Here is a 72,089-nt window from a genome sequence, read left to right on the forward strand (position 1 = left end):
TTTCCCTGGTCTTTAAGGGATTAAACTACAGATATTTCAGCATGTTGGCTTCGGTTTTGTCTTTATTCTGTATTCATAATGAGCTTCAGTGAAAGTAGTGCCTTTCTCCAAGGAAGGGAGCAGATTTCTGGTTCTGCTGGTTGCCCCATGGCTTCACACCTTGTTTGCGAGATGTGGCTGGAGGCGTTTGGTTTAAGGCTGGGTGAGGATATTAGAAATGCTTGAAACACATATTTTAAAGTAGATGCATAGCCTGGAGGAGGAGATGAGATAAGTTGTATGGTTTTGCATAATGCAGGCAAAGTCTTTTTTGCCTGGAAGATGGGAATATCTCTGAGAACATGGAGAGATATAGAGCAACAAAATCTTAAAGCTGATCTCTTTGTAATTTTGTCTTATGAACTTTGAATTGAACTTCTGCACTGGATCTGATCTGGATGAAATATCATATCTGAGGCTGATCCTTATCTCTTAAACCTTTCCTTTGTTTCTTTGATTCTTTGGGCTTTACCCTCTTGTTTTATTTTGAGTGGCCCAAAGCTTTGATCTCGCAGTGAGCCCCGGCAGGCAGCACAAACCTTTGCTGTGGTGCGAGACACACAGAGGGACACTGGGATACTCAGTCTAAACAGACAAGAGGTTACTTCTTCTGTGGTGAAGTCCGAAGGCAAATGGGGTAATTTCAGAATTTATTGTCTCCCCTTACATGATGGGAAACTGGAAATTCACACGGGTATTTCCACAGGAAGAAAATGCACCTGTGGGAACTTGATTATTGCATATCTGTTTCCAATTTTATTTACAATCCCTTTTATTTTTTTAAAGAGTCTGAGCAAGTTAAGCTTACCTATCCTTTAATATAAAATAATTGAAACCAAAGCTCTTAAATGCTTTATAATGTCTTTTTCTCTGCTTTTTACAGTCACAAGCAGAGGTTTTATTCTTCCAAAGTATCTAGGTTGCTAAGCTTGAATTATATTTTACCTTTTTGGGAAATTCCTTTACTAGAAACGAACAGCTGGTCTTAATCTAATCTCATGATACCTGCTGATCTATACAGTAAGAGCAAAGTGAGGCCAACTGTGTTGGAAAACATCGAGGGCTTCTCTGCAAATATTCATTCATTGTTTTGGACTTCTTTTTTTAAAGTAATGATGTAGAGAGATGCTTCAGATTTACTCCCCACATTTTCCATTAGTGCTAATTTAAAACATTGAAAAATGTACAGTAACTTGCCTAGGTCAGCTGAGTATCAGCATGTAGCTTTTCATTCACATTTTTCATTTAATCCAGTGACTTTGAATTCCTTGCCTTGTAAGTTCCTATATACGAAGATTAGAAACTGCTTCTGGCTGTGTAGAATTACATGCTTTTAGATGAAACTTAATCCCTTGTAAAAGGTTTTGTTCATGGTGATCTTTTCTGTTCACAGCAACGGGCTGCCTGGCTGAGAGTAGACGACACAGGTGAAGACATCAGCAGACAATATTAAAAAAATAATCAAATAATCACAGCCTGCGTTTAGGATTAAATCTTTATCAGGGATTTTGGCAATCATCTGGCAGCTTAGACGCTTCTGCCTTTGATTCCAGGAAAGCAGCAGAGCAAAACGAAAGTCTGCAAAACCTATGGAGAATAAATTGGATGTGTCTGCACCGTCTGTGTTTTGATAAGGTTTGAAGTTGGAAGTCTTGGCTTTGGAAGGGTTTGGTGTGTGATCCAAGCGCTCCCATCCCACAGCCCAGCTAGGACTTTTGTCTCTGTAGCAGGATGGAGACTTTTCCCCAGACTTCACCCGTCAAGAGCTCTCCCATAAGTGAAGAACCAGGGCTCCCGCCTGCACAGGGGCAGCTGAAAAGACAGTTTCTTCTCTGAGCAATTGGCAATTTACACATCTCGTGATGCAAAACTCTCCAGCAGGGTCTTGGGCTGAAGGGGGTGTCATTTCAGTACTGTTTTGCAAGTGAATACTCAGGCTACTGAGAAAAAGCAGAGGCACAGATTGAAAAGCTCTGCTTAGTGTGAGTGACCATTTTGCATTTAACCTGGGAATTTGAGACAGTCACAAAAGAAAATCATTCTCTGCTTCTTCCAAACTCCATATCCATCCATGCCATTCCAACCTGCCATGAAAATTAACCCTGCAAAAAGCCAGCTGCTTTCCTCACCCCATGTCTGTGCCTCTTACCCTGCCTCAACCACCCCTGGTATCAGCCCTGAAATGAGTTAGCAGGATCCCATGTCAGACCGACGAGAGGATGGTCCCACCCAGTGCTGAGGAGCATTCATGGGACGTGCCAGGAGAGGAGATGTGAGGAAAATATCTTTGAAAGCAAAGGGCTTGTGGATTCAGTGTGAAGCTGTGAACTGTGTTTTCATGAATATCACAGGGGCACATTGAATCCTTCAGTGGAGGACAAAAAAAAAAAACAGACGGATGACTTAGGTGACAAATTACATAGGTTAAATTGCAAGCTGACAGTGAATGGCAGTCCCCTGGCTAGGATGCACATATGTCTTTTACTAAAAAGAATTGGTAAAAGCCACTGTTTTCAGGCAATTTCAGGAAAAGAAGGAGAGAAAAAGTTCATTTAGTGTCTGAACTGCTTATTGCAAGTTGCTCGCCTGGCTTTAGCAGAGTTAAGAGGTTGGCTGAATCTACACAAAATTTGGAAATTTTGCTTTTGAATAAAGCATGTGAGGCTGGCCCAGAAGTGGGCTATTCTCTTCCTTTTATGAATCAGCCTCCAAGATATGCTCACATTCCTGAAAAACAAGCCTGGAATAACACGGCTGGCTTTTGGGTGCAATACACTGATTATGAGGAAACAACAGTCTGCCGTGTATGAATAGCTTTTATGTTGAAATAGGTCAGCACTACAGCATTTGTTGAAAAATGGCTTTTTAATGTGCTTTATGGGCTGGCAGGACATAATGAATGTAAACCGTAGACCTGGCTTCATCAGAATGATATTTTATTTTTTTGCTTTATTGACCAAATGCAATGAATCTCAGACCAATTAGTTTTGCTTTGAAGTTTGCTCTTGATCCAGATCTTCAATAAAAAGGAAGTTTCCAAATCACTGGTCTGTGAACACTGTTTGTGATTAATTACCCTCTTATAATCTGAGGAATTCTGGTCGTTGCTGTATTTTGAATACCTCAGACTGCATGGGGAGTTTTATTTTGGCTGGTATATTTGGAAACTGCTAATAAACACCTACTTCCTGTTTTTCTTGCTACCGTGTATAACAAATAGTGAAAAAACTTGCTTTCCCATTTCAGCCGCTTGCCTGTTCGACCAGACCTGAACCATACTATTGGTTAATCAACATCATATATCATTTTCCAGCAAATTTTCTCAGCTGTTAAAAGCAGGAATTTGGCTGTAACAAAAAGTGGGTAACTTTGCACTGCGCTAAAGCTGGAGGAAGAAACCTTAAATAAAGCCCCTGTTAGAGACAAATAATGACTGATACGGTTTTAAATTTGAAACCAAGTTTTCTGCAAAGCTTCCTAAAATAACAGCGTGTTTTCCTGTTGGTTGATTGGAGTGTGGGGACGGTCATGGATGTGGAGCATTCTCTTCGTCCTGGGAAATGATGCCAAGCTGTGCCCGCAGTGCGAACATCTGTTTGGACAGAGATTTTAAGGTTAATATTGTATGGAGGATGTTTGTTGAGACAGGATGAATGCTTTTGTGAAATCTAATATTAGGCTCTATCTAGGTATGTCCGGTTGGCACCAGTTTCTGCATTTTGTGCACGAACAAATGTTAATTAGCAGGAAAAAAAAAAAAATCCCCACTTTGTCTCTGAAGTAATGCAGCGTAGCAGTGGAAATAGATTAGTTCTAGCTGCTGAAAGATCCTTCGGTTCTTGCCTTGCACAAGTGTTATCAGTGTTTGTGTTGTGCTTTGGGTGTTTGTTTGCTGGTGGCTGTGGGCTGGTGCCTTCTCGGAGTGGGTGACTCATGGCCGGCTTGCTCTGGCAAAGGCTGTTTTTTCTGCACGTTGATTGTACAAGCTCATTAAATCCATCGTTTTCACAGCCCTAGCAGTAATAAATGCTTTCAGAAATTTCCCTGAAATTGTGCGTTCAGGTTGTTTTGAAGTTTAAGCCCTTGTTTTTAGAATGTCTGCTGCTTTTAACCATTTATATTTTGAATATTCAAGCGTCTACTGTTCTCCTTCAACCCCTGGCTGCCTTTCTGGGGTAATAGGCTCTGAGTAAGTGTCTCCCAGAGTTTGTGGCAAGGTGGGTGTTCTGCTGCACAGTGGAGGGGTAGAGGCAAGGGGCATGGCTTTTGCGAAGTCATGGTGGCTTCAGTGTGTGTCTCCTGGGCATTGCCATGTCCTGCATTCCCACCACTGTGGATTTAGGGCAGCTACATGTGAACTGCCTAGTGTGGACAACTACTATCCAGCCTTTGGGACCTCCCTCCTGGTTCCTGCTGGTGGAGTCTGGCAGCAATCCAACTGACTGCCAGTGCCACTCTCCTCTAAGTTCCCATCACTGCAGGAAGAGGAAACCTCTCCCCAAGCAAACTGCGGTTTGATAGTCTCTGATTCTAAGGTGTCCCTGTGGTAGTAACAGACCTCCAAGCTCACCACAGCTATCAAAGCTAAGCACAACCCTGAGGATGCAGGGGACTGGTGCGTTTCAAACCAGCTGTAAAAGCGAATCTTGTTTTCCAGTGGATTTGTGTCCTCGATGCCCAAGATCACAACTGCAAGAGCCTGTTTCTGCCATGGTGCTCCAGTGGGGTGTCAAGGTAGCACAGACTGTAGAGGTACCGGTGACTGGCTCTGCATGTGCTGGTGGTGTGGCTGGATGTGCATGCCGACTGTGCACCACTGGTCAGGACATACTCCGACCATCTCTGTTCCTCCAGTTCCTCATTTTCACAAATCTTGTACCTCTTCCATGGCCATGTTTCTGTCAATCCTCCTGCTCCTTCCCTGGTTAGTTTCTTATTTGGAAACACCTGTAAGTGCAATGTTTGTAAATGATAGAGGCTGAAAAGTTAATGTGGAGTGAAAAAGCTCCAGGAGTGGCTGTATGAGAGAGGAAGGCTCTCCCTTTCCTTCTCACGGGCTGAAGCACCTTATGGCTGCTTCACCCAGGCACATAAAAAGACTTGCTTTTGCCCAGGGAGAGTGCCAGGGCTTGTCTATTCGCACTGCACCTTCCCCTCTGACATATGCCCTCCCAGGAACACCCACTGTCATGTCGGTTGTCTGCAACTACTGAGCCTTTAAAAGTAATGAAAAGGAAAGTGAACGGGGAGGAGGTGGAAATCTCCACAAGGGAGGGCTGGGAAATCCACCTGTAATTTTTGGCCATCATGGCATCATCCTTTGGGTTGAACATCTTCAAACATGACTCAGACATCACCGTTTTAGTCATCCTGTAATGGGGCAGGATGTGGGAAGTAAAACCACCAGAGACCACGGAAACCTCTGACTCAAACAGGTCTCCGGCAATGCTAGAAGGGAGCTTGGGACAGAGGGGAGAGAGGAAGACTCCAGGGTGAGTAACTTCTCCAAGTGAAATGTGCTGGAGGGGTGATGGATGCTCCAAGGAAATGGGGCACCTCTCCCTTTGCTCATGTGGGCAGCAGGTATCCGATGGCCCCACAAGAACCAGAAGTACTGAGCTTTGCCAAAACATCCTTTTGGCAGTGCTTTATTCTTGACTTGCAGCATATGCAACAGATCACGGCAGCCTGCAGCTGTGCTGCCATCTCTCCCAAGTAATCTATCGAGGTGCAGCACACCTTAACAGTTACTGTTTGCTTTCCACCTCCCATGTTTTTGTTATATTTAGAGCTTATTTTTGGCTGGGCTCCCCCAGTGTCAGGGCTGGCTAATGCTCTCTAGTTGGAGTTGGCTGAGGGTTTTACACCCTGCGCTCAAAAGGCAGGTCCTGCCCAGGTGAACGAAAGCTGACCAGCTGGGTGAGCCTGGATTTTGGCAGTGGGGAGGGAGAGAGCAGTAGATGAAAGCATCTGTCCTTCACGCCAACTTCCCTGCAGCAGCCCGGTGAGCTCAGATCATCCTGGTACTATAGAAAAACTGGTTTCTCCCTGAAGGTATGGGCCTGAATTGTCAGAGATGTAGTCCTGCTGGGTGGAAAAGAAATCTCCCATGGAAGGAGACTTAGCTTATTTTATTGACAAGGAGGTTCAATGAGCTGCCCACAGTCATGAAGAGGTTCTAGAACAAGCATCTTGCTGTTGACTCCAGATTTCTGTCCTACAGCCCCATTCCCATCACCTCTGGGCACTGTTTTTGCCCTGATAATAGACCATGAGAGCAATGACATGTTGGTGCTGCAGCACTGGGCATCAGAGAGGGCTTTGCAGGCATTACAGCTCAGTCTCGACCCTGTGGTTTCTTTGTGCTCCTCCAGAAGGATGTGATTAAGCCCTGACTGGAGGAACAAAGCACCTCACTTCAATATGCTAAACTTTATTAATGTCTACAAAGTTATAAAGGGAAAAAAAAAAAAAGAGGAGGTAATCTGGAGAATGTTTGACCATGAGCCCGTTTGTGTTTTGAAATGACACAATGTGTGTGTTTTATGATAGCTGCAACCACTTTGCATGAAGATAAGAGATTTAACATAATGGTTTTTTTCTTCATCATCATTTAGGAAAAAAAGAAGCCAACACACCATTGCTGAAAAACATAAACAAAGTGGCCTTTTATATCTCTTTCTTAAAACTTAGGCTGTTCCAAAGGTGTTTTTACTGAATGGCTCTTGGGGGTTTTTTTGGTTGGGTTTTTTTTTTTTTTTAAGTAGCAGAAACTTTGGTCAGTTTTAAAACAGTTCCTTACAGCTTCCCAGATAAATAAATTAGAAGTTAGAGCTGGTTTAGTAGCCACTTCCTGCCATGAAGGCCAAACAGTATTCGTTCCCTTTTTTCTCTGTCACGCAAGGACCAGGCTGGGAGCACACAGGTTATGAGTAGGAGAGTGTTTCAACCTCCTCTCTATTTAATTAGTCATATAATTAATACTTACTAAAAGGAGGTAATTTTTTCCAAGCCCTTGTAAAGTCCTAACTGCTTCATTGAGTTATTGCTACTTTCAGAAAGGCTGCTGCAGAAAATGCTAGTGTTTTCCAGCCTCAGACACTTTTTCCCTACCAGCACACAGGAATCACACAGTGTAGATAAAATCTGTACCAAAAAACCCCCAAATTATTCACTCTGTCTTTCCTAAGACTACTGTTGCCTTATAACAGGTGAAAGAGAAATAGTTTAAGTAATAAATAGAAAAAATAGTAGGGTAAAAAAGGTTTTAATAAGGTAGTATGGAGAAAAAGATGAGAATCCTGGAAAACTTGGCATGAAAAATTACTATTTTGTTAAACATAGGCAGGGGATGTCCCTACAGCTGTAACTGCATCCCCTTCCTTCCTGCAGTACTCATACCCCAGGAGCTGGGTGCTGTGCCAGGAGTAGTCTCACCCGTGCAGATCCTGAGGGGCGGCTGAGCAGCATGGTTTGGGGTCCCAGCGGTGGCTGTGCTCGCGGCAAGAAGCAGCTGGGTGTGACGTAAGGTGAGATGCGATGTCCCCCCCTGACCCTCGCTAGGCAACTAAACCATCTGCAAGCTGGCTTGTGAACCACATCCCTGGGCTGATCCAGACCTGTAAAAAGCTCATCACTCCCACAGTTACTGTTTTGTTTACCTGGATCATTTCACCAGGGGAATGGGGTCATCAGCTTGGCAGATGGGAACATCTTACCACCAGCTCCCTACCTTTGGTGGTGGAGAAAAACCATCAGTGTGCTACATTTGTGTTCTCCCCGCCAAGAAGTTCCTAAACCAAACACTCCTCTTTTTCCTTGGGAACTGTCTCACAAACAAAAGCAGGGAGCAATTTTCCCCAAGGTACTGTTAGGCAGCTCCTGGCATAACCCAAACAATTTCTTCCATGTGCCAAAACTTGCTGTTAAGAGACTCAAAGCTATGTGAGCTTCTTTCCCCTCCCAGCAGAAGGACAAGCCTGCTTTGGGCCCCCGCACTGGGCTGGGGCAGGGAGAATGGGACGATGGCTGTGCAGTGAGGCTGGCCATGCAGCTGGCTTTGATCAAAGCCTGGCAGCACTCGCTGCACCAGATAGCCCTGTTTACATTAGCCGGCGGGGAGTGGGCTTGCATGGTGATGGCTAACCTGGTTGCTGGTTCCATCTGCCTGGGACATATAGCTGCCTCCAGTGAGCAGGAGAGGACAGTGAAGGGCAGACAGCCGCTTCCCAGCACTATGAGAAGGAGCGGAGGGATGGGCTCCTTACATGGGGTTGTTTTGATGTGATGGCCACTGCATGGAGCAGATGAGCTGCCACAGCAAAGGAGAATGCTTCCACCATGGTGATGGGAAACTCCCGCTTGGGTTTTTGGTAGTTTTGCTATCCCTGACTCCTTCAGAGCATTTGGTTGGTGGAGTCATGACACAAATGTTCCTGTTCACAGGGAACCGGGTTTTCCCCCTTTTCTTCTGCACCATGTACAAGAGGTTTGAGTGACCGTGGTAGCAGCAGGTTGCTGATCACCGGGGGCTCGGGCCATGTGTGTTTCCTGAACTCTTTGGCCATCACGGGCTAACAACAGCCTGTGGGATATAAATTCAGGCAGCACTACCCCACAAAACCCACACACCCTTACAGTGAGAAATCAGCTGCAGTGTTTTCCACTCTGGGTGACTTTTGGGGAGTTACAGTAAGACACACAGCAGAAGCTGGATCTGCTGATGGAGGTGAAATCTGGTCTCTTGGAGGTGAAAGAAAAGTACGGGTCATGCAGGAAGTCAGCGAATGGTGTAGGATTTGCGTGGTGCTTCGAGGTGGTGGGGGAAGAGGTGCGAGAATAGTCTTGGGGGCTGCTGTAGTGCAACTTCAGGGTGTCCACTGGGTGCTTTGCAGGCAGACAGGATCATGCCTCTTCCCATCGTTAGTGCTTCTTGGCACCTCTTCTTTTGCTGAAAGAAATGGTAGGTATGGACTCAGGGGAACAAACTCTACCAGGAGACAGTGGATGATAATTTAGATTTTGTTGCTTCGCTTGTGCAGCTTCCTACCTCTGTGCTAGCCAAGAGTGAGAGCAGTTCTGTTCAGGATTGCTTGTCAGAAGCCGTATCTACAGTTCCCCATGCAGTGGTGATGTGTTCAGAAGAGGGACCCGCACCCTGCTGTCAAGGATGCAAGGACGGTTAAAAACAAGCAGTTGGCTTCCAGACAACAACATTGGCATGAACTGGTCCATCATGGTGCTAGTGGACACTTCATAGAGGTTCTATTACGATGAGTGTGGTGCTCCTCTGGATGAAGAGGTACTGCTGTGGCATGTGCCCTGACCAGGCAGTGCTATGGGGAAGGCCAACCCTGTAGCAGAACTTCTCTTTGAGGATGTCAACAGTTTTTCATGGGGAAAAGATGTGTGGGGGCAGTTAGACTATGATCGTCACTGCTGCTGGTGTCATGTTTTGGCCTTGGAGAAGATTGCACTCACGTAGCTGACTTGCTGTTCCCTGTTTTCTCCCTGCCACAGAGGGAATATGAGCTTTGTAATCCCTGCTTTGGTCCTGGCTTCCTTGAGTGATGCTTTTGTTTCTGGTTGCAGTTGTTAAAATGAGGGCAGTGACCTTCAATAGCTTTTTAGGCTGTCTCCTTAAGGAATACAGAGTTTTTTCATTACATTCTCCATGCATGTGTGTGAGAGAGCGAGAGAAAGCAAACCTACATGGGAAAGAGTTATGCTCTTAGAAGCATGTGTTATTCTGGTTGCAGAAGGCCCTGCCAAAGCCCGGGGCCAGTTTGGAAACTCACAGCATAAGATGGTCTCTCATGTCATGGAAAAAATTAAATAATATTATGGCAGTTAATTCTCTCCACTCCATTTTTAAGGATTGAAAACTACTGCTGCAGTTGTGGCTGGTTGATCCCATGTCCTGCTGCGCAAGGTCTTGAATTTGCCACTTGTAGTAGAAACCCCAAAGAGACTAATCATTAGTGGGTGACAAACTGCATGTTTCCAGGGTAGGGCTGAGTGTTCCTGCCCATCTCTAGTGGGGTACTCACCATTACTCGTCACTCCTGAAAACCGTCACCTTCACTTTTGCAGAACGTAATCCATCGTATTTCCTCACACTCCCTGGAATGTGCTAAATAATCAAAAAAGCAGCTGACAAAATAAATGAGGAAAGTGTAGTTTTTATAGGGACGCTGCACAAAGGGCATGACGGGCCATTTGGGATGTGCTGCTTCTGCCCTTTGTAAACGTTCATGGGGCAGCTGGCAGAAAGGGTCGTTCCCATCCTTCGTGCGTACAGACATGGTCCTTCTGTGCTTGGTTTGTTTGGTGCTATTTGTCTGCTTTCCTAATTAGCCATAGTCCTGCTACCTCTCCTAGCAGACATGATGCAAAATAAATGACCTAAGAATTCCCCTCAGAACATGGCTCGTTAGTGATGGACCAAACACCACAAAAAGCAGGAGAAGGGATGGTTGTAGCCTGTCAAGGAGGTAAGCTAAATGATCTACCAGTTCTTTCCCTTCACAGGGTGTGGGGCTGTGATTTGGGTTGCACACCAAAAGTCCCCTGGCTCACATCCTGCAGCCATGCAGCTCTGAGTTTGGTGGGGCTCTCTCTGAGTCCCCAGCCTTCTCAGTTATTCCACAATCCTCATGAACATATGTCTCTGGCAGTTGTCAAATGTTGGGCAGAGTCTTTGTGACCAACTCGATCTGTCCCATCTGGTTATCTGATCTCTTTGTTCTCTGGCCACCAATCCCTCCACTCATGAAGATAATTTGACAAATGCTTCCCGTGTTTTTTTCGTTCTGCTGCCTTGGTTATTGTTCCTTCTAGGAAGTGTAATCTTCTCCTTCTTGGCTTTGGGGATAAAAATGGTATGGTTTGACCCTGAATGCCCAGAGAGATTTGTTTAGTCTTTCCTATATTGCAGAGTGCACAGTGCAAGCATCGCAGCAAACCTGACCAAGTTCAATGTGGCCATTTGCAAAAAAAATGAGAAATATCATGCTATGACTTGGAGATTTTGCTTTTCATTGAGGTGAGGTGTAGCAGTAGGTCTGTACCTTGTTTTCTTCAAGCCACTGTAAGCAGCGAGCTTGCTGGAGCTTGTCTTTTCATTCTCAATGTGCCCAGCACCTTGCACTGGCTGGAGAAGAGACAAGGAGTCCCTGGGGGTCATGCGCATTGCAATTCCTCTCTCCTTTTTATCAGACCCGTGCTGTTCCGGATCCAGCTCTGGCTGAACCCCAGTGAACTTCCCTTCCATCCCCACACTCTTCCCCCTTCCCTGCCAGCACATTTGCAGCCATGAACTTCCTGTGCCTGACCCCCGAGTGTCTCCGAGAGGTACGATTCAAGTTGTGGCGGGAATGGCTGCAGCCGCAGGAAGATCGCTGACCCACCCCTGGCTCCCACTCAACCTTCCTCAACAAGGCAGGAATGTTTCGGGATGCAAGCACTCCTGGCTAAACTGCACTGTGAGCCACTTGGCTTTCCTCTGTCAGTGCTTCCTTTGCAAGTCATCTGTGCAGGTCATGCCGGGCAAAGCACACCACGTACCCTGATGGATCAGCATGTTTTGTTGCAGCAGCACCAGCAGGGAGGAGGAGCAGGACAATGCACAGACTGAGGAAGGCCTGCAGTGTGGCTAGATACCACTTCTGTTCCTACCTTGCTGTGTGGAGGTGTGCCTCTTCTCCTGGCACAGGCAACTCCCCTTTCCATGCGAAGGGTGTTTTAGGATGGTCCACCACATCCTTGCCACCCAGTACTTGTTTCTTGGTGTGAATTTGGAGATTTGTGGTTAAATGGCAGCTGCTCTTGTCTGCTCGCTGTTTCATGATTGATCACTAAAGAGAGAAGACCAAACCTCACAAATAGGAGTTTTTCATATCTTGCGGGCAGTGGGGTCCATCCCTCGCAGAGCTTTACAGGTCCCTAAAAACCTTTCTTTGGCTTTCTGTCTTCAAACGGCTTTGGCTTCTCTGTCCTCCAGTATAATGCAATGGAGGTAGCATAGAGCAGGGAGACAATGTGGAAAAATGCAGGAGCCATGTAACAACAGGACAGAACAAAATTCCTTGTGTGTGTGTATATATATAAAACATACATATATTTATATGTATAAAAATGAAATATATAAAATAAACCATATATTTTTTGTGGTTTATTTATCCTTAAATTTGTGACAGAGTCCTTCTGGGTTTGTGTGTAAGCACAATAACCCTCTGTGGGGATGATGTGGGCAGTCTCCAGCCTGGAGAGGAAGGCATGTGGCAATTCAGGCAGAGAGCAAAATGAGACATAATGCAGAGAAGTCCTGTATAAAGCAGTGGACACTTTTTCAGTTTTCAAGCGCATGACAACTAAAACTACTTACATTATTTTGAGTCTGAAGGATCTTGTTACAAAGGATATTGCCCTTTATCGCCTCCATTGCATTTCCCATTGATGTGCACATGAATAAAAACATCTCTGACTGCCCTGCTGAGATCCCCACTGCAGCCACGGCTGCTTCCAGCAAGTGAGATGCAGCCCCATAGCTAAGCCTCAGATGGATGTGTCCAGGTGGTGTGGCAGGGGTGCAGCTGTGTTGGCCCCATGCAATCAACCACAGGTCCTGCATACCAAAGGACAAGTCATGACCTGCTGCCTGCACAAGGATGTCCTCAATGGTGACAACCCCAGGCTGACAGGGATTCAGCCCCTCATTGTGGTGGATCTTGCTGCTGTGCTTGGAGGCACCATCTAGACCCCAGAGTGGTGCCTGTGCATAGCTTGGGTCTCTCTGCATCCAGCAAAACTTGGTGTCAAAGCCTGTCGCCCTCCCAACGCTGCCAGTTAAGTCAATGGGGCTCCACGCTTGAGTAAGGCAAACAGGATTTAACCTTTGCTACAGCTTGTCCCAGCCAAGAGCTATTGTTAACAAACTTGGACCCCGTCCATTTGGCCTGGGTCATTATAAAAGCGGAGAGTAAATAATCTGGCATTTGAAATAAGTTAATATTTACAAACTCAGGGCCTGCTCCTACTTCCATTGCTGTTGAGGAAAAGGGTTTTGCCATGGACTTCACCTTTGAAGGAGCAGAGCCCTGCAACAGAAAGGGTTGCAAAGTATAGAGTGCAGCTAAAAATCCCATAAGCAGATTTTACACCCTGCCCTGAAATACAATGGCAGGTACTGTTATAGCATGGCCTGAAAAAAAGGCCCAGTGAAAATATCCCCTTTACACCTCCATGCAGGTCTGTGGAATGTGATTTCTTTATTGGCCTTAGTATTTTCCCTATTAACTTAAGCTGACACCTCCATGGTGGCATTTTTTAAAAATCAGAAAAAAAGTTTTAAAAAATGACCCCATATTTTTCCAAAACCATCTCTTCCTAAGTGGGTTTTTAACACACACCCCCACACCCTCCCATTATATACAGTCTTCTTTACAGTGCTTCCACTCTTACAAAGACACAGGCATGAGCTTTACTGTAAGTGCCCAATAATCCTATTCACTCAGTGAATGTTTGAATGCTTCCAGTTCAATATGGATGTAAGGTTGGCAGCCCTGGGGCCTGAGTTCGCTAACTAACAAAATAACTGACTTCATTGATGTATCAAGCCAATGCCAAAGGATAATTCCGAGCTATCACGGAAGTCAGAGCTGGAAAAGACCAGTAGGTTCCTCCAGGCTGCCTGAGCACTCCAGTGCGGTGCTTCTCATTATTTCTCATCAGAAAGGAGATCCAGTTCCCTGGATATTTGGTTTAGCTTGGACACATCTGCTAAGGTCTGCAGATTTCAGTCCAAAAAAAAGAGTTATTTATTCACTTTTATTTTGAAGTATTTTGGGGACTTTTTTGACAGTGTCCTTTTTTTTTCCCCATATGCTTCAAAGATGTCTATACAAGCAATTTTGCGTGCACTTGTAATGCAGAGCTCTGCATATTTTTTTTAAGGAAAAAGGTGCAGGTGATGAATGTCTCATTAGCACTGCTTTAATCACTTAATTTCGAAAGGAAGCTGCCAAGGTCTGAGCTGGAGCATGGTGAGCAAAGGTTTCAGGGAATTTTATTTCTCTTGGAGTTTTCTTGGCAGGGGCAGGTTGCAAGAATTGGTAGCTGAGTGGGTAATGGAATTATAATTCAAAAATTGTCCATTGGAATTGCCAGGTAACCACATGCACAGATAGCAGAGCTGTTTCCACATGCAGACACAGCAGATTTCAGCTCCTCCTGTGAGAATTGCTCCTTGCTCTGGTGAGTCATGTGCTGGGTGCAGGTGGTGGTTTCCTCTATGCCATTTCTTGTGGGGTGTGAGGTCCTGTGGGCTGTTGCAATGGGTGAGAGATGGAGAGCAGCTCAGCATCGCACAGTGGGCACAGGAGATGTGCACCAAGCTGAGGGGCAGCAGAGCCTCTGCTAAAACCTGGGGGAATGTGGGATGGAGCTGGGTGCCTCCTGTGCGGAGCTTTCTGCTGCTCTTCAAGAGCCTTGGAGGGGGAAGCTTGGAGTGAGGTGATCTTTCCCTCTGCCATGGGAAAGTGTCTTGGCAGCATGCAAAGGGTGGAGAGGGCAGAGCAAAGGGCTGGTGTGGACAAGAGAGGGGAGAAACCCTAAACTATATGCCCAGAGAAGACCAAATTGAGTGAGGAAAACCAGGGTGGTGACTATTGGGGTTTCTGGGAATGCCACACAAAACGCATCCTAATGCTGAATTGCAGGGTGGTTTTGCATACACGAAGGAGGTTGGCTCAAGGGAAACCCAGGACAGGAGTTTGTTGTACCAAAACCAGTGCCCCTATGCTGAGATATGTAATGAGCTGGGCTGCTTAAAAGTTTTTTTATTTGTTTGTTTGTTTTAATTGAAGTTCTAGAGCAGAGTTCCACATACCACTAAATTAATATTGCTGCTCTGCCTTTCAGGTGGTGTTAGCAGGATTAATGGATGGACTATAAGCTTTAAATTATGTACAGGCGCAAAAGCAGATTTGACAAGTGCCACTCATGAGGTGGAAGGTAAAGGTGAAAAGCAAAAAACCAATGCATTGAATATGTTGCTTTACCTCTGTCCAAACAAGCAAAGCAGAAGTAGCAAAACACTTGAGTAGTTAAAAAGTTACAAATCAAAATAAATTTTCCTTGGCTGGTTTGTAGGGCTGAATAAGAGACTTCCTGCCTGGCACTGAAGATGCTACTGTGAGGACTGGAAGCTGAGCTCTGCAGACCATTGTCTGCAGATAACCTTCTGAGCACCACTGAGCGGCAGAGATGAGGCAGACTCACTGGTGGGTCCGCAGGAATGAGATTAAGCCAACAAAAGGGCCTTATGGCAATGAGATATACTGCTCAACTTGAGGCTGGTGAGAAGAGGCACGCTGAAATGCATGTAGTGCACAGAGACACCCTGAGCCACTCAGAAATGTTCAGAAATGCAAGGTAGACCTGAGGCAGTTGAATGATAACCAAGAGGCTCTGTGCTTTCAGAGTGAGATACTGGGCAATAACAAATCCACTCTCAGCATTTTTTCATGGAGTAATGCCCACATACATTGACATTTGGCCACTGTGACCACTGAATAAGTATCTGGCAGACTGGTAATTGTGAAAAGATACTTGGTGCAGGTTAACATTTATGAAATCTCAGATAAATAAGAGGTTAAATTTCAGAGGCTGATACTGCAACATGGGTAAACTGAAAAGGTCATGTGCTTTTAAGAAGGATGACTATAACAAAATGAGACTCAGTGAAGGCTGATGCAATGCTTTATCTTTTGCATGGACATTGGGCTATGTATTTTTCAGCTCACAGCAGTTTGAGAATAGTTCCAGACCTCCAAAGTTTGTGACCCCATGGTCCTGGCAGAGAAGTAATGCCACATCAGGAGGGGCTGGCAGCACCAAGACTGTTACATCCAATAACAATGGTTGACCTGAGAGCCAGGAAATGCATTTCCCAGTTGCAGTCCCTTTTGCATATGCATATTTTTGTACAACCATTTCAGAGTGTGGTGTTTCAGCTCTCCTGGATTCTTTCTCACTGTCCTTTTTTCTGCTGGACTCTGTATCAGGACACTAGTTCTCCTGCTTTTGCAGAGCAGATGTTCATCAAAACTGCTGTGTGGAAGGGTGTGATGACTGCAGAAGTTTCCCATTCTGCTCCTTGGCCAGGACATGCAAGAAATTGCGCCTGGACTTGGAGACCCTATGACACTTGCAGTCATCTTTTGGTAGTGTCAATGCTCCTGTTGCTATGACATTTCCTTCATGTGCCATGGAAAAGCACTAATTAGTATTTTTCCTTCCTTTAAGAGTCTGATAGAGGGGACAGATAGAGCTACTCATGCCCCATAGTTGCTTCCCTGCCTGCTATCAGCCTCCTTGTTATATGAAAAGGAGGAAGAACTCATACATGCCCTTGCCAGATCACTTCTGAAAATTCCTCCAAGATGATTTTTTTGTTTTAATGGCTTCACAAAGACTGAGGAATCAGCACTAAGAAATAACATCTCCATCTGAGCTAGGAATGGTATTGTAGCAATGATGATCTGGAAATAGAAAAGAGGCAAGCGTTGTAGGAAGAGGTGAGATATATATATATAAATAAATGTATTATCAAATAGTCAGAAAAAAACAGCTGAGCTTTGTGAAGACAAACCTTTTTTCATAATCTGTATGAGTGATTATCTGCTTTGTCTTCTAAATGTGCAAACACCATAACGCTTTTAAATTTAACCACAATAATTCTAAGCCTTATCTAAGATGACTACATTTGAAAGTAGTGAAAACATTAATGTTAACAAAGTATTTTTTTGTTCTCTAAATTCCTCTTCTTAATTTAATATAATACACTGCTGTTTTAAAGGGATATTAATATTCTTTTCAAAGTGTTTGAGACTTTTACATAATTTAAAAAATATTTGCAGCTGTTTTGAATGTATCTGCAAGTACTGATAGACAAAAGGCATGGATATCCATAAGAACGTTGTCATAATACATTCCATATTAACGTAAGCAAAAAAGAATGTTTGCTTAGGAATACCAAAAAAGGTGATTGGAAGACCCACTTCTGTGGCCTTAACATCTTCCTGCTAAACAAGTTACACTCATTTTTTTTGCTGCATTCTTAATTGGTTACTTGCATCTGCCTTTTAGAATTAGCAGCTTTTTTGCATTTGGATCATCCATAGAGCTGAGCTTGAGCCATTTGTTTTAGATTTCCAGAAATGATTTATTTGTACTGTAATAGGATGGAATCATACAGTGTTTCCCATTTGTTTTCAGACTTATTTCAGAGTATAGTTTAAGCTCTCATAGTATATCTGGGAGTGCTGATTCCACTCTCCTGTCCAAGGCCCACAAATCTTTTCTTTCACACTGTTTGCACCTTTCTCTCACTGCATAAAAATCGAGGTCCCAAGGTCAATATTACATGAGGGAAAAAAGGGGAGAGATTATCACAGAGGCTGGAAAATTTTGCTGCTGGCTAAATCACTAAAGGATGGGGTGCATGTGTGTGCCTGTAAGTAATGTGGTAAAGAGGAGGGCAAAATACTTCTTGAGTAAATTTCTTTTTCCCTACATATCCTGGATTATTTTAGAAGTCCTGATGGAGAATGGGATCTTACTTAGGCTTCATGTTGTGTATAGGTACAGCAGGAGAACCTCTTTGGAAAGAAATATCCACTAAGGTTACTTTATTTTCCTTCTTTTCTAGTCACTGGAATGCTGTATGTATGTAGAAGATAGCTGTCTTTTCCTATAATAAATGGCAGTTGCAGAAACTTAGAAAAATAGGGTGGATGGGACCTCATGGAGCTGTCTTGTCAACCCCTCTTCCCACAGTAGGATTGACTATAAAAAGAGACTTCTGTTCCTTTTCATCTCCTGTTCTTCCAGCTTTTAAGTTAAAAAAAACCACCCTCACAACAACAAACCAATAACATTGGGGAAAAAAGGAAGTAACAATTATTTATGACATACTGAAAGTTGTTTATGGCTGTGTTTGAGGGCACTTCTGTATCTACGATGCTTTATGGCAATTTTGATCAGTTGTTGCACTGATCTGGGCTTATAATGAATGGAGTCTCCCTCTCACCGCTATAATAGAACATGAGAGTATAAAAACTTTGAAGTGAAGGAGGCAGCTGAAAAGAAAACAATAAACTATGTATATGAGACTAGCTTGTTGCTTGGTGATTAAGAGATGAGGACCCTGCAGGTCAGCTCCCTATAGGTACAAACAGATGTTTGCACTGTTTCACAGCTGCTAAATATGATATAAATCCAAAGAATTTCTCATGTTTTTATAAAGTAAAAAAAATACCCAGACAGCAAATTTTTGGTCATTCAGATACTTTTACCAAATGACATCTGGTTTCTGTATTGCTTATTTAAGCAATCCTTAAAAAAATGTTTGCCAAGGGGAATAACTCAAACCTTTTAGTTCTTCACCATATATAACTGTACAGTTTAGATTACAATGTAGCATGCAGAGTTTATTATAAGCGATGCAGTTCTTCATTTCTTAGCTAGTGAGTATTACTTTAAAGAAAATAGGATAAATATTATGTAATTAGTTCAGGGAAATTCATGTATAGTTACATTTCAGAGTACCCTACTTTCAGATCCAAATGATGACAAAGAAAATGAATTGTTTCCATATGTTAGGAGATAGCCTGACAGTTATGAGAAGAGAGTTAAGGCATAAAAATGCAATGGGGCTCCCATTAAATGGAAAGAAACAACAGCAGTAAGTAGAGAACTGTGATGTGAAGGTGCCGTCAGGACCGAAAGAGGAGCAGAAATGGGTGGTTTCGCAAGAAAGAGATCCCTAAGTCTTGCCCTTTGATTTGCTGATGTCTAATGAGACATGAATTTAATTTGAATCTGTTGTTCTTTGGGCAATCATGAGGTCTTTCTGGATTCTCTGAGGTCTAAGAAAGGGTTGTGTTTACACTGATGCCATTCCTTCAAGGCATTCACTAATGAGTCTGCCACTCCTACCTGGCCACCTACTATCACAAAGCATATGGGAACTTAATACCCTTAAGACCTCTATCTCTCTGCCAAAATTGGTTGAAATTGGCTAATGGGCTCAAAAATTATTTTCTTTGGGACTGAGAGGGGACAGACAGACTCACTCTTAGGGAACGTAATTGCCTACATCTCATGTCTGTTGGAAGCCAACCTAAAAATCTCAGTATTAAGCTTATCATATAAATTATATATGCATGTATTTTACAGAGAAAGATTTATTGCCTTCAATATCTAAGCATTTTATGCTTTTGAAGTAATGCATACTTTGATCCAACAAACACTTACACTTTCAAGTTGCCCAGTGTACTGAGGGTTCAATAAGACTGCTTTTTTGACTAAAGGCGAGTCCCAAAGAACCAAAGGACCAAACTAGTATATGGTCTATGTGTTTTCTTTATGGCCTTTTCTGCCTTTGGACTTTATTATTTCAAAGGATTAAGGCTATAAAGGGTGTATTGGCCATTAGGACCTTTGAGTGCTGGTTATTGACCTATTCAATGGTCTCAGCTGGTGTGACTCAGTGTCTTCCACCCTTTTTGAATTGGTGGATGCACAAGTTTTTCCAGTTATATTGAATATAATGAGTATGCTTTTCTTAATTTCTTTTCACAGGCCTGCCTGTTAGTCTGCAGATGGAAATTCGTGTGTCCACAGCAACCATAGTACTAAATTTCTCTGTATCTGTGGTCTTTCTTGAGGTGCCTAGTAATCAACAGCTTTCTTCTGTCTCTTTGTCTAGCAATTCCAGTCTAACAATTATCATGAATCATCCATTTTGTATACATCTTGATGACTGGTTGGGATTATTTTCACATGAATACACACATCCCATAGTACTGCTTGGTAGCTAGAAGCAAAATGTGGTCATATGTTCTGCAGTAATGACATGATTGCATTTTTGTCTGTACTTTTTTGCTCTTCTTGATTTGGTCTATCACCACCATTGTGAGATGCACTGGACTAATTGCCCATCAGATGACAGGAAAATGTGCAAGTACTTGAAAGTGTGAGTTGGCTTATACATATGAGAATGGAACAAGCAGTGTGTTTATTCTCCTTTGTAAGCTCCTGCAGAAGAACATGCTATATTGCAAACCTTCTTTTGGGGCTGGGGCTATTTATTTTGATCCACATTTGAGCAGCACAGCAGGACCCTGCTCCAGGGCAGAAAAGCCAAACACTGCTGCAGTGCAATTATTGCTGCAGTTGTAATTAGTAGTCATAACAACTATTGTGGTAGCAATTGTAAGAAATATTAATAGTGGGACTCTGGTTTAATTATGATGGTCTTCATGCATGTAGTGGCTTTACCCTTCCCTTTTCTGAAGCTCTTGCAGCTTGCTTTCATTTATTGCCTGTTTTATCAAACTGGGTATTGCCCAAACTGGTACATTTGCAGGGTATTTTTCTGTCAAATAAACAAAAAAAAACCCCCAGTGGTTAATTTGTATTATTCTTCTCTGCTCTGTCTCTAGCCAAAACACAGTTTTCTCCTCCTGCCGCAGTCCCACAACTTCCTGTTTAGTAGGAAATTTGATTAACTTGTTGGCTCCGTCAGTCTTGAAGGTCTTGCTTTTATTAGGAAGAAAAGTATTTGTTCTGCTTGTACAGGATTCTGCTGGGAAGAATTGTTCACAGTCAGGTGTTTCAGGCACAGCTTTTAAGTCAGGTTTTCTAAAAGCAAACTACCATGAGAGCATTTCCTGGAGAAGACACTGTGCTTCAACATATCCATGCGTGTTACCAATTTGAGATAAACTCAGTTTTCAACTGGATGTGCTCACCTGTGGGGCACCAGGGTTGCTTAGTTTTTTAAAAGGTATAGACATGTTGCAGTAAATGAACATTGAAGGTTTCTTTGGTCTGATTTAAGTAATTAGACTAATTCTTGCAGGTGGAAATAAATGAATCTCACAGTTGTGTCTTGGCCTCTGTTGGTCCTGTGGAGCTCCAGACAAGGGCCTGAAGGGGTTTGACCATTTTGTTTTCATAGTTTTCTTTTCCGCCTGGTGTGCAGTGATGTGCTCTGGCACAGAGCTGGAGATACTGACAGTGTTTGGCAGAGAGGAGGAAACCAACAAGTTTACGCTTCTTGAGAGCAGGTCTGGCTCCCCAGGTTTCAAACCAGAGACCTGAATTTGGTGGAGGAATTATTTCTAAGTTCGGGAGTTCTTGAGAATATTTTACCTAAAAGTCACATTGCCATCATGTAAGAAAAAGTTGGTTTTTAGAGTTCCTGAAAGGTTCTAGCTAAATTTTTTTTTAACCAGGGGTATGGTAGGCTTCTGGTACAAGAAAAACCCCAAGTGGGAAGAAGGCTTTTTAGGTGAAGCTTACATCCATGTATAATATGCAGCATATTTGTGATGGTGCAATGTGCTAATGTGCGTTTAATTATGTGTTCTTTTGTAACTCCTGGATGTTGTAGGTAAGTACCATTTCTTTAACATCACAAGAAGGCCTAAAACTTTTAAAATAAAATCCGGTAGAAGCATTATTTTAGCAGAAAGCTTTTACATTGATATGCTGAGGTTTGCAAATATTTCTGTAAGGATAAACTTATCTGGAAAAGTCAGCTCTAAATAAATAAATGTTACAGCAAACAAGGAATACCCTGACTGGATGTACTCCTGCACTTGATGTTCAGGGAATGAAATATGTTACAGATCTTCCCAAAATCAAGCGATGGCAGGCAAACTATCTTTCCTTAATCATCATCACAGTAATCTGAACAGATGGAGAAGGGAACATCTCAGGCGCTTCTGGGTCTAAACCCAAATTAGCATGAACCTCACCAACACTTGTCAAGAAGCATTCTCTCACCAACACTCTGTAGTCAGACTACCGTATGGTGTAAGCATTTAATGTGATGGAATATGTCTGGTGGTTGCAGACTGACTTTGACATTTTTGCTTAATTCATCATAGCCATGTGAGGGGAGTGTGTGCTTCAGATGAATTTCACTCTTGTTGTTATTGCTCTACGCTGTTGCAGAGGCAATACTTCTAATTAAAGACTATCTCCACATTTGGCTTGGCAGCCAAAACAAATTTCTAGGAGTTGCACTGGATAGCTTTTATCTCCACTGTGGTCGTGGGCTAGCTTTCCAGCAAGTACAATTACAAAGGCACACGGAGACCAAAGACATAAACATGTTAGTGAGGTGGTGTTCAGTTACCATCTCCATTGCATTGGAAAGTCCCATCTGGTGAGGTTTCTTTTACACATGACTCTACAGTAATATTGAAAGGGAAAAGATTTTGGCTTGAGGAAAGGTTGAGAGCTCAGGTGTGCAAGAGCATGAGCAAAAGGAAGATACTTGTGGAGAAGCTGTGGAGGAGTGACATGCAGAAGTCTCATGTATAGATCTTGGCGGTCTGTGTCCCAGAGCAATAGACCAGCCTGTTTAAGGACATCTCATCTCAGCTTGACCAAAATGATACCCAACAGAGGCATGGAGGATGCCCACATTACTGGCCATGGTGTCTGCTACTTATCTTCAGCCGAAGTTGATTTCTGTACCATGACTTGCAGGGACAACTGCATTTGGAATGGTTATTCAGGAGTGCCTCAGAGGGAGCTATAAATGTGGCACTGAAATCAAGTGCCAGAGTTCATCCTCTACACCTGCCTTGATTTTTGCTAACTGATTGAGTTAGGCACCAAGGGAAACACAAGCCTTTACTGGGTGGAAAAATCTTGCATAGCAGGGGAGGAAAATATAGCTTTGGATGATGAAGATGAAAACCAAAGTGGTTCCTGGGCCTCCTGACTCCCTGTCAGAAGAAACGAAATCCCCAAGCAGCCCAGCATAGATTGAAATGTACTCCTCATGCTGTTTTATGCAGGGCTTCGTTATTTCTCTGTCACCAGAACCGATTGCAGTGACACCTCTGTAGCTGGGCAGACCTCACCCCATGCTGAATTCCTTTCCGCTGAGGCGTGCCAGCAGCCCACCCTGTGCTCCAGATGTTGCTGCTCTCTGAGAAACAAGAGCTTAATAAACCAGGCTCACCCTTCCTCCTGGGGTGAACCCAAAGACAGTCAAAGATGGAAAATTGCTGCTCAGTACCATGAACAATGTACTTGGTCAAAGAGCAGTGCCAGCACTTTGTCTTAATGGAAGAGAAAGCTGAGACGCACAGTGCAAAAATCCGAGCTGGCAACAGCCAGCGACTTTAACATACATTGAAAACTATCCATAAAAGAGCACACTTAAACCAAGAGAAAAAAGCCTGGAGGTATATTTAGACAGAAAAAGAGCAAGAATACAGAAAAAAAAGTTTCTGTGTGGCTTTAATAGGTTACATTTTTCCCAGTCTGTATTTCACTTGGGTTTGCTTTATTGGCTTAGCACAAGCACATGCACCACAAAAACACACACATGCACAGGGCTGGAAAAAAGATAAAAATCACTTGCTTTGCACACACAGGACCCAGTTTTAGCATTGCCTGGAAGTGTTGGAGCTCTGCCTCTGTATACTTTTGGCCATCACTGATGGTTTGGTCAGAGATGGGTGTTGGACAGACCCTGGATATTCATGTGCACAACCTCATGTGCTCACAGCATTGCTGCTTTTGCCAAGCTACATGGCTCTACTCCTGTCTTGTGGTCTTCTCTGATTTGTTTTCTTGGTCTCCTCCTTCCTTCCACAAATCAAGAGACTTTCTTCCTTACAAGACCCTGAAGAGTCAGGAAACACAATGTCCCCCCTTTGCTGGCATAGGATGACTCAGGACTGATGTAGTCAGTTGCTGAACATCACACTGGGAAAGTGTGTCTAAGCCAATATGCGCACCTCGGATCTTATGTCCTGCTCTTACACAACCATCCCTCTGACATGCTAAGCTTTCTCCTCACAGGGCTCTACACTGCCCAGTCCCACTTCAGGTCCCAGCAGAGCTCAGGGCACTAAATGCTCCTCTTGGCCAGGCTGGCAAGTGGTCTTGGCACCCTTTGTCATAGGGAAGTCAACTGACGTTGAAATAAATGGATTCCTCATCACTGGGATGGTGACCAAGATCAGAAAGGAGTGTAGAGGATGTTGGTCCAGATTCAGACATTGTGTCCTCAGGTGTGATACCCTGTAGGCCTGGAGTGACAACATTTCTCCATGAAGAGTCTCATCCGCTACCAGGGCTTAATTTTTGGTGAGCTGCTACTCAATGGAAGGCACTGGAATCTGGCCCAGAATAACCTTTCTCCCTCCAATTTCTTCCTCCCTGAACCTGCAGGAGCCTTTCTGCACCCCCATTCTGTATGGTCAAGCCCAGGCCCTGGGAGACCAGCCCTGTGCGCATCCCGAGCTCAGTGCCAGCCCATAAATCTCTCTGCTGGATTCAGGCAGTGAAATGTGAACAAAGGAAACCACTATGCGGTGGGGGGGTAGGGTGGGGAATTGCTCTGGCACCCTCCTTGCTCGGAAAGAAGTGAGAAAACATGGCTTTGTGTCGCTGTTGTTGTAGTTTTTGTTTTATGGTTTCTACAGATGCTTCCAATATAAGAATTGTGAAACTATTCCCATTGGTGGCCTGTCCTCTACCCACAATAGTGATGGTGGAGGTTGCTGGATTTCCATCAGCAGAACAATCTGAGTGGACTCTACTGCTACGAATTTAAGAAAGCTCTTCATTCGCAACATGCCAAAGAAACAGGTGGTTTGTTTATTTATTTATTTGTTTATATATTGGCAAGCTATGATGGTTATCAGCTGCAGCTCAAAGGCTTGTGTCTTAATACTTCTGTTAATATGACCTTTCTTCCTGGCCTATGATGTGTTGGTTGTTTTTAACTGCTGTGGTGCTTAAACCATGGTCTCTGTTTGTACAGAGAGACCATAGTTTAATATTTGTAGCTTCCTGCTATGCTCCAGGAAAACAAGTGAGACCATGCAGACTAGTCACTGGGGAAAGTGTTGAGTATGGATGTTGAGGTGCTGCACTGTTGATCAACCCTTTCTTAGGAACGAAGCAACAGTGCTGTGGTTTAAAGACAGACATTTGTCCAGGGTGAAGATTACAATTTCATTTAAGAAGAGATTTCTTGAGTGAAGCTTATGAACCATCAGCAAATGCTGAATGATGCATTCAATCTATAAAATGCCATTCCTGGACACAGCTCTTGGGGAACCAGTCCTGTATTTGCTGAATTCCAATAGAGTCTGGGCTTGTAAAACCAACATTTGGGCATACAATAGCTTTTCTGAGAAACAAAACATTTTTTCCGGTATTTTCTGTTCTAAGTGCACTCATTTTATAAGTGAAATTATGTTTTCCTTCTCTGCTCCTACATTCATGCTTGGGTTTGAGGTTCCCAGTCCTCAGCCACACTTCTGCAGGCTTCTTTAACGAGGTTGCAGAGATGTTGCTGGTATGGCAATGGTTTGGGTGATGTGGAGCTTTGTAAGAGCTTGAGCAGCAAGAGCTGTGTCTGCAAAGGAGCGAAAACAACCTAGAAACAGAAAACAACCTAAGCCCAGCTTAGCTCTGGCTCTGGGGCTGGACTGCTGCATGCAGAGCCAGAAATGGAACCTGATCTCTGCTTGCCGAGATGGAAGCAAACATGAAGTGCTTTGGGTTTGTCCCTGTTGATAGGCATGTGTGTGGCCTCTTACCATGGCTCAGCAGACACATAGCATCTTGCTTAGCTGTTTGAAGGTCTGAGTCCTAAAATGTTAGAAAAGGGGATACATAATAAAAAAAAAAAAATTAAAAAAAAAGGAAGAAGAAAGCAAAGTGATTGCAGCAGAATCTGAGAGGCTTATGCTGGAGTCTGGAGTGGACAGTCATCACAAGGGCACATTTAGCAACTGGCTGTTCTTTACATCACAGGGCAGAAATATGAAAAATATGAAATATGTAACAGGGCTGCATAAAAAGGAAAATGTAATAAGAGTAGGACAAAGAATGTCACATGCTCCAACCGCATCTGAACTTGGCAGCAGCAGACCAGGGAAGCCCATGTAAATCCTAGAAGCGTGTTAAAGGCATTTTCACCCCACAAAGACTGACACGCGTGAAGAGTATCTTTTCAACAATGTCAGTCAAGAGCCTGGAGAAATAATTTACTACTATACTGCCCAGCAGGCCAACATGGCTGACTGGAATGATGTTCACATCTTGAAATGGGAAATAATTTGGAGAAGGTTTGTAATTGGGGCAGAGAAGTGCAAAGATGTAAAGGCTGTGTGAACAAGATTGTGTATCATTGCTGAAATTAAATGTACTATAATATAGAGAGAGATTTCATCAAGGGGCTCAAGGAAAACATGACAGCGGAAGGAAAGCACATGAAAATGAAGCACAGGCAATAAAATGTAAACCCAGACCAAGGGGTGCTGTGGAGAAAGCCATAATAGAAAATGCTCTGGGTATTGTCTAAGTCACATTAAAAGGAAATTATTATCCAGGCAAGAAACCCAGTTCTGGTGTGTGCAGTGGGAACAAGCTCCATGGACCAGCAGGAGCAGGTTAAGACTGGACTCAGCAGAGCAGAGCCACGGTGGCCAGGATCCCTGTGCCTGCCCTCGCTCACAGCTGTGCCCAGGCTGAGCGAGCCTTCCTCCCTGTGAGGTTTGTTAGCTGAGCCCTGACTTCTGGAGGCAGCATGGTCATCCTTTGGATGTCTCCTTGGCCTGTGCTTTGTGTATTGTAGACATGCCAAGATCTGCAAAGACTTAGCTACACTGGTATTTTTTCCCTTAAAAAAATACACTTTCTAATTCATTGAATTAAGGGATACATATTACTTTGCATTAAAGGGGATATGATGAAATATTAGCATGTTAATATATTCATATTTAATTTCGCTGTTGCAGCAGGAAATACCATAATATCTTCCTGAAAAAAGGTATTGCAAGACACTCATGGACTAGGCAAAGGATTTTAATCTTTTTTCCTATGTAGGTCCCTGTCAGCTTCTGCAAATTGGAAAACTTTGGCTTAGAACTAGTTTATGGAGCCACTAAAGTGGAGTATAACTTGATAACAGCCAATGTGTGGTCAGGTCTAGGAAGGAGGTAAATGCCGCAGGCAGGATAGGTGGGAACTGCCTGTAGATGCAGGACAGAAATACAGAGGAAACACTGCTCCATCTTTATGCTTACACTTTTTTTTCTTATGTTGGAGTTCTGATAACCCTTAATCTAAGGTATAATTTGCCTGATCCTGCTGCCCAGCTTGAGGATGAAGGAGCCTCATTGATTCCTGCCATGTGTTAGCCAAGCTGATGAGGGCTTGCTAAAACCACAGGGGTAGCGACATGGCCCTAATGGCAGGTGTCAGGGAGAACATGTCTTGCCCTGGCATGGTCTCCTCCATCAACTTCAATAGATGTTGGATGAACCCAAGCTGGATAAGGGAGTAACAAGTCCATGATGACCCCAAACCAACCCATGAGCCCTGCACCCATTGCAGTGCCCTCCAGTCTTGCTTCTGCCAAAATCAAAGTAGGAAGTCAAGCTGAGCCTGCTGAAGAGCAAAGGACAGTGCTGCCCACACCCTTTACTTGCTCATGTGTGATGTCTGTGGGCCAGGAAAAACTGGAGACTTAAAGCAAAATGAATGGGGGTGCAGGCCTGGGACTATCCCAGCTATTCTGCCACTGGCTTTAGGGAAGATCTTGCACCTAATTTCCTCCTATGCTTTCTCTTGCCTGTTAAAATCATCACAGCTTTGGAGGAGGAACCATGCCGAGCACCTTACCAATGCCCGATATGAACTCTATTGGGACAGCTGCTCTCTCAGCCACCCACCAAATGGCTGAATTCCCCAACAAAGCCAAAAACTTACTTATGCTCGTACCTCTTAAAGTACATATATTTAAGTCCTGGAGGATTTACTGGCAATAAAGTTTTCTTCTGAGGTTCCTAAATCACAAAGTACTTAGGCTCTCCAGACCATGATGCCCATGGACAATATTTGTACTGTAGCCTGATGCATCTTTCTGCTTTAGAATAACAGAAAAACAGGCAGCAGGAACCTGCTAGGCTGTGAGGACTTTAAATCACCTGTTTTGTTTTTTTTTTCCATAGGGGCAGGTGCAGCTCAGATTATCTGCAAACTATTTTATTACTTAACAACATGGGCTTTAATGCAGTTAGAGATGCCTTTATTCATTCTTACACTCCTGAGTATTTTTGTGTAAACATTTTTCATCTGTGGCAAGCCAGTTTGTTTGTTGTGTTTTGTCATGTCAGAGCAGACTGTGATTAGACACTGAGATGAGACTACTAAATATTTTCAGATGTTTTCTATTTCCTCAGCGAAGAGCTGGACTTGAACCAAAGCTCTGAGGTGAAAGGGTGATGTGTAATATATTGAGACGTCTGAAATAAAATAATGTAATGTTTTTAATATTTAAGAAGAAAAAGGCAGCAGTAAAACATTGTGGAAGGAGGAAAACATGAATACCTATATATTTTAATTTTAAATGCATGCAGATGTTGAATTTTAATCAGAGCATGTCAGAATCTAACTGTAACAAAGGCAAAAATGTGAGATCTGTTTTCTTGAATTGCTTCCATATTTTGTGCTCCAGATTTTTATTACATATAGCACTGCATCATCATACATTTATGTTAAGTGCCAGCACCCATTGACTTGGTGTATGCCTGATGGTTAGCATATAAAACACTTCACAGTGAAAAGTATATTCTTTCTCTCAGTATGTACAGTATATATTATATTATACACGCCTGTGCCTTCTTGCACAGTGGCAGAGTTCATTTTCACTGCTCAGTACTTCTGGTGTTTCTTTTGGACCTTTCTGCCTCTTTTCCCAGTTCCAGAGGACTTTGCTGGTAAAGCCCTTGGCCTGGGCTTCTGTTGATGAGAAGCTGGTCTGGGGGCAGGGGAAAGGCTAGATGGGATGTGCATTTAAAGAGGGTGATAAATGCTGGGCTTGGGTAATTGGCACAGGTACAAGATGCAGAAGCCAGGCATTGTTTTGTCCCTTCTGGTACCATGTTTGCAGCACAGTGCTGTTGGAGGGTCCCGCTGCCACCCATCTTTCTCTGATGGGAGCCACAGAGCAGCAAAAGGTGGGAATGGAGGTCACCTGGAAGCTCCCTGCTCTGCCCCAAGCTGTGCCAGGCTGCCAGACATCAGAGGGGCAAATGCCATGGCTGGCTGGGGAAGTGGGTGTTTAATGCTGCCTCGCCTCTGGGACTGGGTATCCCTGGTCCCAGACACTAGTGTTTCCATGTCCTTGGATTCACTCAGAGTATGAACCCATGCTGTAAATTGCAGAGCCACACCTGAACATGACTGGGAGGCTGCTAGGACAGGCTAGGGTCAGTTTTAATGTAGAAAAATAAAAATGCAGGAGACTAGATACGACAAGGAACTGCCTTAGCATTACAGTGAAAAGGATCATATGTGCCACAGGCCTTCACCATTTTGGCAGCAGGAAAGCTGGTGGCATCTTAGGAAATAACTGCATTGGTAACAGCTGAAGGCAGGGGTTCCTCAGTGGGGCTACCTGAGCAGGCAGCATGGGGCATGGCTCCAGCATGGATCCAAGAAGAAGTGCAGCAAAGCTCTCCTGTGAACCCCTGGTTTAAAGGATATGTCAGCCCCTTGCACCCATCCAGAGAGGTGGGCACTGGTGCGTGCATGGGCCAGGACAGCTTGGAGCAGGCTGATGCTGTTGTCCAAAGCTGCTCTTCTATTCAGGATGCTCCGCAGCTCTCTGGGGGAATCTGCATCGGGGCTGCTTCCTTTTTTGGTCGCTTTTCTGGATTGCTTTTCCTCAATGAATAGATTTTTTTTTTTTTTGAAGCCCTTCTCACGCCTTCAGCTCCTGGAGTGCAACATGTGACCGCTCTTTGCTAGTGTTTTTCCTAAAACAGTGATGTTTGTGCAGTGTCTCTCGAAAGCTGCAGCCCTCGCTGGTCATGGTTGCCAGCTGCTGCCCGGGAAGCCTCTGATCCCGCGGCTGGGGTCCAGCAGCACAGCCTGAGCTGGGAGAGGGGAAGGGTGGCCCAGTGCCATACTCATGCTCCAGGTTTTGGCAGGGGGCTCTGTGAGTTTGGGCTAGTGCAGAGACATGCCTGAGGCTAAAAGTTAATTGGCATAAACTGACCTGCCTTTATTCCACCTGGCTTATTGAACTGACCCTCCTTGAACACTCTCCCAGGGTCACACACCTTTTCCTCTCCTATCTGTAGATATTCCCATTGGGTTGGAAACTCCCCCTGTTCAGCCGTGCTTGGTCATTCCGCCCATCCCTTGACCATCTGTTGGAGGCAGCACACTTAATGGGAGATGTCTTCAAAAAGCTATTTCAGGTTTTCCACGGCAGGCGAGATGTACAGCATACGAGGTGGGATGTCACTGTGATTGTTTTTGCATCGTGCAGTGTTCTCACAGAGGAGTTATTTCCATCAAAGGCCTCGCCCTTACTGATGTAGCTGTGGGGAAATAGAAGGTATCATTTTCAGGTTGGATGTTTTCCTTCTGCGTCCTACTCCATCTCTTAATAAAAAGAGTCCTTTTTGTTTGTGAGATTTCAGGCCCCCTCTTAAAGCACCATGAGCTGGATTCATGAGTGTTTTATTTGCTCTAACAGATGCCGTTAGGATGACAGATGAGTGTGGAATTTCTGACCCTTTATTAGGAACTCTTGATATTATTAGGGATCTAGGACAAACAAGAACTCTTCCAAAGGCTAGATTCGTAAAAGCCTCTATCTACCTAACCCCTAACACCATGCACGTTGAAAGCTTATGTGCTTGAAATGAACATACTCGTGCCTTTGGCTTTCTTGCAAGGAAAGCTGATCCTCTGCTGTCTCATAGGTGTTTGTGCTATTCCCCTGTACAAAGACAGAGTGTGACAGCTCTAAAAAGATGTCTCAATTACAGGACTGGTCACTGGCAGCATGAGCTCTGGATTTGCGCAAGACCTAGGCAAAGGCCTCTGAATTAACTTTGGCAAATACTGTTCTAAATCCCTGGGCTTTGTTTTCAGCCCTGTTTGTCTTCCCCTGACCCACCAGCTTCCCTTCCCTTCCCTTCCCTTCCCTTCCCTTCCCTTCCCTTCCCTTCCCTTCCCTTCCCTTCCCTTCCCTTCCCTTCCCTTCCCTTCCCTTCCCTTCCCTTCCCTTCCCTTCCCTTTTTAATTCCCTTCCCTTCTCTTTTAATTCCCTTCCCTTCCTTTTCTAATTCCTTTCCCTTCCCTTCCTTTTCTAATTCCCTTCACTTCTCTTTTAATTCCCCTCCCTTCCATTTCTAATTCCTTTCCCTTCCCTTCCCTTCCCTTCTCTTTTAATTCCCTTCCCTTCCGTTTCTAATTCCCTTCCCTTCCCTTTCTTTCCCTTCCCTTCCTTTTCTAATTCCCTTCCCTTCCCTTTCTTTCCCTTCCCTTCCTTTTCTAATTCCCTTCCCTTCTCTTTTAATTCCCCTCCCTTCTGTTTCTAATTCTCTTCCCTTCTCTTTCTAATTCCCGTCCCTTTCTAATTCCCTTCCCTTTCTAATTCCCTTCCCTTTCTGATTCCCTTTCCTTCCCTTTCTAATTCTCTTCCCTTCTCATTCTAATTTCCCAAGCTACTTGACCCTAGGCCTGACTTTGACTACATGTCCTGGGGAACAGCAGGATTTTTCTTGGGAAAGTGATACCAAGCTTGAAGCTGACCATGAACAGTAGATGAACTGGGTAGACCCAGGTCTGCCTCTGCTCCAGGGACTGATGTATGTCTGGCACCACCAGAACTTCTAATAAAACACCTGGGCAGTGATGAAAGCCAGGACCCAAACTTGGGTCCTATTTCTGGCACCCCAAAAATATGCTCAGGGCTGGATTGCAGAGCTGGGTGCTCAGTGCTCTAATTCTTGCTGGGGGAAGGGTCCAGGAGACTGGGTCACCTGAGACAAGTAGCGTCTTTTCATCAAGCTGTGTCTCATCTGATGCCATTGCTCTCTCCCATGAAGACAAAGCCCTAAAGTGATGACAGCTTGGACGCTTGGTGGTCTTACTTCCCTCAGGAGCATCTAAGCGTCAGTGCTGTTTTGCAAAAGAGATCACAGTCCTCATGTGTTTATATTTTAGCTGAGTTCCTGACACTATGGGGATTGCATTTAAAGGGCTCAGCAGGGAGGTAATTCCCACTCCTGTGCTGATGAGGGACCAGCGATGCTGAAACACTGCCACATGGGGAGTGGCGCATTGGGCAGGACAGGGCTCTCAATCCAGGGATGGGCCCCCAGTGAAGGTGCTGGTGGACCTTGACCATTTGGAAAGGCTTATTACAGGCTCAGTGCTGGTTTTTCTATCTTACCCACAATCTTCTAAGACTTCTGGAGCTGCAAACAATCTGTTTGGCTCTGACGCCATGATCAAAGCTCATACAAAACTCTCATTGACAACAGTAATTTTCCAGGCCTTCTTTCCCAAAGACAGCAGCTGTTTTGTCTGGGCAAGAACTTTACCATGAGGGCACATACGTTTTTCAGGGTTTTCTCAGGTAAAGGTTTTGTTTTCATAATTCTTTCTCTTGGTAGGTGCTGAGCTATCATAATCACAGTCGTACAGAATTCCAGCTTAGTTAAAATAATATCCTAAAGGTTGCAAAGCCATGCTGCTTGCGAAGAGTGAAAGTTGAATGTTCCGCTCACTCCACTTCACTATATTTAGTTCGGGATCCTAATGAAGTCTTTCTTTGTGTAATTTCATATCTACAGGGCAACTGCAAGAGAGGACTTCCTAATTCTGTCAGGATGCTGGCAGCCCTTATGCTGGGACAGCATGTCCTCTGGGCATTCACTGCATGGCTGTATACACAGTACTAGATTGTGCCCTACATGCTGTTGGGGAAGACCCTGCAGCATTATTCTTTATTTTTCCTTTTTCTTCCTTTCTCCTTTTTTTTCCCTTCCTTCATGAAAGAAACCTGTGTGTATTGCAGCAGGTTAAATCCTGGTTCTTTTCCCTGCAGATATTTGATGATAATGCTCACTGGCAATGGTGGATTTTATTGTATCACATTTCAACCAGAAAGTATTTCTGAAGGATCATTTGGGGTGAAATTCCCCTTCCTTTTGTGTGGTGTCCAAATGGACATAAATGGGATGGTGAAATGCACTATAAAGATGCAGGAAATCTTCCCCATGCTACTCAACCATAGGACCAAGCCATGGCTGACCATGGGGTGAAATAATGTTGGTCCTGTATTGCCATACTATTGAATCTGAAGCCTGTGTTGTTCTCCTAAGGGACAGGAGGCCTGTGGCATTAGAGATTGCTCATACACATAAAAGCACAGGTCCTCTCCTAAAAAGCTTATGCTGGCAGGGAAAGTAAGTCCCTTTAGATGAAATACCCTATTCCTTTGTGCACACAGCCTTCAGTGGTGCTTTTTGAAGCTTGAAGCTTTGTCCCTTGTGATTACTGTGGGCTACCCTACCTGGACCTTAAGTTACAAATGGATGCACTTAAAGGGCTGGTTTGGGCAGCCAGTAAAGCTTCATCCCAAGCTCCCTCATGTGTTGGGCCAGCTTGCTGCCCTATCATGCAACATGCTGGTGCTTTTCCCTGCCCTCCTCCATATGTGGCTGAGGACTGGAGGATTTGCCTTCTTCCTCCAACATTGGTGTTAACATCACCACAAATCAGTATGCCAAAATGTATATAAAGCAACTTTCTCAGCATCTCAGAGGATATTTCATCTCAGAGGATAAGGCAGTACTGGAAGGAGATCTGCCATGTGGGAATGTCCCAGAGAAATACCAGCTCCCCAGGGTAAAACCCCTGGAAATCCATGGAGAAAAAGGCCATGCAAGAGCTGTTACTGCACTTGTATTCAAGCAGAAGCGCAGGGCTGGGCAGCCTGCTGTTCATCAGCCTTCTGGATATTCATCTCAGCCCCCAGCTGGCAGTAAATGTCTATTGTCAGATATCCCTCTAAAGTTATGTAAGTTATTGCTTTCTTAGAGTGCTTTTATACCTGTGTGTATTTTTCTTCCTGCTCCAGCATCTTACAAAGTTCTCTTTAGAGACATTCAGCATTGCTAAATATAGTTTTTCAAAATTCCAGGGCACGTCTTCACTTGGCACATGAAAATTAGTTAACAGACTGCCATGAGACCTTTCTTTGCTCTCCCACTGTTCTCACTCCCATGACACCTGATGTATAGCACACGGGTTTGTGAATGGCCTTGGGTTTGCTCTGTGACTCACCATTAATCAGGATGAGAAATAGCCTTCCCAGTTCATAAATTCAAGGTAAACTCAATTTCCCACATATTCTGTCAAACGGACATCAGCAGGCTGTTTATATTAATTCATGCCCTCTTAAACATTGTGTTACTGGAGGCGAGAAGTGGTGGTGGGGGGGTCGGGCATATTGACAAACACATTTGCACGTTCAGTTGCAGACCTGTTCTCCCTCTGCAGTTACCAAGATGTGTATGTAGCCCTCAAGAACAGTACAGACTGTTCAGTCATTGAAACCACAAGCTAAATATTTGAGATACCAGCACATTCAGTAAACATGACCTGTCTACATCCCAGCTGCAAGGAGAGATGCTGCATTTGGGGATGAGCTCGCCCCATTAAAAATTCCTAAATATCCTGGTAACCCCTGATCACTTAACAGAGGATGGCTGTAAATAGCTGTAGCTGTTGAGCAGTGGTATAAAATTGAATCATAGGGAACAATAGTGATTTAAGTGGTATTTCTGTCTTTTTATGGAGAAGAGAGGGGAGCAGAGTGAGTGTATCACAGCACAAATCACAAAGATGGCTAGCTCTCCTTTGGTACTACCAGCACCTTGAAAAATATCACAGAAGCTGAGCTGTTCTCCCCCACAAGTTCAAAGCATTGATGAAAAAACTCAGGGAAAAAGTAGAGTGAAAGCAACGTTGATAGAGGAAGAGGGAGTCATGATGAATTATTGTCTGTGGATATTGTGCAAGGTAGAAGTTCTTCATTGGGTTATTATCATAGAGGATTGATTAAAACTCAGGATGGACACATAGAAACGAGGTGGTAAAAACTAGGTGCTTTCTTCTGTAGCAGAAGAGTGCAGCACCGGCTCTTATGGGATCCTTCCCTTACAGCTATCTCACCTCTGTTTTTTTGGCATGAGAATCACTGAGCTCTTATATTTCCCACCCACCACTTTCCAGGTGGAGCTTTAGCTGGATTACTTTCAACATTTCTTTGAGTGCCTGGGACATTACCAAGTTACTCTCGGGGACTGTGTCCAGCCCTCATGGAAAATGTGCAGTGTCTTCCTGCCAGCAGATGGGGAGGTCGGGTGCTCTGGCTGTGCTCAGCACCCACCGCACCGCACATGTTGCGCCTTGCCGATGTGCACATGTGCCTTCCTATTTGCTGACCAGCCAAGTGCTGGTCACACTCCGCTCTGGATAAATCACCTTTAGGGGTTCTTTTAGTAGACATTATTATTAGGGATTAAATCTTAAACAAAGATGCTTGGTGAGTTTGCTCTATCATCTGCAGCATTTCTATATGTATGTGGGTGTGGATATCATGTATACTTGAGCAACTATTCCGAGTCTAGTCTAGTCTAGTCTAGCCTAGTTTAGTCTATTCAGGTCACAAACATGAATGGGCTAGATCATAAGACCTGGCTGACATGTACTCAGTGGAGGGCTGTGAATCTATTCACGAAATTTTTTGAACCACAGGAGACTGCTCTCCATGTATCTCTCTGCACTCAGCAGGGACTGAGGAGTCTTCCTGGTTGAAATGCAGAGCCGGGACCTAATTCAGTGGTTTTGAGTTGTCCCTTAATCTGCTGCTCTGGTCTATTGATCCCCATGACCTTCAGACCACAGGCTGCCACCACTTCAAGATCCATGGGACCATGAAGGACAAAGAATCCAGGTTTGGCATTTCCCTCCCATCGGCTGTAAAATGAAACTGCTAAAAAAAGCATCTCTGCATAACACATCCCTGGATGGAGAAGCCAGCAGGAGCCCTGCAGACAGCTCCCAAACTGCCTCTTGGACTCCAGAAAATTGAGAGAGGAAGCAGTTAGCTGGACAATCCACATTACCTGTTCCAATCACCTCTAGCACAAAACAACTCAGCTGGACTCCAGGGCAGCAAATGCACATGTATATGGAGGTGTTTAATCCCTCAAGAATAAAGGAATTAATTTCATTTATTTATTAAGATATTTTTCTTCATCATGCTGTGTTCTTTCAGTGTCTGGGTGCTCTCCTCATACAGAAACATTTTACAGCATTAAGGAGAAAAGCATAAAGAAAAGCACATATTTGTAGGAAGATTTCTAAGCTATTTATCTCCTAGGAGGGTAAAAAAAGGGAGTTTCTTTGTATCTGGGAACTCTTAATTTCATATTTATATGCATTTCCCCAGGGGCAGGATTTATTGTTAAATAACAATAGAGAAACAGCATGATTTCAGCGAAGACATTTGGGCTAGTGAATGTTGGAGTGAATTCTGTTTCAGCATTACTATTCAAAGTCAGAGCTGCTTGTTAATTACTTTAAAAGTACATCCTGAGCAGAAATGTCTCAACTTATGTAACCTACAATTCTATGATTCTAACCTAGGTGCTGCTTCTCAGTGGCACTAGTGCCACTAATGTCTTGCTTTACTGTGACCAAAGGGCTGCATGTTGTAAGCCCCTGAAATTTCTATTTTAGTACTAAAAAAAATACTGTAGAGGAAAATATAGTATTGAGGGCTCAGATCCTTTCAAAATCTTGTGTAACCACTGTGTATTTCAAGAGATCTTCTCTTTTCTGTTTTTCCTAGGGGTTGCCCACTGACTTGGTATGAAGTGATGTGGGCTGATGCTCCTTTGCCGAAGCATGCTGGGTACATTTGGGGATGGATGCCTCCCTGAGGATCCCACCCCACTGGCAATGGGGCACTATGCTTGCCATGCCTGTCCCTGTGGTGAGCTGACTTGCTGACGCACAAAGCCATCTGCCTTCACCATGGGAGTTATTTTATTAATGACGAGGAATCACCCTTGTCACAGCAGAGGGCTTGTTCCACATGTCCTCTTCCAGTGGTTGCTTCTGCAAACGTGGTAGATGCCTCTTCTTCTTTCTCTTCCTCTACCTGCTCCCCAGGAGCTTTACAGACCAGTGCCCATGGACTCCTGCCTATTTCCCACAAAAGCAGGGTTTGTACCCTTAATGCTCAGAGTTGTCCCACCTCCTCTGTGTGACATTTGTGTCAGAGGCTGCAGCAAAGCCTTGCTGTAGCTCTGTGCACATCCCTGCTCTTGGTTAATCCAAGCTCTTTCCCTCCAGTGGGAAAATATTTTCCAGGCTGTCTCAAGGTTTATTTAAAGAGTGAAACCTTCACATAAAGAATAGAATCTGCCCATAGTATGACTCTGCAAACAGGCAAGGATAAAGAACAGAGAAACGTGACTAGGCAAGTACCAATTTATGCCAAGCATTATTGTTTCTGTGCTACCTAAGGGGAGACCTGCCTAAAGAACAGTGATGTGGAGCTCTGTGCTGAGAAAATTTCCTTCCTGGCCCCCTGAAGAAGAGCTGTAGGGTCTCTGGGATCATGCCAGTACTCTGATATCCATAAGCCCTCCCAGAGAAGCAGCTGGAGACTTTTCTCCTGGAAAAGCCTGCAGGAAAACCAGCAAAGCCAACAAAGGAACCCAAATTAGGAGTTAGCAGTTGCAGCTCTACTCTTTGCATGTTGCCCTTTGGTTGCTTCCCATCTGCAGCATCCACTGATGGCCTCCCATCCTTACTGCGGCTGCTCTGGCCACTGATCTGGCACATGAGGCAGCTTGCGCTGTTGTCCAAGTGCCAGAGGGAATGTCTAATAGGGTATTGTTTGTGTGTGTTCCTGAGATGGAAGTGATTAACATAGAATACGTAAAAGGATCATGTCAGGAATTCTCTCCAGATCTGCATGGCTAGCGAGCCACTCTGTTTCGCATTACAGAGTTACAGTATGTTCTGTAACTGCTTGGTGTTGGACACAGATTTGGGTCTTTTTCTCCAGTGTTTACAAACACGAATGGGAGCTGAGTGAAAACTGCAGCCAACTGCACATGTATTTATGGACCTCTGTTCCATCAACACACAGATGCAGAAGGGTACTTATGTTGACTTCACATCACGGTGCACACCAACAGGTCCCTAAATAATCCCACAGGGCTGAGCTGCTCACCTATATCACATGCAGGCAAACAACCTTTGAAAAGCTTGGCAACCTTTTTTTGCTCTCAATTGATAGACATGGTCTTCATCAAGAGCCTGGAAACATTTCTTTGAGCTCACAATTAGTTCAACACCTAAAATGTGTGCAAAAGAGTTGCGCCGAGCTAGCGAGAAATTCAAACAGTCCCAGGCGTGGGAGCCAGTCAAGCTGTTAAAACATAAGATAACTCTCAGTCTCAGATCTCCAAAGCATGATCTGTTTGTCAGCATAGTTAAGTTGATTCTTGCCTCATGATCCTCTCACATGAAATAGCCAGGGATATCTCGCTCCCTCTGCACCCTGTAGAAGTGGATTTAGTGGAGAATCACTAAAATAAAGGACTAAAAGAAAGGGGAGAGGGGCAAGAAAGCAACAAAGCCAAAATTCCCAAAAATGCTATTGTGAAAATGTCAGAACAACTGTTCGGGGGCTAATTTTACCCTATGTGTAGCTTAACTAATGTCAATGTGAAAAGGCCTGATTTACCCCTTCATTGCAGCAATTCTATGCTGATTTTTCTGGGAAAATTGCAGCAACATTGAAGCTTGGTTCAGTATGAGACATCAGCGCAGTTCGTGACTCCACTGATACCAGTGGACTCGCATCAAGCTTTATCATTTCTGCTGGAGGCTCTGAGGAACGGTGCACCAAAGTGCACAAAGCATGACCCTTGTTGAGTTTTCTACCTCTGCCCAGCTTGTGTCTGGACATGCAGAGCAGTCCATTGCCCCAAAAGCACTAGCCAGACCCAGTACTCGGTGGACCTGAAGATGATCTTCATATCTAGGTGTAAGGGGCATTTTTAGAGCAAGCCCAGTGCTCCCATTCTCTTCTACCTTGACCAAACTGTCACCTTTCTGAGAGAAAGTGATGTTATTCATCGTGAAATCTTGTCTTCCCTGAGATTTCCTGTTTCTCTCTGCCCCTAGTTCTTCTCTTAATCCTGCCTGCTTACCCTCAGTTTGTCAGACTTCAACTTTCATGTGGGACTTCCTCCTTTTCCACTTAATTCTACCACTCCACAAAAATTCATCTGGCATCTCTCCGCTGCTAACTTTCTGGCCTTGTTCTCTGCTCCAAGAATGGCTCAGAGATTTCACTTCTTGGCTGACCAACATGGCTAAACCAACATGTCTTCAGCTTTCTTGCCATTTTTTTCTGCTTCTTTCTTTGTTGAATGCCAAGGACAGCATAGCCAATACTGCCTCCACTTTTGTCTATAATGTGCATTATCTTTAACCTACTCATCTCTGTGCTCTCCAATCCAGGACATTTTCAATTCATGTAGACTTTCTGCAGAGCATCTCTGAGAGATGTAGTGGGATTCCCCCATTTACACAGCTAAATTTGTCATCCAGGATCTCATTTCTTGTCTTGGTTTCTGCAATACCCTTTCCTCTGGTCTTCACATGCAGCCTTGCTACAGTGAAATCATCTGGTACACTGCTGCAAAAGTAATTCCCCAAGACCTTTGCTTGACCCTGTCTTGACTATGACACCTCTCTTAGCATCTCTCAAATAGCTCCTCTTTCTTCATCCCAGCAAGAAAAAGCAGCAAAGACCAGGAGCTAACACAGCCCCTTTCAATCTAATCCTTTTTCAGTACTGGAGGTCAGATGGAGAGATGAGACTCCTGGTGCAGCCCATCGCTCTTTTATTTTTCACACTTGTGAAGAGCTCTTCATAGCTTAAAAAAACCATTTTCTATTTCTCTTTAAACCTCACCTTTTATGGCTGTGGCCAGTCTTGTCCTATAAGTTACCTGTCTTCTTCTGGTAACTCCTGACTGAACAAGGTCAGTCCTCTTGTTCAGCCTTTTTACAGTGCCTAACACAACAGGCCTGATGACTACCATAACACAAGTACGCAACAGTAATATTGTAAAATCTGTATTGACTTCCATGCCAAGGATGGGAAGAAAAAAATCTGTTGACCTGCAACAAGCTTAGTGAAATGCAAGGATGCTGGAAAGGATCCTGATTGCTCCTAAACTAACAGCAATCTCTCCCCAGCTTCCACAGTGATTTCATCCCTCTAAGTTAAAGGGCTCTGCATCTCATCTACTTTCCCTCTTCTTATTTATTTTATAATTGACTTTTTGAACTTCTGCCTGAACCGGAGCCAAAGCTGAGAGTGACCTAATTCCAGCAACACTTCTAGGATGTGCCTGGACCTCCCTAGAGCAGAGTCTTCTCGTCAACTTTAGATATGATGTTCAGACAGTTAAACGAAGCCTGCGATCTGCCCAGACTAATATCCTCATTCTTGGGAGAGTGGTAATGCCAAAGGGAAGACTTCATTGCTGGTATCCAAGTATTATTGACCACTAGTTCCCACAACAGTGGGTAAAATGTTTGCCCTCTGGTGGGTAAATAACTGTATTATTTCAAAGTCTTCTTATTCAGCAGCTAATAAATACTTTCTTGGCCTTTTACAGGTAAACTAGGGGTTGTGGCTGGAGATTTCACTGCTAGCTTTCTGGTCTGGGAGGGAAGCAGAGAAGCAGTCTTCATGTAGAGTTGAAGAATAGATGGAGCTGTTGCTTGTGTGGTCAGCTGGATATTAAAATTGTTAAGATAAGTAATAAATCATAGAATCATAGAATGGTTTGGGAAGGAAGAGACCTTAAAGATTATCTAGTTCCAACCCCCCTGCCATGGGCAGGGACAACTTCCACTAGACCAGGTTGCACAAAGCCCCGTCCAACCTGGCTTTAACACTTCCAGGGATGGTGTAGCCACATTTTCTCTGGGCAACCTGTTCCAGTGCCTCACCACCCTCACAGTAAATGTCTTCCTCACAGTATTTAATATAATTCTACCCTCTTTCGGTTTAAAGCCATTCCCCCTTGTCCTATCCCTACATTCCCTTGTCAAAAGTCCCTCTCCAGATTTCTTGCAGGCCCCTTTAGGCACTGGAACCTGCTCTAAGGTTTCTCTGGAGATTTCGCTGCTCCAGGCTTAACAACGCCAACTCTGTCAGCCTGTCTCCATAGGAGAGGTGGTCCAGCCCTCTGATCATCTTCATAAATCCATCAACATAAACAGTTCTACCTTGGTAATCTGTAATGGTTTCTCTGTTTTGGAAGTGTTAGTGATGATGGGAGCAAGCAGATAAAGACATAGATTTTAGATGATCTGGAGTCCCAATATTTATTTACTTTGCTGAACTGTGGCTCACAGCCCCTGCAAGACTTACATAAAATAAGATGTGCTGTAGAGCTGACGTGTAATAGCTGGAGGCTGTGTAGCAGTTTAAAAAGCCAGCTGGGATGAAAAGAACATGCTTGCTTGAAAATCTTTCTTTATAAGAAATTGTTCTAATGCGTAGGAAAAAAATTCAAAGGTGAAAACCTGTAGCACACAGTGCTTTTTTCCATGCCATGTTTCTTTACAGTGGAGATGAGCTAGTTTTCTGCTGATGGAAAGCAGGTCTGCAGAGAATTAAGGAGCACTACCCCAAGATACGCCCCCTGTAAATCAGAGGAGAGGGAGATACTGTGGTGCTATTGAAAGGCAAGGGTTGGTTCCCTGAGTGATGTATCCAGATCGTGGGTGTCAGTCATGACTATTTACAGCAGCTCTGGATGTGACCCAAAGACATTTTTGGCTCCTCTCTAAAATTAAGCACTTCTGAAAAGTTTGAGGAAAGCTCAAGCTAGGTTTTGTCTAATGCTCAGATGCTGCACAGGACACGAAGGGTCTGATCCTCACCTGCTGGAAATGGGAGTAACACCACTGTCTCACACAGCTCCTGCTTCTGGGAACGTGGCCTGAATTATTCGGTACACGACTGTTGGCAAAACACGTCATTCACTCCCAAATTGCGAGGGAGCTCACTACCATTCAGTGCATTTCCAGCACGGCGTACTTTGGCCCCATCACATGCTGCTAATCTCTTCAATGATTTATGTGCTCTTTTAAGTTTTAATTCTCCCTCTGTCATGAACCTTCTTCACTTGCAAGTTGACAGTTTAAATTAGTGTTTAGACATGGCTTTCATAATGTCAGCTTTTGTTTTGTCTCAGTCATCTGTTGGAATTCCTTCCATTGTATCTGAAGTGACTCATGACAATAAATGACTTCTTTCTTCTTTTGTTCTTAATCGGGAAAGAATGGAATGAACCATGCAATATTTGTAAAAGAGCAGTCTTAATTAGTCCTCAGCTGTAGCTAAAGATGCTTGTCTTGTCTCTTTAGCATATTAATGCAGGAAGCCATGCGTTCACGTGGGCAATTGCCATGTTCCTGAAAAGCCTTGTTACAAGCCAAATTCTCCAGCGTAAAGGTATTCCCCGGCTAGCTTCTGTGCTGAGCCCTGCCAAATGAGGAGCCTGTGCCCTTGGGGCATTGTGTGAGGCTGCTCAGGCCTGTGAGGAGAAAAAGGGGCACATTTTAGAGTGATTAATCTCAAGAATTGGGTTTCTTTTTTATTTTGTGCCTCTTAAAGGTATAAACCCTCTGTGCAGAAAGCTGGAGCCTCACATCGAGCCTCACTGCTCTTGCATGTGCCATTTCCTTGCTCTGAAGGTGGTGATTTTCACTTATGATGGACCCTAAAACGTTTTCTGTTTGCACAGACTTTTTCTTTGCACTGTTTGGGTGGTTCAAATACCCTAGTACTAATGAAAGGCTTGGGTGGGAGCGTGTGAGTATTTTGCGCAAAATTAATAGTGACATCTCTTAGGGGCAAAATACATTTTTGGGTGGAAACGCAAAAGGCTGTATCTTACATTACTAGAACAAAGTTGCTGTGGCCATGTCATGTTTGATATGCTCCTGGAGCTAGTGAATGGGAACAGCTTTCCTCTTTTTTTTCTTTTCTTTACTGTTTGTCATTTGGGAGAAGAAAACTGATTCTCTAAGAAAGTGTGGGAAAATTGCACTGCCAGCTCACCTCCTTGTTTGCTGTGTGCTTTCCCAGTCCATGTAGGGCCATGCCCACGATGCCAAGTTATGTGGTAACTGTAAAACACAGCTAAATAGAGGCTTAGGTCAAGAGCTGACTTTTTACTGATTGCGTTTTGAGGAAGGGCTACAACATGGGGTTTGGAATGTATTTGTAGCTGTCATTGAAATGTGGGCAATAAATTGTCTTCTTTCCCTGAGACCTTGCTTGCCCGGTGGTCTTCACCCTTGTGCTACTGGAAAGTGGTTAGGCTTCCATTTGGCTACATGATGCCCATCTGTCTGTCTTTCTCTCTAGTTTTATGTCTATAAAGATGCAGCCTGGCTACACCTTGTAGAACCTGTTGAGGTCTTCTTTTAGGTTATTAAAGAAGATGCTGTCACAGAGCAAATCACAACTGCAGGAGGTCAGAGGGAAGTGTTTAACAGTCAGCCCATGACAAAGCGGTCATCAGGGACCAGTTTTCTCAAGATCCGTGGGAGATGAGTGAACCTCCCTCCTAGAGAAGACAATTGTGTTTTGCAGGATCTGACCCAAAGTGCGTGCTTCTTCGTAAAGGAAAAATGAAGTGCAGATAAACAAGGCTGTGATGAGAACACTGATGAGAGCTGGGCTTGAGAAGCTGTTTGCTGTGCCTAACAACAGCCTCATTGAACCTAGAAACGTATGAATAACACTACGAATTTTTCTGTGCCAGTACATGGTGCTCTTTATTTTAATAGTCTGTTTATATATACATACAGCTATTTTTCTTTTACCCAGACCTTGTATAAAACCAAATGTCTTAATGAACACAAGGAGAAAGCAAGCAGCTGGAGAAAGACATAAAAATGTACAAAACCAACAAAGTCCTGGGGAAATCGTTGCAACTTTATTCAGAGTAGTTTCAAAAGTAAGTTGTGCCTCTGGAATTGGGCTGAAATAAGTGCCATGCTGCTTTCCCTCTGTGCTTTGAAGCAACCCATGTTCCCTGTCAGTGCTGTGGTCTTGTGTGGTCTCCAAAAACATTGATACTGTTCATGGTGAGCTGTGCTGGATTGTACTGTCACCAGGAGCATAACACCCATAGTCTTCTCTCCAGCTCTGTCCTCTACCTCTCGCTAATGAAGGTTTGCCAGATAAGTATGCAGGAAGTCAAGATTATCTGGAAGGGGTGGCATCATTTACTGGCCTGATTGGTAAAACCAGGAAAAACCAGATCATGTTTGGGACATAAGCCTTTCTGCAAGTGCAGCAAGGTTTTACTCAAGTGCCTTGGAAATCTGGGTTTTTGCAGGCACAGATATACTGAAATTATAGTGTTATGCCTCAAAGCAGACTTTGGGCAACAACTTTATTCTTGATCTACAGCAATTGTCTGTTCTCTGTCCATCTAACGTCTCACAGTGAATTTCAAAGGAAATTGTAAATTTCCAATGGCAGGGTCAGGATGGATTCTTTCTCTGTAAATGAGCTTTCACATCTGTATTGACTCCAAAGAAGTACTTTCTACTTGCAAATCTCTGGTTTGACGGTGTATGCTTGCTCTTCCCTAAAGAGCTGTCAAAAGGACAGAAGTTCACTAATACTGCCTTTTTCCACAGCAGTCAAATGTGTTCTTAGCTTGTCATCAGCTGAGGAAAAGTATTCCACCCATCTGTGTTTGTACTGGATTGAGATGAACAGGTCCTGACCACAATCAAAGCATCAGGGTGATTGTAGCACAGAGGTGGTGTATACTTCTGCTGGAAAAGTTATCCAAAGGGTTTATCTGTTTGGCAGTATTAATGTGGCTGGGGTTTTGCAGAAATCCTGGCAGATTGGGATGCTTTTGAAATGTAGAGGAAGATGTGGCTGATCATGTGTAGAGACTACCAACCCCTTCTGCAAAACCAGAGAGTTTTGTAAGGGCCTCTTAACCAGCACTTCATTACAGCTTTCCCATTGGCCTCAAAGTCAATGTTAACCTTGGCCCTGCTGCAGAAAATATTGACTTTCAGGGTCAATAAATCTTAATATGGATCAAATTGGAAGTCATATTTGCTTACTTTATAACTCCTTTCCAGTGCAATTACTCTTTACACAATGCAAAGACATTCTGCACATTTTTCTTCTTGGCCATTTCGAGGTGCATTACTCTTCTGTCAAAGGCCTGGGGTTTCCAAGACTCATCTTTTTTCTCCAAAGTTTTCTGTCACAACCGCTTTGATTTTTGTTATTTATCTTCTTGCACAAAAGGCAAACATTTTTCTTTTGCACCAGTTCTAGCATGGATCCATGTAAAACGACTGCCTCCTTGTGTAACTGGTCGTATCGCCACCTCCTGCGTCCAGAAACGGCATGCGGTTGTGTGGGATGCTGGAACCACAAAAGGTTTTCAGATGTCCAGGATACCGAGGCGCTTTGTTGAACCACACGACCTATTATGCAGTCATTTTCTATGCTCGGCTGTAATACAAAGACTTGCTAGTACTGTGCACTTTCCACTTTGTTTATATCAGCCAATACCTACAGAATTTTAACGAGCGCATAGTGAGTTGCCTATGTAAGTAGTACATGGCAGGGTGTGTACTGTTCTTATAATGAGGCATATATAACGCCTGGGGCTATGGAGGCAAGAAGCCAAAGGATGTTATTATTGCCCTTATAAATTGTTTTCAAAATAAATAAGATACAGAATTTTTCACTTTGAAGAAAAAAAAAGAACGGTCTGTGCTCTGAATACTGACTGGGGGTGGGAGCAGGAAAGAGGATAAAGAAGGGTGGATTGAGCTATAGACTTTTGATTTGAGTCACTTCTGTTGAGCACATGTGAAGTCAGTGTACACATGTTGCTGGGGTTACAGCCAGGCCCAGACGTGTCCAGGATGTGAAGGAAGATTGGGGGCTACCTGCTGCAACGAGCAAAGCTAACAGAGGGAGGGTCCTGCACATCTTTTGTTCCATTACCCCCATGAATCTATCCTGGACCAGGCTCTTCAATTACACGCACATGAACAGGCTCCCTAGGAGCTGAGATGGGAAAAGCGGTGCGCTTCATTCAGAAGGATCTGCTCATGCTCTTGTTGCTGGTGTCCTGGGTGACTGGTTGAGCTATATCCATCCTTTGGAGACCTTTATTGTGTTCCTGCCTTCTGTTCCCTCACTGTCATGGTGTGAAAGTGGCCAGGTTTGTCACTTGTGTGGTGAAGACAGAAAATCCTGTATCCTATTTGCAAAATTCAGGCTGAAATAGAACCCCTTGAAAAGTAGAAGGCTTCCTGTTCCAGGACTATTCAGATCAGTAAGAGACATCCAGCCAACTTGGCAGGAGGTGCCTGTAATGAAAGTACTTCATATCATGTAAGTGCTTTGCCTCAGTTGAGAAGTCTTTAGGTTTGGCCTTTAGGAAGAGATGAAATCCAGCAGCTGAACAAAGATAATTATGGAAGGCTGTCCTGAGGCTTTCAAGGTTGGCTCTACCAAAGGGCATGCAGACAACTCCACAGTTTGGCCTTTGTAGAGCAGCTGATTTGGAGAGCAAGGTTTGTCGCATGCTTCTGCTGTCAAATGCCGGGAATGGCTCCCAGGCAAAAGTTGGAAATGCCAAGGGGTGGTGTGATGCATGCAGGAAAACTGCAGAGCAAGGTGCTGAGACCCATTGTGTGGCAATTAGTCACAGCCTGCGGGAAGCAACATCCATGGAAGTGCAATAACCCCATGGCCATCCTTAGGTGGAAGGTGATCTCTGAGTTTGTGTGTGATTAATATTACATAAAATGCATTGAACAGGGAAGGAAACACCATGAGCCAACTCTGTTTTCTGTTGGCCTCTTGACTTCAGAAGCAGAAGGAAAAGATTAAAATCATTAGTAATCGGAAAAATCCAGTTTATTCTATGCATTAACACTGCTGGCATGTGAACGCATCTTCAGAGAGCAGCTGTTATCCTAGTGCACTTTAATCCTTCCAGAAGTAGCATGAGAAGACCCGGTAGGTGCACTACACTTTCCATTGTGAGCTCTCTGGTACTGACAAACTGGACCACCTTCCTCGGCAAGGGTTATCCCAGTTCTTCTACAGTGTTAGCTTTCTGCTGTCTTTTATCTACTGCTGAAAGTAGCAGAGTGCCCTCTCATGTTTACAGAGTATGGTGTATGATGGGGCACTATCCAAATAAAGCTGGCAGCAGAAGACACCAAAAATAAGCCACTTTGGAAGCAAGATGAGAAGAAGGAAAATAAAAACAAACCAAAACAACCAGCTGTCAGCCCTTGACACCAGTGATGACTCCCTCTTCCCTGTGATTTCTTGGCTGCTCTTGTGACTTTCACCAAAAAAGGGAGAGGAGGAATCACCTCCATCCCTAGGGCTAAATATAGAGTCAGAGCAGTGGATGTTGAGTGGGAACGTGACAGAGTGACTCAGATCTGTCCAGGAACCACAGATGTGCACGTACCTGTTTGTATGGCTTACTCTGTTGTGACAACCCCAGTTGTATGACACAGACCTCATGGTGGCTGGCAGATACTGGTAAATGTGGGCAGCTCTCCAGCCAGCTCCCAGCTGAACAAGGAATAGGGCTGTAGGGAACAGCCTTGGAGATCTTACCATGGAGGTCAAGTCTGGACGAAGAAGAGGATTAATCTACGTTGTTGCTCACTCAGCTCAGTGCAGAAGGAACTGTGTGAAATTCAATATCCCATTTCCAATGTGTGCTTGAACTAGATGACATGAGAGTTGCCTCTTGGAGCAAAAATGCGCACATGGCACTGGTCTTGGAAAATGTTCATAGAATCATAGAATTATAAAATTGTTTAGATTGGAAAGACCTTTAAGATCATCTAGTCCAATAGCACTGCCAAGTCCACCACTAAACCATGTCACTAAGTGCCACATCTACACGTCTTTTAAATACATCCAGGGATGATGACAGACCACTTCCCTGGGCAGCCGCTTCCAACACTTGACAACCCTTTTGGTGAGCATATTTTTCCTAATATCTAATCTAAACCTACCCTGGAGCAACTTAAGGCCATTTCATCTTGTCCTGTCACTTGTTACTTAGGAGAAGAGACCAATCCCCACCTCGCTACAACCTCCTTTCAAGTAGTTATTGAGAGCGATAAGGTGTCCCCTCAGCCACTGGCAAAGGTTGGTCACACAACATCTGTTGATTCCAGCAGAGACTAACACACATCTCACAGCCTGTGAAGGAACAGACATTTGTAGTAATTTCAACAGTATAAGAACCTCCAGGGTGGGAATCAACATGTTTAACATCCAGATGGTGCTTGGTTTGCCTGGGAAGGCAGTTCATCCCTGTTCCTTCTGCTCACAAAGCTGGGTGAGCTGTTTCACTGAGGAACAAAGCCTTCAGTTTCATGATCACATAGTCCCACAGATTGATTTTCAACAGCCCTGATCAACTGGCAAGTGTTTTCCTTGACCAAGAAGAGTTTTGCCTTTGTTGCTGGGATTTTATTAGTAGTTTGGGGGATTTTTTAAGCAGTTATGGCTGTTTCCAGAAAGCTCAGAGGTGTCTCAGCTCCTCACCTACAGCCTGTCCCCAGGAAGATGGAATGATCTGGAGTTCAGGAGCTGATTTCTGCCATTGCTGCAGAGATGAGACATACTAGTACTCACCAAGGAGCTAAGTCAATGCTACTTGGAGATTAAGGGTTTTAAAAGATAAGAAGCTACTGAGGAAAAGGGGTAAGCAACAGGGGTATGATGATCAGAAACTGAGGCAAGAGGGAAGGTGGGGAGACCCTTCATGTTTCAGGTTCCAATATATTCTTTTTCCCCCAGTTTGGTTTGTGGTTTTACATTTGCAGCTTGTAAAACTGTATGGAAGGAATGTGCAGCTGGAGACTCTCGCCAAGTTGGTGTCAATTTGGGTTAAACCAGAGGTCCTGGAACAGAGCCGTGTTGGGAGAGAGGGTGACTTGCATTAAGACCAGAGCTTTCATTATTCTCCCTTCAATTGCTGTTGTTCCTTGGGGACCCCATTCAAGGAGCAGGGCCCAAACCCTCTTACGCCAGGCATACTGCAAACCAATAACCCAAAGGCAGGTCCACCCCCTGTGGGCTGGCAGCCCCTGAGCTGCTTGGTGTCCTACCATTGTCCTTTTCTGGCCTCCAGCAATGTCCTGTCCTGTCAGCAGCAGTCCACGTGCTTCTCAGCTGGACCCCACCAGTGCTTGGGTTTTGCTGCATCCAGGATGTTGACCATATGTTTTGTGAGGTGCCCAGCATGTCTTAGGAATGGTACAATAAAGACACTTTCCTTCCCTGGTCCCTGGGGATGCTGCTCCTGGATCATCTCTGCTATGTGCTTACTGCAGGCCTTGTGTGCAGTCAGCCTGACACAGAGCCTCTGCCAGCATCCAGCACCAGCCATTGCTCCTCTGCAATTCATTTTGCCTCCTTGGATACCACATTTTGTCTCCATTCACAGATAAAGAGGCAATATTCTTGCTTTCCTTCATTCCCGTGGTTAAACTGTTCGTAAGAGCAGCCTGTTTTGTGCAGGGGGATGACTCACAATTGGGGATTTCTCTTGTTCCCTCTGTCCACACATGTTAAAAAAAGAATCAATATCCACCTGCCCTTCCCCAGGCCGTGCAGCGCAGGTCATCTCCAGGATGGTAGCTTTTTGGCCAGGTATCTCTTTGCTCTACAGTCTGCATGTCAAAGGGGTCTCAAAATCCGAAATGTGGCTTGACATTGCCTTCAGTCCACACTGCCAGGTGTACCCTGACCTCAGCTGGATTCATCTCTCTTCACTGAAGACCACAAGGCAGTTATCAAGTCTAAGGTAACGATCCTTCCTTTAGAGAGGAGTGATATGCACCTCTGAAATCCAACTTATTTGTCTTAAATGCATTTTTAACCTTCTTCTCAGATGTGCTCCCTCCCTTTCCGCTGCTCACAGAAGATGGTTGCATGGCTTGCAAAGCCCATGCTTGCCCTTAGTTCCTGGTAGCATGGATGAGGGAGCTAGGCTTGCATGATCTCTGTGCTTCCTGTAGGTTTGGCCTCGTGTGGAACCACCGAGTTATGCTTGTCTTTGGGGCAGGACAGCTCTGCCTTACAGCCCTTGTATAAGCTTTGCCTACGGAGCTTAGCTGGACCTTTCTAGTGGGAGGGGACCAGCTCCCCCCAACATTGCAGGTATTTCCTCAGAAGTCAAGGCTGCTTTGGCAGCTTGGCCCTCATCACTTTTTCCTCAAGCACAACTCAAGTTTACAAACCACGCAAGTCTTCATATGCCCGTTGTTTAGATTCCTGACTTAAACAAAGCAGTATGATTGCTATTATTGCAGGGAAGTGATTTATTCTTTTGGTTTATTTACAGAAGGCAGCATGCAACCAGCAAGTCTAATAGCTCACCATTGTTCTCATATCAGTCCTCGGGTTGGCAACACTGAGCAATAGCAAACACATCATAAGAAACCACCTTTAATTATTCATACGCTCTCTAGGGGAAACGAAGATCTCTGAAGAAGAGGAAATAAAATATCTTTGAACTGTAAATCATGACTTCAATAGCTTCGTTCTTTGTTTCACCAGAGTTTTGTTTTATCTGAGATCATAATTTGTTTTCAGTCATGCACTAGATTAAATTAATTGAGGTTTAGAACACTACCCGTTGCCTTTTGCAAGTGCTTTCACTGATGGCATAATCTTATCTGACTTGTTACCCCTGCTGGTTCTGTTTTCCTGACCTTCCCTTAGCATCATGTGTTTGAGAGACACTTCGTTCTGTTCTCTTTCTTCTTTTTTTGTAAATTTCAAATGGTTGTTTATTGTTGAAAAATCCAGACTCTTTCTCTAGCTATTATTTCTTTCCTATGAATAATCGGTGAGCTTCCTCTCTGAAGGAAATAAGGGTATTTTCCCAAATAAATATTTCTGGGGTCCCATGATCAGTGCAGTGCAACAGCCTCTCTCCTGCTCCGTAACTCTTGGAGGATGCACGACAGACCTTACAGGAGAAGGCATGTCCACCTGCTGCAGCACCTGGGCCAAGTACCCCAATAAAATATCACTTTTGTGGAAAGAAGTCTGTGCTTTGAGACTAGTGTCCCCAGATGAGTTGGCACCAAACTGGCATAGCCATGTGAAGAGATATCGGTACAAACAAGTCTTTCCGCAGCTGAGACTCAACACCTCACAGCAAGGTGTCAGCCTTGCTCAGCTTGGGCCTGCTGCCCTGGGGACACCATGGATCCCCAGCTCTAAAGAGCCAGTGAGATGAGACCTGGAAAGTCTGAGAATGTGCTTTCAGGGTCTCTGTGGAAGATACATTAGTTTCCACTGGAAATAAATAGATGGGCCAGTGACGAACCTATAATTTCTATTGTCCTCTTCTTTCTCTCTTTCTGGTGGGAAACAGAAACTTGATATCACCAGGCAAAACATCCTTAATGCTGCCATTTGGGACATCATGCATGTTTTGGTTAGCAGCCATTTGATCTCTGCAGGGTCTGTTTGTGCTGGGCAGGACCTCCTTGAAAAATACCTTGAACCTCTTGTGTTCTGGAGACATAAAACCCTAGAAACACATATTTTGACAGAAAAGCAGAGATAAAATTTGTTTCAAGAGTCTGATCTCTGATGATGGAGGCCTGAAGGAAGTTAAGGTATTTGCCTGCTGTACTAAGGGCTGACAGGAACATGGCTCTGGCAGGTAGAAAAAGGCTTTCTTCTCTTATGCAAGATGGAGATGAGCAAACGGCTGAGGTGGGCACCTGGTATCTGCAATATCACACCAGACTGTATTTCAGTCCCCCAAGGCAGTTAGGCCTGCGTCAATGCCAGTTGTGTGCAGTTACCACCATCAGGGTTGCTCAGAGGCTTCTGGATGCCACTTGTTCACAATGGCCTGGAGGGAAAAAAACCCCAATTGATACCAACATGTTTTGCAGCCTCAGTGGAATAGAAAAGGAATGCTTCTGTAGAGGAAATGTTGAGATCCATTATAGAGCAAATCTTCTGAAAGTTGCTCTGCTGCTATTTCTATGTATATTTATTGCAGTCTTCTGCTATATCCCATCTCTAGTACTGGTCACAGCTGGAATCACAGTTGTGGTGCAAATGAGCCTTTTGTTCAACCAAGCGCTGTCAATATTGTATTCCTGTGGCATGGTCTTTTAGGATCTCTCCTGCAGGACAGGACAGCACTGCACAAGTGGGAAGGGGCTCTAACTTGCCCCTCAGGTGCCGTTTCTAGTTGGACATGACTATCCAGTAATTTTCTGACCTCCCAGATCTCATTGCAGAGGAGGTGGTGGTAGGTGTGCAGTGGAGACCAACAAACCTCTTGGAGATTATGGACATTTGTGTGCTGCTCTGAACCCAGCCACTACATTTTTCCAAGCCACAGGTGGCAATGAGAACAACTGCAGTACATGGCACAACAGCATGAATATCTTGTTGCCAGAGGAGATGTCCCAGGAGATGAGTGTCTGGACTTGGGGAAAGAGCAAATGATGCATCCACAAATAAAGACTCTTCCCATTTAGAATGGGTTGATCAGATATCATCTGGTGGCTACAAAAGACTAAATAATAAAGCAGTGTCTTGCAAAGCTTTCAGCTCATGCCTGGTGGAAGCTGTGAAACAACAACTACTTAGGGTGCAGAGCAAAAGAGCTCGGTCACTGTGTCCTTCTCTTGGTGGTGTATCACCTGGATGTTGCTGTTGCTGCTGTTCTTTCATGTTTGCACTGGGCTGGTTAAAAAGGGTAGGGAGAAAAGATATGGTGAAGGGTCTCCACAAACAACCTGTCATCTGGAAATTATTTACTGAGATCTGGTAACTGAGTGTTCTTGTAATCATTTATTGCATTCACTTAAAAGAAAGGAAGAGGTGAAAATCATGGTGGTTTTGGTTCTTCTGTATATTTGAACACCTGTAATTAGAGCCCTTAAGCTGTAATTAAAAAAGGAAAGAAAAAAGCCTGTCAAGGACCTATGTTGCTTAGTTGAGTTAGAAGTTTATTTAAATCATCCTGGTGTCACAGAAGTGCAATCCCAGAGACCAGGTTTCTGACCTCAGAAACCTATTAGCAGCCACTGAAGATACCTAGCATCATTCATACCAAACCTTTAGGACCAGACTGATCTTGAAGCACTAAGTGGGCTCCCAAGCACATTGCTTTCACCATAGCACCAGGAGAACCAACAAAGCCCTCCCTTCTGCAGGAGTTTGCAGCTATCCCGAACTCAAAATACTGTAAGGGGGCAGAGAAGGCTTAAGTTTTGAAGATCTTCTCTCCCTTTCTCTTTTTCCTTTGACGCTCATTTCTGAAGCAGATTTTTCCCCCTCCTCACCCCAGCTCCCCATATTTATTTTATTACAAGCATTTTCGCTAAAATGATTAACTCAATTTAAAATTTCAACTGTTTCCTTGCCAAGGATTTTAGGAATTTTCATTATTTCCTTTGGGAATTCTGAGGCTGCGGTTAGCCAGTTTGGAGTTCAAGACACGAGAGAAGCCAGCACAACTGAAGACTTGGCTGTAAAAGTGTTTTCAACATGAAAGAATTCCAGCGTTTCATAAAAGGAAGTGTAGTACTTGAACAGATACGTTGATATAAGCAAGGTCTTAGTGAAATGAAAGCCAATCTATTATTGCAAGTATTAAAGAAATCCCTTTGTAAAGGTGCTAAGCCCTGCTGGAGGAACACAAAACGTGTCTATTTATTTGTTGTGTATTTATATGGTTTATGTACAATTAAGGAGCCAAGCCAGTATTACTGAGCTGGCTGGGGTTTTGGAGCTTTGTGGCTGTAGGCAAACATTAGTAAAAAGGTAAAACATTTCCTCTGCTAGGATGGGTCTGCAGCATTTAGCAGGGCTGTTATTCAAAAGACTTCTTGCCAGCCATGGGAGAATTGGTGCTTTTCTGAATGATTGCCTTACAAAACAGACCCTCTCTCTTCTGGTTCAGACCTCCAGATATAAGGGACCAATTCTGACCCCATCATCCCCTGTGGATGGAGGCTGATCTTGGTCTGCCATTGCAGTGATAAAGTACTGTGGCTCTTTGTATTTTGCCTCATAGCAAAGTTTTGAACCATATCTTGGGGGCTCAGTGTAATGCCGCTCAGCTCCTTTGTGTTGTGCTTGCAGACGAGGCGGGGAAACCTCCAGTCAATAGAGCACTCCTGGGACTTATTCTGGTGGGTAAGCGCCAAACTGCTTTGCTTTCATCTTCCTGGAGTGGGCACAGTGCTCCTGATGCAGCCCTGGAGAGCTTCTTCTGCAGGGGGCAGGGCTGGAGATAGCAATATCAGCTCTCCATGGCTGCAGAATCCACTCCTCAAGGGGAATCAGTAGCAGAAGGCTGTCCCACAGCACACACAGACTCTGACTGTGTGTGCTGGAGTGGTCCCAGGAACTGGCTATGCCATTTGACCCTGCATGTGGGGCTACTAAACCTCTCCTCCAGACCTACAGCCAAGCCCTCATCATATGATCCTTTCCTATCCCATGGCCTGAGCAACACAACTCCCCGAGAGCTTTGCAGGGGCAGGATCCTGCCCTTCTCATCTGTGCAGTAGGGAAACAAACAGTCACGTTACCATGAGGTCCCAGTGGTGCTGCTGTAATTGTAACAGTCTGTGCCTTGTCTTGTCTTTTGCTCCCTAAAACACAGTCGGGAGGTAGGAAATACGTGGTATTTCTTGACTATGCCAGTGAGGACACAGGAAAGGCATGTGAACAGAAGACAGGTATCTCAGGATGGTTGAAGAGGTCCCATGTTTTGGCTAGCATCTGCTTTGGCCAACATCTGCTAGCCAGAAGATCAGCTTGGAAGCTGGAGATACTTCTCTTGGGAACCTCCGGGTCTGCTGAAGCATTGATTGTCGTGCTGAAAAGTGACTTAATTGGTGGCACTTCATAGAACCCTCAGCTGCACAGTTCTCCCAGCTTCCCTATAAAAAAAGGATGCCAATGTTTTAACATAAAAAGGATGCCGAACCCTGATCCAGCGCAGTTCCTGATGGAAACGAGTATGCTCCCATGCTGTTCTGGTGCACTGCAAGCCATGATACTTGTCAGCAGTACGGTAGTCCCGAGCGACAGCTCATTTCCATCTTCCCTAGGAATGGCATTGCCTTAAAACGAGCAATTTCCCAGCGCAGCCTAGCACCTACGGTGAAGTTTCAGTCTTGCTAATCCAAGAGCTGAGCAGCAGTGTGTCTGTCCATCACTTATGGCTCCCCTTTCTCTTTACTACTTCTCCCCTTCTTGTGACCAGTGGGCCAGCACCTGCTAGACATGGGAAAGAAAAAGGTTTTCGTGTGCAAGTTTTCAGAGCCAATGTGTCAATTTGGATTCTCAGTCTTTGAGCTCCAATTTTGCCATGTCTCCAAACTGCCTTGTTTACTGACCCTTCACCCCAACACCCTCTTTTTGCAAATCAGCTCCATCTGTGGTGCCCTTAATTGGTCCCCTAAAAATGATCATTCAGAATCATTCCTGGAAATAAACCACACACCAAACCCTGCAGCTTGGGCCCCCACTCAGGAGGAGTTTGGCTGAGCCAGATGTGATGCCACCAGCAAGAGCCATGAACAATAGGGACTTGGCAGGGGGCAGAACAATGGGGCTGGCAGCAGGCACTGAGCTCAGGAAAATACATGCGACCTCTGGGAGCTGGCGACTGGGTGCACATGCCTCTCTGGAGCCTGAAAAACTGCACTTGGGTTGAGTTAGGCAGATATTGGGTCTATTTTCTGCAAGCAGAAAGTGCTGTCCAAAGGGCATCAACTTCTGTCCCAGCAAATGCATCCTTACCCCTCTGTGAGGAGTTGGGGACCTTCGGGAATGCTTCTGAGGGGCCTCTGAGCTGGCAGGAGGGAAAGCAGAGACAAAACCCCACAGGGAGCAATCCTGGACAGGCTCTTGGAGCTAAGCCCAACTCTGAGCATAGGCAGTGGAGGCCAGGCAAAGGTTTTGCCAAGCTCTGTATGTATGTCCATGCACAGGAGAAAACCACACGTGACCTGCCAGAGACAGCTTGGAGAGCCTCCAGCTAATGCGCTCCCATTTGAAAGGTCTTTTTGTCCTCCATTCAGAGTCTCCCCTTACCTTGAGTGGTGTCTCTAATCGTAAATAAACATGAAGGAAGGTCAGCGTTAAGAAAAAAAAAAGCCAAACCCAACAACCAAGCCCCAAAGGAGGCCCCAATTTTTTTTTTTTTTTTTTTTTTTTTTTTTTTTTTTTGTCTTTTTTTTCTTCCTGGTGCTAAATATGAAGGTAATCCTGGTTTTACTTTCCTGCAAATAAAATTAATGATGATGTCATGTGTGTGGCTGAGCAGAGTAGTTTTCTGCTGGGCAACTGAGGATTGAGGATGTGTTTAATGTTAGTTTATTCACAGCAAATAAAAGCTTTGGGGCCAGAAGATGGGCAGCTCTGTAGAGCAGATCAAAAGCCAACAGGGCTCAGGCCTGCTCTGCTCTAGATGTCCTCGAGGCTTTTTGCCCAAACCCAGAGCTTTTGGAACCAAAACCCAAACTGTCCATGCAGGAGGTGGAGGTCCCTAGGGACTAACAACTCCCACTTTGGAGGTTTGGGATACCCCTATTTAAGGTCTCTGATTAGTAGGGCCATCTGACCACCAGAAAGGGTAATAAGCTGCTTGTTAGAGCCTTGGTAATCAAGCGAGAAGATTTGCATCTCAGATAATGGCCATCAACAGCCAAGTTGAAGATTTGTTTTCACATCACAGGAAAAATACCAACTGCCAAACCATGTGGTAAACCAAAATAGCTTATGAAGTGTACAGGTTTTGGAATATGGATAAGGATGAACCAGGAAGGAAAGAAAAAAAAAAGAAGTTTTATATATAGATAGTGAAAACCAAATAAATCACATGACCCAGCCGAAAAAAGCTTCAGTGAAACGTTTGTGTCTGGGATTAAGAGCACTAGTCATTACTTTAACTATGTATGGTATGTTCTCGTTTTGAAAAATGTGTACACCAAATATTTCAGCCTTTTCTCATGGAAGGATCCTAAAGGCAAAAAGCTTTTTAGTATTACGCAAATATTAGCCTTTCCAGGATGGTGCTTGCTGGCCAGCTATTTCCTATGGTCCTATATTTTGCTGTCTGTACTTGCGTGATGTCACCTCTGACTCTATGTGGGGGTTTATGTGGGGTGGTTTTTTTTGGAGACATTCTTTCTCTTTATTAAAGTTAGCAAAATGGAGGGCTAATCTGAGCTGCCTTTGGTTTCCTCCCTGACATCCACCTGGCTGATAAACTTTGAAATCTTTTGATGGTGTCTGTTGTATTTTGGGGCTACTGGACTTTACCTGTTCTAGTTCAAGGCCAGGTTGGACAGAGCCTTGGGCAACATGGTTTAGTGTGACGTGTCCCTGCCCATGGCAGGGGGGTTGGAACTAGGTGATCTTAAGATCCTTTCCAACCCTAACTGTTCTATGATTCTATGAATAACCCTCTGGGACCTTCCCATATAGGACTTTGAGAAGGACTTGGTATAATGCAGCTCTTTCCCATGTACCCCAGCATGGAGACATGGATTGCTCATGTGGTGCGAACGTACTCACTTAAAATCATAATCCCGCTGAGAAGAAGAACCCTGAAGTCTTGCAGGAGAGGGCTGGAGGCTCATGGCAGATCACCTAACCTGGTGAAAGACCCAGAAGCCAAGTCATCCTGGTTGTTCCTACATCCCTACTTTGCCCCAGGATGCAGCTTGCTCAGGTCTCAGTTGCTTGCTGTCTGGGAAGATCTGTCAGAGCCATCCAAGGGATGTTGAGAGCAGGATTTAGCCCCTGGTCTTTCAGGTTTATGGACAAAGCTGGCTCTGCTAGTCTCCTAGATTATTTATAAATACAGGATAGGATTTAGGGCTCTCCAGGACTTGTCGATGTTCCCAACTGTCCCATCGCAACCATGAAAGAGGACATTGCACTGGAGATACATGAATGAAGCCTCCATCTATTTCTGGAAAATGGATGGCTAAATTGACCCAGCCAGGCTTAACCTGTCACTGACATGCAAATGGCAGGTTGCACTGCCAAACAGGCTGAATGTGAGATGGAGTTCAAAAGATATTCTCGCTCTTGCTGATGCTGCCATGAATTGTCATGAGGCCTTTGGGAAGTCACACAGTGTTCCTGCCAAATAAAATGGGGATAATGACACACAGTGGCTTGCCCTGTGCTTTAAGTTCTGTTGACAAACAGAGCGGTGTAAAACCAAGGTATCACTCTATTATTATATATCTCAGTGAGCAAAAAAATTTCAAAGAATATTTTGCTCATCTGTTTGCTTGTTATGTTTTTCATTATAACATGCCTCTTTTAAAAACTCTACTTATTGACTGGGCTCAGTCAATTTTTCATACTTCTTCATTTACAACCCTGTCCCCTACAGAAGAATCAGTTATTAAAATACTTTAATTGACGAAAACTCTGTTGTGCTGGTAATGCTGTTTTGGGGCACTTTGGTAAATAAAAAGAAGCAATATTTCTCAAATTTTCTTTAGCTGTCCCCTGTCTAAACAAGAAGCATTGTCTTGCCTAAACTGGGATTTTGCAGGGCATGGAGCCCCCTGACTTTGCATGGTGGCTTTGCATCCCTGCAGCTTCTTTTGCTGTTGTGAGCAGCGTTTGGGACTTGCACAGACTTCACTACACTGCAGGAGCTACATCAGTGCCAGAGTCCTCCATCTAGACAAGCCCTTAAACCTAATTGCTTCATTCCATTACTGATAAAAAGCACTAGACATGGGAATGAGTTTTCCTCTCCATCTTTTTTTCCCCTTATATCCCCGAGGAAGGAAGACTTGATTTTTTTTCTGATCCACCCAAAAGAAACCACAGGAACCACAACTGCAATTATATATATATATCTGTAAAAAAACCCCAAAACCTTTCTGGCAATTCTTTCACATTCTTTTTTTAAGCTTCTTTGCTACACGTAGAACAATAAATGATTTAAAAATGAAACATAAAGGCATCTGTTTGTACTATATTTGAAATTAAATTGGATAAAGCTGAGAGGCAGCAGCTAGTGACTAATACCAAACAGTGTCCAAGTAATAGTATGACGAAGTTAACAGGACCCAAGTAAAGTGAATTTTCTTCCTAAGGCAGGAAAGACTCCTTTTCTTAGCTCCCTCTAAATGTCACACTGACTTTTTGCAAGATGGGGCCAAAATATTTATTTTCTGAAGTTATTTTTAGTAGAGATCTGGTTTAGTTTCCTTTTTTTTTTCCTTTGTCTTAAGAAGATGACAAAGCCAGTTAACATTAACATCAAGGGATTATTGTCTAGTGACTTGGCTGATACAAAGCCATCACCAATATGAAATTCTCACATCAAAGTATTTTAGTGACTTACTGGAGAAAGTGGAGCACAAACCAAAAGTGACGGAAAAGAAACATCTGGTTGTTTTGCTTGGTTTTATCCCATCTGCCCAATCATTTAAATTGCTCATGCTGTATTACTGTGTCCAGTGAGGCCAAGCTCTAACTGGTTGATGGTTCTGGGGAGGAAGTCTGGGGAAAAAGTGTATTTGTGTGAGTCACTGTGCCCTAGGAGGCACTCTATGACTATGGACATGAGATGTGGTAGGGTGAGGTAGATGGACTTGGTGGATACCATAGAGGGGCTGTGGCATTGCCTTCACAGGTGAGAAACCCATATCCCCCACAGAATTAATTATCTTGCATAGTAGCTTCTGAAATTATCTTGATTTTGAGAGACATGTCCTATGGCTGTCTTCATTTCCAACAAACTGCCCTAACAGGTAGGCTTTGAGCCAGCAGCCCTCATTTCTGCAAATGTCCCATTGTTCACAGGCTCCTGGAGGAAGAGCAGACGACTGAGAAGGCAGCTGGCAGCAATGGCTGCAGCCACAAACTTTCCACTGAGATACATGGTGTTGGACTTGATCTTATCATCTCCACAGTTAAAAAGAAGTATCAGTTCCACAGGGCCCGTAACCACAGCACTGGTGTAATTACAGCAGTCTCGCAGGGCATTCACACTGCAGGATTATCCCTGTCCTGCCAGCAATAAATTATGTACTAAGTACAACTCATAATGAAAAAAAATGGCATCCTCAGCAGCTACCAAGAACATTTTAAGTGCTTAGTTATTGCAAAATGATGGAGCATTTGTAATGAGCCCATTGTTATGGTTTGGTTCTATTTTGCACTTGGAGTGGTGGTGGTGGTGGTGGCAGGGAATTTATTCTTTTATTTTCATATGTTTCCATCTTTTTTCAGGCTTTTAGCACTCAATAAAGCTTAGATTTTCATGGTAATATTCAGACAAGCTAGTTAATTAATCTGAGTCATTAGCAATCGCAAACTGACTTTAAATGAAATTTATATTCTGGATCTGAGAATATTTAGTCTTTTCTAACTAAATTTTTTGTCTGCCTCACAAATCAGAAGTGCAGAGTAAGTGCCCATAGTTGACTCATTTGCTTATTTTGTTCGGTAAAGGAGAAAAATATGGTGATTACTTATCAGAACTGAAGGCCTTTGTGTCCATGTAGTGAGCAAAATGGGCTTAGGGGCAGGCTGTCCAAGAATGGGCACTGATGGACATAGATGTGCTCAGTGGGATAGCCACAGTTTTCATGCTCCCAGACAGTTTTAGTGTAGTACTAAAAAGAAACTCAATCTTCATGGGGATTTTGGGGTATTTTGCCTATGACTGTTTTTCAAGGTTTATTGGTATTATGCATAAATATTCCTGTTACACATGGTCTCATGCCTCAGAGATGGGACAGGAGGTAGTTTGTGAAAAGTTAGATTAATGAGCTGAAAATGCTCTTCTGAGCTGATCGATGATTTTGGCCTTTTCCCTCCACTTTAAATTCTGTGCTAAGGACCAGCCTGTGACAGCGCAAGTAGCAGGATCCCCATCAGTCTTGTCCTTTCTCTCAAACTAATGAATTGGAGAGTTGATATGGCTGATACAACCAGCTCTTGATTGCTACAAGTTGGGACACTGTGAACTCCTGTGAACTTACAAATAAAGCTGGGAAAACACACAAGGAGGATGGGGTAAAGAATATAAAAATCCCAGCGATATTCTTTGCTATCGGGCCAAGAAATTTCATGCAGAAGGCTGATCTCTGGTGTCTTCTTTATCCAAGGAACAGGTATTTTATAACCTGAAAAATCCAGTCACAGAATAAGAGCATTTGCAGTTAGAGGAGAGGGTTTTGCTGAGCTAATCCAGCTGAACTTTTTTCCTCTCTTCGAAGGCAAAATGAGATAAAAAAAGAAAAAGAAAAAAAGAGAAAACAAATTAAGTATGTTCCTAGAATCACAGAAATATTGGTGGGAAGAGATCTCTGGAGGTCGATATGTTCTGCTTGGAATGGGATCCGATCGGCAATGACTTTAGCTGAGCCTTGAAACCTCTCAAGGATGAAGATTGCCGCTGCCTTCTGAGTGACCTGTCCCAGTGCTGCACCACCTCCTAATGAAGGCATTTCTCTTCATGTTGATTCTGAACTCCTCAAGCTTCAAGACGTTGTTATAGTGTCTGCCTTCACTGAGAAGAGGTCCTGGCAAAGCCATGTTGGTAGCTCTCCTAGTTTCTCAATATCCCTCATGAACTGAGGGGATGCCCAAAACTGTTCATGATATTCCAGGTATGGCCTTGTCTGTGCTGTACTAATGTTTCTGTGGAATCTACCAGAAAAGCCAGACTGGTGTATGTTTAGGCTCTCCACAGAGGAGGGACACCAAAAGTCGGAGCATTCAGACAAGTTGTTTCTTGCCCTTGTTGCTCCTTTTGGGTCTCAGCTGAGATGGTTTGAATGTGGGTCTGGATGGAAGACTCCCAAATTCCTGAGTGTTTGTAGACAGAACTGTGTTTGGGTTGGATCTGTGAAGTTTGGAGTGCTTCACCAGAGCGAGTTATTTGTTCTAGCAAATGTACAAACAAGCAAGCAAGCAAGCAAACAAACAAAAATGGGAGCAGAAAGAAAGTCTGAGCTGTTCCACCAGTGATGAGATTAATAAGTCTTGGTTTCCTATGGGTTTGTGATTTGAATTTGAGTGCAACATGGATTTGATGATGTTTCATAAGAGTTGATCTCCTGATTTAACTTTTTTCTCTCTGACCACATTTTTTTTTTCCCCCCCCCGAGCTTGTAGGAACTTAACATCTTGAAGACCTCATCAAACCCAACCAAAACCAGCCAAGGAATTCCACAGTAATTGGTGAGGAGTGATGGGCAGATGGACATACAATGTGATCAAACAGGGCCTTGTTTCTGAAAGAAGCTGGGCTAAAAGAGTATAGATGGAGATCACAAGACTTCTATGTGAAGCCTGTGAAGATGAGTCCCTGTCTGCCTCTTAGCAGAAGAACTTGTTCTCTTTGTCAGAGGTACTGTGATTCATCAGAGGAGCAATTGAGATGGGAGAAGAATACATTAGACAGGAAAGAGTTTGTAAATTTGGATCAGAGTTGTTCATACTCTGAAATCACTGACCTTACGGCAAAGAAATAATTTGTTTGAGAGTTTCAGGGAAAACATGTTTCTTAAAAACAGTGGGTAAGGACAAAAGTACAGACCATCATCAAAGAACAAAAAGGATTAATTCTCTCTGGACCAAACCAGCCATTTCTTCACTTCCAGCTGGAGCCCATGAGGCAAAAATTGCAATTTCAGGAAAAATATGTGAAATGAAAAGTGTGTCCACATTTGTAAGTGGCTGCTCTGACAAAAGGAGCAAAAAGGTGGTGGGAAAAGCCAGACTGAGTAAGATGGCAAACAACCAAACAAACAAACAAAAGTGCTTTGAGGGTGGGTGGCTTCCATGTCAGACTGTTTGCCATTGACTAAACCAAAGTCATTCTGTGGTTTGTAATTGAGCGGATGAAATGGAAGCGTATGGGCCTTTGATGATGGGTGTGGTTATACGGCATTTAGCAATTTTGGCGTGCCCTGCTAAGTATGGAGTGGTCCGTATTGTAGCACTTTAGTCTGGCCTGCGAGATGTCCTAATTGTGAGTTCGGCTGTCAGCTAAGTGAAAGCAAATCTCTTCAAAGCAAGAAGGAGCTAAAGCAGAGGGACTTCTGAAAAGAAAAGGAAAAACAAAAAAACGCTCTTCTGAGCCCATGGAGATAAACCCGTGGGTTAAAGCTCTGCCTGGCTATTCTTACTCTCTTCTCCTCAGGAGCTTCCCAAAGAAGTCATCAGCAAGGAGGCGCTTCCCAGCGTGGGGTGACAGAGGAAACAATGAGTCAGGTGAAGAGTCTCAGAAGAGCGTTTCATAAGCCCTTGGAAGGGAAACCGTGCATTGCTGCCTGAAATAACTCCAAGGTTGAGAACCATAGAGCTCAGAGCAGCAGCCAAAGCACACTGGCCTTGAGGAACACGGCCAAGCAAGGCGAGGGAAGCACGGGGCCCAGTGGTAAGCTTACCCATGAGGAGGACAGGAGATGCCAGGTCTGTTACAGGGCCAGCCTCTGTAAGGGCCATGCCAGTCCTCCTTTCCCCAAGTCCTAGGCCACAGTGGTGGGGGTTGGGAGCAAGGACAGAGGCATTGAGTTGCTTTAGGAATGCTTCAGGCTTGTACACAGGTCCCTGGAAAGACCATGGTGACCAGTGGTGTTGGATGTAGAGGGTACTTTTATCTGCCAACCATCTTGTAACCCTACATGAGAAGGAGGATGAAGAGAGAGAGGGGTGAGAGGGAGCAGGTCGAGGGGAGGGAAGGTTTGCAGCAGGGGTCATCTTGCTGAGTTCAATGCCATCCTGGCTCCCAGGAGAAGAGGCGAAGAACCCCACCATGTCATCCAAGAGGAACTGAACCATGGCATTCATGTTGAATGTTATTATAAATAAAGAAGTATACATTGAAGAAGAATGCAGGGCTTCAAAACCAGCTTGGCTATGTTTCCACCTCAAGATTTTATATTTACTTCCTCTTTATATGCAAGTCACCTGAAATTATCAGCTTTATGGTGATATTAATAAATATCACCATAGACACTTGATAAATTTTGGATACTGGAAGTTGATTAGGTGCATATTTTCAGGCTAAACCATCCAGGCTCCCTTCCTGTGGTATAATTGAGGTCTACCAAGCAACTATGTATGTTACAATATGCTCCATAATTCAACACAGGGTAGAGCCATCTGCTATGTCAGGATTCATACATATCTATAAGAAGTTTAGCCTTGGATCTTGCACTGACAGTGTAAGGATCAATTACAAGATTGGGGCTTCACTCCTTTGCACAATACTGTGACAGAAAAGAAATAAAGCTGGAGAATTCAAGGTCAACCCAATTTGTAAAAATAGGCACTGCAAAAGTTAAGAGCTGCTGCTAACCACACATGGCTTAGGCTGGACATCTAACTTACACGGCAGCTCCTTGCTAGCATAGATGCTTCCAAGCCAAAACATGGTATTACTGGTCATATGGTGTGTGGAGAGCACCAACTGCCCTTGCTCTAATTGCAAGGAAGGGATTGAGGATTAGGAGTTCTTTGAGTTCAAGATGACTGAGAGTTTGTTGCCATTTGTACATACATCAAAGGCTGTGTTTCTCCACAATTCATTAATTTGTGTTGGAAATCTCACAAAAGCAAGTTTTTCAGAAATTCTGTGTTTTGTTTTACCCAGACAGTGGCAATTGCAAGTGACAGCAGACCTTTGTCTGGATTGTCAAAAAGTACAGAGGCAGACAAGTATGATATTGGTGTCCTGTAGTAAGCAAAAATAATGACCTTTGATCAAAAGAGTGACTTCTGTAGATAGCACCTGAAGGGGACTCACAAGCACTTCTGTGTATCAGCCCCAATGTAGGAGCAAAGGACACAGGCCCCCAAATGAGTACATAGGTACAGTCCACCCATACTAAGGTAGCAGGGGTGAATTAACACTAATGAAGATTATAGTACATATACCCACGACCCATGTTCCTGTAGAATAGGTTACCAAAAATACACTTCAATCTTCTAAACAATTGACTTTGGCTATGACAAAAAGGTTGGTTTGTCCTGTTCAAATCAATGCCTTCCAGGGGGAAGATCAGACCTGTGGGAATATGCTAGACACAGAGCACCATGTGGGAAAGCTGTGAAGAAACTCATTCCTGCATGGCAAGACTGGCTAGCACTGAGGAAGCTGATGTGAGGCACAGAGAAATGTGTCATGCAGCTTGAAAGAAAACTTGAAAGAAAACTTGAAAGGGCAAAGTCAGACACATGTACCTCACTGTATCACATTGTGCAACTTTTGACCACAGCTGTTGGGTTTGATAGTACTTCTCCTGACACCAATGTCCAACCGCCCAGTACCCAGGGGGTCTCAACCCCAAGATACACACCTTCGATAACTGGGGGTTTAAACCACACATGGCGCATTTCTAAGGCACAGTCCGCCTTCTGCCAGGTGGCACAGCCTGGGGACAGAGCTTGGCACTGGTGTAGAAGGCAGTAAGACATAAGCCAGGACTCAGGGCAACTGGGGTCAATCAAGGGCTGAATCTACCATCTCCTGGGAATGTCACACTGCCACATGCTAGCAGTGTTCAAGTCACCTTGGATTGTTCCCAATGTCTTGCCAAGGCAGTAGGTGGTGCCAGCAAGCAGACAGCCCAAGGCTCAGGAGTGTTCCAACAGGCCCTGGCTCTGATGTTCATTTGCTCAGTATCTGGTCTATTCACTTCCATTTCTCTGTGCCTCAGTTGTCCTGAGTGCAAGGCAAAGATAAATAGTGCAGAAATGCACTGAAGTTGGTGAGGTCTTACCTGTGTGAAGGCATTAGATGTAAAACCAGAATCGGGCCCTTTCCCTTGGGAGGGGACATTACAAATTCCATTTAGATTATTTAAAAAACATAGCGAATTGGTTACAAACTAAATTCAGGGCAGAATGAACCAGAGTATTTTGCTTAAAAGGCCAACATGTAAACTAGCTCTTTTGCTTAAAATAAACAGGACTCTCCAGAGGACAGAATTTCTCACAGTCTCCTCTGGTCTGGCTGTGTTCCTGCAGGACATCGCTCCAAAGCAAAAGGTTTAGATGCTCTGGGGCCTATGGTGATACGAACATGCATTGCCTCCAGCTGGTGAGAAAAGTTACATTTCACAGACAGGATGAGGCCTCCAGAGCGAAAGAGACTCTGACTGTACAGCAACAAGTGGTACATTAAAAAGTCTGTGCTGACATTCACTATGAAATGATGCCATGCGCAGTATCCCATGCTTTGCTTCAAACCTTTCTCAGGAAAGTCATTAAAATCAAGTAACATGGCTGAAAACTTTTTCATTTCTGCAAAGTACTTGCATTTGCTGGAGATACCTGTGGTTGCTCTTCCCTGTGACTAGGTGGACTTCTGTCTTCATGTGGAGATTGCTGCTGGCAATGTTACAGCACCCTGCTAGAAATGTGATGCTCTGTCATTACAGCATAAGTCTTACTGAGCCTGGAGAAATGGGTATAGTGAGTTGAGTATTGGAAAGCAGATCAAAGCAGCATAGAGTCAGGCAGCCATTGCTTAGGCTTTAGAAACTGAGGTGGACTGACAACCCCCTGAGAAATCTCACTGTACCAAAACAGTCCTGCCTAATCTTTACCCAGAAAGAGCATGTTCATGTTGCAGGTATGGATGCTGGCTGAAAGAAGGATGGTTGGGGTTAGGTCTGATGAAGGCAAAGGATGGCCTATTGCTTTCTTTCAGCTTATGTTTATTTGGCTTCTTTCCTGAGTGTTTCCCATCAGCCCTATTTCAGTAGTAGCTTTTGACAGATCACGGAGGGAGAATCATACCTCCTGTTATATACCAACCATCCACCACTGACCTGAGAAACAGCTGTGTGCTGAGGCAAGTGTGGTGGAGGAGTATATCTGCAGAGTGGTGGTTGCTTCACTGCAGCCTAGACTCAGGGTTATTTTATAAAAAGGGGCAGTCTGGGCTACTGTTTTTTGTAGCAGAGAGAGGTAAGTAAAACTGTGGGCTCCAACAGCTATTTGTTTTCACAGGATTCTGATGCTGAGGGCAGCTTGGAGGGGAAGAAGCATAACTAGCGTAAGGCAAATCTACGCTAACCTATACCTATAGAAATGTCCTCCTATCATGTTCATGAGATACATTAATACCCCAAAGCTCTGCCTTTGGATTGCTTTTTATCTTTATTATTCTCCTTTTTGGCATCCACCTGAATCCTCAGCTCCTTCCTTAGCTTTGTCCAGAAAAAAAAATCTGAACTCAAACATTATGTTCAGCTAGAGAGCTGGCAGAGGAGACCAGGACCCAGTGAAAGGCCAGTATGGGCCAGTCCTGCTAGCAGCCCAACCACAGTAACTGTGTCTTCAAGCCAGGGAGGGGATGTAGGAGGGTCTCCACATGCATGGGCAGCAAGGGGGGCTGAAAACACTGCTGGTAGGTGTTGTAGAGACATGCAACCTCAACTGTTACGAAAAGCACTGTCACCCATATGTTTCTTATGGAAGCAGATGTTTGAATTCTTTCTTAGCCCACAGCATTTAGGTGGTCTGGTGGTGGATGTGCAAGGGCACGAGCACTCCATTTCTCCCAGCATTGTAGCAATGTTTGCTCAGAGAATAATTCTGTGTAATATCGTAATTAGGACCGTGTTTCAGTGTTAACAGAAAATTCAGCTTGGACTCTTGTGACTCAGCACTGTGGCATATTACCCCCACTCAGCTCCCTGCGAGCCATTGTCTCTTAAATTCGAAACAGAAGGTTGGAAAAACAGAGACCCCTGACCTTTTGGAAAGATTGGGGTTTACACCATGCGGAGGGGCTAGCAGGGGGGGTGGGGGAAAGTCTCCAATTCATTTTACTAGCAAGAAGCTGAAACAGAGCAGCCAAAAGGATGTGGCTAAGGAAGCTGAGGGCAGCGTGACCATGGGTGATGACTTGTGTGCATGGCAGGAAACCAAGGAGAAGGATGTAGGTGATTCAATAAAAATAAGGCTGGAGCCTTCTGTATCCAATGGGTCTCACATTTGGCTGAAATCCTCCAACAGGCACCACACTAGGGGTCCTGGGTGGACATGCTGAGTGCTTAGGCAGTACCTGTGTGAGAGTTTGGAGGCTGCAGAGCATTTGTTGTTGCAGTTTTCTTGGGGAAAAAATAAAATAAAATAAAGGCCCCCCAAACCAAAGCCAAACTGTAAAATGACAATGTGTTGAATTAATTTTGCAATCCGGGAACATTGAGTGTCTACTGGTGAAGTCCCAGGAATGTGATGCTGCTCGCGGAGCCTGGGGGTGGTGCATTGTCTTCTAGCTACGCTGAGGGCCTGGGAAGAAGGAAAATGCATGCGCGTCTCACAGGAAAGTCAAGATGTCTGTATTTCTTGGTCACAGGCAAAGGATTAGTAAAGCACCATTAACTCTACTATAAAAACACACCAGCTAGAGCTTCTTTCATCTCAAACAAAGTTTATAAACACACCCTTATCACTCAGAGAATGTTTATCTACATGTGCTATAAGCGGATTCCAAGAAAGCAACAGTAGCTAATGAAATTAAATATGATGTTTGGAGATATGTTTTCTTCATTTAACTAACTATGCATGCATGTGTGCATGCATGCATGTGTATTTAAAGAAAAAGAAGCAACACTGGGATTTGGTTTAGCCTAAGTCTCCCATTCCAAAATTAATTTAGAAGCCTGACTGATAAATGTGGAAGAGAAGGAAGGAAAACCTTCCTCTCCTCTCCTCTCCTCTCCTCTCCTCTCCTCTCCTCTCCTCTCCTCTCCTCTCCTCTCCCCTCCCCTCCCCTCCCCTCCCCTGACCATGCTTTTGGAGGATTCTGAACACATTTGTAATTTATGATCACTTACTTTAGAAGCAATTAACAGCAGCAGAAACCTAATTATAGCCTCCCCAGCTGAGTGCAGTATCCTTTGGGGCTCAGGTTTTAATTGTTTTCTATTTACATTCGAGTTTCCGGGGGCTAACTGCCTAGCAAAGATCCCCAACTAACCCCTTCTACTAAAAGCTTCATTTATTTTTAATAACATGTTTATAGACCTAGCCTCATTTTTCATGAGAAAGTCACGTTTGTTATCCATGGTTGTTAGGGAAATGATTAAGGAATCCCGGAAACAGTGGAAGTTCCTACTACAGAACTGCACAAATATGTGTTAAAAAAATGCTCTTTCCAGCCCTTGAACAGCCAGTCATGAACATCAACAGGAGAATGCATATGGCATATGGGATCTCTACCAGGCAGAAGAGCAGGAACTGCCTGCATGGTTCAGCTTAATATGCTCTAATTAGTCCTCTTGGCCCTGACCAAAATATAAATTACTGTCATCAGTGTTGTTTTTTACTAAGGGGAAAGTGGAATAGGTTCAACCCACCTCACAGAGGTAGGAAAATATTATTGCAGACAATAAATTTGTCAGTAATTTATTTGGGGAACTTGAGTGCAGTCACTCTGTCGTGCCAGCATCCAGGCAAACACGGAAGCTTTCAGATAGAAAGATAAAGCTGTAGAAAGGTCTCTCAAAAGAAAATCTCCTTAAACAAACTGGACGCACAGATTCCACTGAGAAAGACTGGTGAATTTGCATTTCAGGTTTTCTTATTTTGTTAAAACTAGAATGACCATTCGTGGGTGAAAAGCTCAGTGTGGTAGGTCCTGCATCACTTCAAGAATGTTAGGTCAACTACATCATGCTTACAGAGCAAGGCCATTGTTGGGAAAAGACAGATTTGTGTACTTTAGTGTTGAAGTGTTTGTGACACTTGATTCTGACAGAATGTTTAATTTGAATGAGAAAAAGAAATATTAAAAAGAAGTTTATTGTAATTACAATTCCCATTTTTCTACTAACTCTGCTTTTACTCATTGTATTTTGGTCATCTTAATTATTTCGTGTCTAAAAAAGAGGCTTGACATTCCTGACATCTCTTCCCTGAATGGCTTGAATTCCGTTTGTGATAACAGAGCAATTCGATAACTTAATTTTATAGTAAGGAAAGGTGCAGTCCTGCTTCCAGACCCTTCTTTGGGTGTTCACAAATGTAACCTCAAGCCACCATGTTTTGTCATCCTCTTGCAGACAACCTGCAGAGGACACTGGGTGTGCTGATAGTCCAGACTGGACTATAAGAAGGGCTCTGTCTTTCTCAGACTCTCACAAGACTCTCATGCTTGAGCCTGCAAAACTTTAGCTTTTTAAAGCACATTTAGAGTCACGGCTACTTAGTTCAAAGGCTAGCAGCCAAGTTTCTGTTCTGGAGGACATGTCCATCCCAAAGATGCTAACCAAGGTGGCAATGAAGAGGCAGAGCAACTCCTCCCTGCTGTGAAGGTTGCAGAGTTGTTTTGGGTAGCAATGTTGGATGAGGTAGTGTATGCTCCCCACTGGGAGAGGACTGTGTTTGGCTAAGTGTGCAATGAACACTAGGCAGCATAAGGCGAGGCTGTCATGAAGCATGGAGAAAAGAATGATGGACTGGCCTGTGGCTTTCAATGAACTCCACGTGCCAAAGGACATTCTTGCATCTTTGCTAATCACAGTGCTCATTCCAAAAGGGAATACCAAAGGGCTGGCTGTATGGACAATCACAGACAACTCCATGCCCCCACCTTTTATACACACTTTCTTGCCTTTGGGTTGTGGTGCACGGTGCATCAACTCATGGAAATGCAAGGCTGGGGGATCTCAAGAGGTCAATTTGCTACAGTGATGCAAAGGTGAGTCTTTCTGGACCCTGAGATGGAGGGTGTGAACCATCAGCCCATCCTCCTACATTGACCGTGGAGAACAAGCCAGGTCCGATGCTTTTGAAACAGCCTTTTCTTTACAAGTCTATTACCCTGTCTCCTACTGCAGCCTTCTCCCCTCTAAACCAAACCAACATGATTCCTCCAGCCTTTACCCTTAGACTATGATACTCCTTCCACCACCTCCACCATCCAACTTTTTTGAACTCTCATTTTTCCCTTGCTTCTCCTGGGCGACCTTGAGACACATGTAAATATTCCTGGGGACTCCAACAGACCATTTTCTGCTGAGTTACACTGCTGGGAACCCGGAGCAATCCCACTCACTGAAAACACTGAAGTTAGTGAAGCTACTGTAGTGTACATCAGTGGGAGCTGAGCAATGTCCTGAGCGATTTCCCTGTGTACTTTCCTCCCTTTCTATTCCTGTTCTCTTCCAAGGGGGAGAGTGAGAAAGAGATGAATGGATGTGTGAACCGTAAAAACACAGCGACTCCCTCTAGTGGCTTTGACTCCATATAGAAGCTAATGGCTCTTTCCTTCATCTCCAGCCACAGTGGTTTGTGGCCTGAGAATCAGAGGGTCTGGGTTCCAGCATGACAAAGGACAATGCTGGAAGACCTGTCATGCTATTAGACCCTTTTGCCTGAAGAGTGATCTGATTTTGAGAAGAAACATCTTGTGCATTAGGAGGAGAAAACAATGGAGGCAAGAACTGCTTGTGAGTGTGGAGAGCCCAGGACACAGGATGCCAGCCTCTTGCTTGTAGTGCCTTTTGTAAACAGCATTTTGTCCAAAAAAAGCTTTTCTTCAGATTTTTCAAAGCTCTGTTACCAAAGCTGCTATGATTATCCTGTCTTGTCTTCCCTATGCTGATGATTTTGTTCAGGGCTCCTATTTCTTAGCTCCATGAAACCATACATAGGTGTGACTGCTCTTTCATTTTACACTGAATGAAGACCTGTGGTCATTTCTGCAGCTTAAGTAAGCTCAGCACCCCTAGCTTCATTTCCTCTTTTCTGAATGCATGAACACAAGAGTTAAATTAGTTTTACTTTTTCAGTAAAAAACCTTTTTATTATTTGTATTTTTTTTACCAATACCACGGCTCCCAAAGGGATTCTTTTTTAATTCCCAGAAACAAAAGAAGACAATTGTCTTCAAATTGTAGTTACAGAGGACAATGACAAAGACATGCTCATTAGCTAACTAGGTCCTCAGTGA

Source organism: Strigops habroptila, chromosome 4, assembly GCF_004027225.2.
Source record: "Strigops habroptila isolate Jane chromosome 4, bStrHab1.2.pri, whole genome shotgun sequence".
Lineage (NCBI taxonomy): Eukaryota > Metazoa > Chordata > Aves > Psittaciformes > Psittacidae > Strigops > Strigops habroptila.